A 72,089-nucleotide genomic window follows, 5' to 3' on the forward strand; every position below is an offset into this window, starting at 1 on the left:
AAACTAGAAAACTCAGAAATGAGGCGTTCAGGCTCAACATGTCGTCATGGCTTTTGAACACATCTGTGAATGACATGAATACATGTTTATATACAGTTCATTGATGTTGCACTCTCCCATCGGTCATTTAAGTTATAAGTTATAACCAGTCAGACTTAGTTTTTATACTGCTTATGATTTAGAGGACAGTGGGACCATTCTCACTTTGCCAATATTTAAATTCAATTTGTCAGACTTTGGTATGTGATAATTAGTTGTTACAATAAAAAAATCCCTTTGGGACGTTAAAGAGCGGGCAGGCTGCGCTGTGTGTGAGATTCAGATTTCTTAGTTTTGGCAGATAAATCAGCGCTTTATGGTGCATTTTACTCAGCAGTCTTAACCTGGACTCAAGGTCTTAAAGTAACGAGCGTCTCATTGGCTCCGTTGCTAACAAGGCAATAAGTTCGCATGAAATTAATCTATTCCACATCAAAATGTCGACTTCTAGTTTTCCTCCTTTTTTTTTTTTTTTCCATCTCCTTATTTTTTTCCCCCCTTTGCCAGAATTTGTCTCAATTTCTTTTCCTTTTCTGTCTCCACCTTCATACATACCCACATACCAGCAGACTGAAGCACACACTCATCCACCAGCCTGAACAAATCGACAGAATTCCTTGTTTGTAAATCTCATTTCATTTTTCTTGGAATTTTATACTGGTGTCTTTATTCCCTCTTTGTATGTACACCAAACAACGCTTCACATTTGGTATGTCAGTCTCTGTCCAATGATTTTTAAGAGCCCCCCCCCCCCCTGCCCTTTTTGGCCTGTTGGGGGCGCTGGCAGCTCTTAAGGTCACTGCTGGAATGTGAGGAGGGCAGGTGGAGTATGTTTGTGTGTGTTGTGTAACAACACTGTTCTGCATAGACAGGCCAGTGCCCAGATGGAGGAGGAGCCACTGTGATATCACCCACGGGGGCTATAAGTAGTCATCCCGGCAGCAGTGAGAACACAAAGCACCTGTTGCTGCTCTCCAGCCTCAACACACACACACAGCTGGAGAGACTCGTGTACACCTCTCGGAGTGTGGAAACTGACTGCTGCTGCTGCTGCTGCTGCTGCTACGTCTCAGAACATCAGACACGGGATGACAATGGCTTCCTTCATGTTCAAGACCCTGACTTTGTTCATCATCTGCATGGCTCTGAAAGAGGGTGAGTCACTTTTCTTTGGTTTTCTTTGGATTTGAGGGTGTTTTAAAATACTTGTGACAACTTTTGTAGATAGCAGGTGAAATCCAGTAAAAAGACTTTATAATTTGCTTTACTGATTGCAGTTCATTACCAGTCCATTCTTGACTGCTTTAGATAGTAAGAATAGGAATAATGAACTTCGTACAGCTTTACATGGTTGATCCAGGGTTAAAACATTTCAGGACTGAGGCGAATTAAATCAGGCAATTAAAATCGAGTGTGACTGGCTCTGCAGCCTCAGATCCTCAGGCAGAGATCCACAGCCCTACCTGAGGATCTGAAGCTGCACTCGGGCTCAGGGGGGAGCAGCAATTTAACAATGCAGTTGGGAGCTGAACCATGTCTTAAAACCAATCCTAAAACAGACTGGAGAGAGGCTGGGACAGGGCTCATATCATCTTCTAGTGTTAAAAGGACTCTTCAGATCAGCCCGACAGAGAAAGAGCCTGATCTTTGAGATGATCTTTAATTGATAAAAAAAAAAAAAAAAAAGAGATTGGACATCATTTGTTTTGTCATCTGTCAGATGTGTCTATAAAACAGAGATGGACTTTGGGGGGACTGAAGCGAATTGCTTCCTATTTGTTTTCATTTAGCTTGAGAAGGTTTTGGGACGTCCAGGACTTCGACAGTTTCAGACAGACAAGATAAAAGACGATTTAAACGTGTTATGGTCCAGGGTTTGAGGTTTACCCATAATAAGTAGCATTAGAAAACTAAAAAGAGCGCAAATGAAATCAATAATTCCTACGCAGGTATGATGGGAAGTAATATATGTACCGCTGCCAGTCACCACACAAAGTTCACAGTTCAAAGAGTTGGGTTCAGCCTCTCGGAGAATATTTTCTTCTGATAAGTTAATACCACATCATTATTGATACAACCATCCTGCAAGACTGTTTGATTAGGATTAAGTTCCTTGACTTATGATTAATATTATCCACTATTAATCAAAGTCACATTTGTTTAACTGCACCAGTGGGTGTTAGCCCGCCAAACGGATTTCTATGTGTTCACAGGTGATAATCACCGACTGCACAGTCACACTGCAAAGTATTAGTGGACATTTTTTAATCTCTGGATCCTTTGTGTTTTTTCTAGGCTGCGGACTCCCCTTATCAGGCGGGGCAGAGCGGGCTGCCCAGGCACCGCATTCAAACCACATCAGGACCAAACGCTGCTCCTGCAACAGCTGGGATGATAAAGAATGCATCTACTTCTGCCACCTGGATATTATCTGGATCAACACGCCAAGGTGAGTCTGCAGAGCACTTCACTCTCAGAGAGCTGCATTAGTTGCTTTGTTTAAAACATGTAAAATATATATCCCTGCCCCTGACCCAACAGCAGAAGTCTAAACTAATCAAAGATGCTTTCACTGGCATTGTTCTAAGAAGTTTCCCTTTCCTTTACAGTAAGATCCTTCCTTACGGCCTTGGAAGTCCCCTTTCTCGTCGCCGCCGCCGTTCAGCTGACCGTTGCGAATGCCTCAACCCAGCAGATAAAACCTGCTCCGGCTTCTGCCGTACAAGGTGAGCGCCACCCTTCCTTCTTCCTTCTACCCAGACCTACAGCAGACAGACATGGTCTTCCCATCACGTACCCTCTGATCGTATCAGAGTAGATTCTGTATCTCCCGTCGGTGTCGGCCATGTGTGACGAGACTGAACAGCGTGCTGATAGAAGACGAGTCAGAGAGGAGGCACAGTGATTCAGACTGTGATTGTGACACTACAGCATAGGGGTAGTCGTCATAGTGCAGAGAATGCCCTGCATCTGCTTTTCCTTTTGCTTTGAAAGAAAACACACAGGTTTATTCGCAGGGATGCTATTTTTGGAAAGTTAAGATTTCTACTTTCTCTCAAGGGAATGTTTGCTGTGTCTTTGAGTTATTGCAGTCATGAAACCACCAGTATGGATTAGTCATTGTCTCTAGATGTTATCCTAGGTGGTGTTTGGTAAAGCACGCCCTGCATTCCATTCCCCCATAAGGCATCCAAAAATATATTAGTTTGGAGTTCTGAGGAAATTGCTTAGTTGACCCTGAACTACATTTGCTTCAAATAATGTGATAGTGCAAGACCTGCATTATTGTTCTGTTGTAGGGGTTTAACTCCTTGAGGCGTTGTCCTTGCTCTAATGCTTCTGTTGTTTCTGTCCACAGCTCAGAGAATCCAAGGGCAGTGGTAAAATCTGCAAGCACAAACAGCAACAAATTGCTGGCAGCTTTCAGGTAAATGAAGAAGAGCTTAAGGCTCAAACATTAAATCTGTTTTGCTCCGTGTTTGATGATCATTTCCGAGAAACATGAGCCACGTCTTACCGGTTTTGCTTCTGTTTTTCCTGCAGATCTGTCGTCAGGTCCAACATGGCGACTGCAAAAGAGAGTCTGTCGTCGAAGGAGAACTCTGGTGCACTCAACAGGCTGAGAAGCAGGACGAGGAGGTAGACGACTGAACACCAGCGGGCTGCAGGCTCCCCCAGCTGTTTTCAGTGCCACCACCGTGGTTTTGAAACGGGCCTTGCCGACTCCGGGGATGCAGATGTGGAAAGATGTGAAGGCAAAAGAATCAGTGGATCAAGCATTTGATCAACAAAACAGAGCTTTGGAGAACTTGGCTGCTGTCCGAGACAGAAGCCCGACAGTAGGAGCAATTTTGGGTGGAGTCAATGGTTGAACTCTGTGAACTTTTTTGAACTCAACAACAGTCTACACGTGCCAAGGAAGGATCCAGTTAAGCCAAGGACATGGAAACTGATGCGCCACCTTTTTTAAATGTACACCGCTCACCAGAGTCATATCAACTCTGTTGTGGGTCAGGAATTGTTAGTCAATGTTTACTCAAATTCTGTCATTGCTGACCTTTGGTTCGGTTTACTATTCCTCTGTATCAGAGCTGGAATCTGCTGCCCTACCTAATGTTTATGGCAAATTAGCAAATAGCTTTTTAATAATGAGGCAGTACTTGAAAATGGCAGCTTGCTCGCTCCCGGCACACATTGCCACAGTGGAATGAAGTTCATCTCTTTGGGATCCATCTAAGAAAACAACTAGCTTCATATTATACAAGGTCCATTGTCAGCTCATGTACACACACATATACAGTACGCCTTCTGCTAGAATAGCAGCTACAGTCGGCCCATTGTGTTGGCTCACGTGTTTATTGCATAGCTCCTGTTAATGTTTGTGATTGTAGATAAGTCAGAAGGTTTCAATGATGTGCAGCCTGCCAAAAAAATGCGACAATAGTTTTTTCTCCCTGGACTAATGTTCCCTTAATTCCTCTGTAATTAGTCACTGGGAAATCATGACAACTTGTATTGTGCACTTCAGAAGCTTATCTGCACTTTTCCTCTGCCTTGTTTGATTGAAGTGAACTCACTGACATATAAAGCCTCATTGTAACTCAGTAAATAATCATCCTAAGATATCTCCGTGCTGCATATGATGGATAGTTTACCGGCGTAGAAGTTTACTGTTAAATGCTGATTGATTATTGTAAATAGAACAATTTATTTATTCCCTAACTTATTCAGAGATGTATTTATATTTGTATGAATGATACACTGAATTGTGTCTGAGAAAATAAAAATGCAACAGCCTGTTCTGTATTAGAATGGTGATTTCATTATTTGGCTTATGATATCTAACTGCATGTTCCAGCAAATACTTATTTGAACTTATTCATCACTGACTACATAACATATGCATAACATGATGATGGTATTGTCAGAAGGCCCAGCACTGGTTCATGATCTCTTGTTATTTCTAGAACTCTTTTTGGAAGAGACACCGACACTGTACACAACAAACTATTGCAATTTAGTCTCATAGTTGATAACATGAACCATAATTGGACCTGCAGGAAGGATTTCAGTGTATAAATGATATTCAAGCCTTTTCTTCAAACGTCTTACATCTGGTGAGAAATTGAAAATAAAGGAAGTTAGCTTTCATGCTGTGTTTCCACTCTATGGTTGCGCCTATCTTTACTACTAACCTGTTCTTTTGCTCTGCTTGCAGCTAACATCAGTCTCTGTTGCTCTCTCGCTCGCTCAACCACACACTTGCTAGGTGTATTCCAGGAGTGTTTGGTGTCAGATCAGCTCGCTTGGAACCTGAACAGAGGCGATACCAAAAGGAACCAGGTACCAGATGCTTATCAGCAACTTCTGCTGATGGAAAAAAGTCGAGCCGAGCCCCTTTTTCTCCAATGTGGTGGAGAAGGGACTGAACAGTCCATCGCAAACCCATCAACATGACCAGTTGTTTCCAGAATACCTACCACGATGAAATCACAGCTATTTCAGCAGGATCTTGTGATGGAAAAATAAAAGTTATTTTCTATCTTTTAACAAGCTGCTTGATACATTTATCAAACATTGAAGCTTCATTCACTTTTCTCACGACCATTTTTGCAAGTCTAACTAAATGCATTTATAGGGTGAGGTGGGAATGATTGTGATTCGAAGGTGTCCAAGTGCCCAGTAAAAAGGCCAAACTGTTTAGTTCAGTTCAAACAAACTGAAAGTGTTGCCTTGGTCCATTTTGATGTGGTTCCTTTGTGGTTTGTGGTCTGAAAGCAAACTGACTAAGCACAGGATGTTTTGATGGCAGATATGTGGTTTAGCTTGAATTCTAAAGCTAAACTACTATTAAACCATCTGCTGATTGTAAACTGTTCGGGAATCCTGTGATAAGCGATCTGCGAAGGCAAACCAGCCAATGCATTTTTGGCAAAGCATTTGGTAACCACGGTAACAGTTGTGTTTGTCTTCATGGGAAAGAAGGGATTTTCCCTGATGAATCAGACTGTGCAGTTCAAACTGCAGTGTGCTGTCCTCGTATTGTCAGCGTGATCCAGGTAAGACAGTAATACTCCTCCTCAACGCCGCTTCTTCATCCTGACTCTACCTGTTTGTCATTCTGAAACGATATTCCCTTTAAATATATTGATCATACTCATGATCAATTACTTTATGTCTTCTTGAGTACTTTGTGACACCAGCGAAAATAAATATATACTGCGCTCAGACAGAATGCAAAGTGAACTCAATGGAAGTCAATGGAAAGACGTTATTAGATGCAAATTCATCTGGGACACGCAAATTGGCACGAAGACGTGTCCATGTGAATTAAAAATGTTGAATAACTTGAGTGAAAATATGCGCACATCTCAGGGCTTTATGAATCTGCTTCAGAAACATGGAGGGGACAGAGACTGGAGGAAAGTCACAGAAACAGCTGGAGTTTCTGGGGAGTTCTGATTTCAGTCAGAGGCTGAGCTGAACACAAATACGGCCAACTAACTGTTGGTACAGCGGCTGTCTGGGGAGAATTTTGGGTCCACACAGGGGAAAATTAACTTTGTTTGTTTGTTGCCTTTCCGTCACCAGAATTGGATGTCCTCATGTGGGTCCTGACAGCCTGTCTTCATACAGAAAACACAGGACTTTCAATCAGGAGACTGGATCTGTGTCCCATATGACACCATAGGTCAGTGTTGACTACTTTGAACTGTTTTAATTGTATTTTAAGTTACGCTACGCATGTGACCTGACTTATATCTTACATCAGTTATGTGTGTTCCCTATGTAATTTACGTGATCTAACCTAAACTAGAATCTTTTCCTAAAGCAAGTAGTTTTAATACCTAAACCTAACCAAACTGGTACCCATCCATCCTATGAAGGGCGCTGAAAAAGGCTCACATATGTGGTTTTAGGAGTCATTGGAAATCGGTCTGTTCTGTCGCATCAGTATGAGGAGGTGTTGGTTCTAATGATGAGCTGAATATGCAGGATAACAGGGACAACTGTCCATCACTTACTTTCCTGTCAGTCTGCATGACTTCACGTTTACAGCTCTTGGTTCTGTGTGAAAGAATTCTAAAAATAAACCACTGTGAACATGAACTGGACCAAATGAACCACTCCCCAGGTATGAAAGCCCCCTTAGACAATATAGCTGGTTTGAGGGTGCAGCCATGTTTTTTTTTTTACCTCCTTGCTTTGCAAGAAGAAACTGTATTACATCCAGCTGTCAGATTTGACAAATCATTTACAAATTGATAAGTGCCTCATATTTCCAAAAGATTTGCTTTGTGAATCTCATCCTCGTCGCTCATCTCTCACCTTTCTTTGTCACTGGTCAGAATATTTTGGCTTCATCATTGGTCATCGCTAAATGTGGCTGACACATTGCAATCTAAAATATAAACCCGGTGAAAAGTCAATGGATCGGATTTATGTGAGAACATAAAAAAAAAACATCTTGCTGAAACCTACATGAAAGTGTGATTTCAGCATGGACTGAGGTTCTATGGATGGTTTAGAGATTTAACACTATACATAAAAAAAGGCCATGGCCACCTCACTTTTGGTAAATAAAACACTTTGTAATTTTTAGTAATTGCGCTCAAACAACTCAGGCGTGTCTATTATGAAGTCGTGCTTAACATTTAACCACAAGGTGAATGTGCTGAGGGGCAGCGAGAGCAAAACAAAGACAAGTATGTGCTTACTACACACAAGATTTCTTTGTCCGCAATGTAACGTGCCCTAGTTATCTCTTCGTGGCGCGGAGTCTGTCCCCATAAACTGATGTTTACTTTAGATAGGCTGCTCTGTGAAGGGGACGTGAGCTCAGAAAGTGTTTATTAGAGAGGATGTTGGAGACTTTTGACTTCCAATTATCTACAGGACGTCCTAGGTTACAGGTCAAGTGTTTAAGGAATGACAGATAATAATAATAATAATAATAATAACAAGTAACAAGTGTGGCATTAACAGCATCCTGATCAGTGACAGGATAGTACAATGGGTTTTTCTTGACTGTGTGAGTTTGGAAAGGAAATAAAGGAAAAGGAGTGGAGCTGGGTGAAAAAAACAAACTAGGCCACTCAGTGATAATACGCACCTGTGTCTCCATTAGTTCATGCAGTGACTTCCTGGTTGTTTACCCTGACGTCAGTAAGAACCCTCAGACCCCCCAGCGGGCGCTGCAGAGCGTGAATAGCTGACTAAGAGTGTGGAATGAAAACAGGATGCTTTTTCTGCATTCCTCCCAGATTCCTTTAGCACCAGAGAGAACCGGGAGAGGAAAGGAAACAAAGGAAAAACAGGAGCACGTCTGCTGTTTGCACAGGGAACTGATACGGGCTGGATGAGGGCCTGAGATTGCAGCCTTAATCATGCTGTTGTCATAACACCAGTCGCATTGTTTTGCATTGTTTTAGTCCTTATTTGACGTTGTTACCTTGATTTTTTTGTTTTTCACGCTGACATGCTGGCTGATGGTTTGTCCTGATTGTGTGATTGGAATTGTTTGTGAAAGTCTCCCACCTGCCTGTTGTTTTTGCACACATGCAAGATGGCGCCTATTCCGTCCAATAAGAATTTCTTCCCGCCTCATGCACCAAAAGAAGTTTTTAGCTGCACAGTTAGGCTCCAGGTTACGCGGCCCACTGAATATGAGCAGTGATGATAAACCCATCATGCCTCTGGCCCAGTTTTACAAAGATAAAACTCCCATGACTTTAAAATATACAATATAAAGAGTAATATTTGACCACTTTTATAGCTGGAAGTGTTGGTGATGGTGGTGTGCAGAGGAGATGCCGTTTTGGCCGCGGGTGAATTTTGTTGCAATACCACGAGTGGCCACTGGGAATAAATGGAAGCAACGCTGAGCAGCTGCCCAGTATCCAGTTCTTATAGCGTATCCATGGCTAACACGCTCATAATGGCAATGCTAACATGCTGATGCTTATTATAATGTTTACCATTTTCCCCATCTTAGTGTAGCATGTTAGCATGCTCACATTTATTAATCAGCTGAGATTAGCAATCTCCAAATGTATGGCAGGGTCAATATCACTTTAAAGTACCTTTTGGTGTCCTCATCAGAATCACTAAGTTATCATTAACATGTTCCAAATAATGAAAAGTTTAGGTGTTATTACAAATGTCCATACATTGACAAACAAATCAGTACATTGCCATTTTCTTTGTTTGGGTGTATCTGCTTTTGCTGCTCTGCTAACTTCAAGCAGTGTAATAAGACATTAAATGACACAAAATTAAAATACTTTTTAAATGTTCTTATTATTCTTACCAAGTTCTTGGCTAATACAAGTCATTTTGATTTTTTTTTCTTCTCTTAACATTTTGTACACGTCCCTAAAATTGCCGTCCACCCTGTCATCATGGGGTAATTGCCCCGTTAAGAAACATCACCACCACCAAGCTTAACACGTCCACCCTGTCAGAGTAAAAGATAATTAACAGAAAAACTTTTCAGAAATTCAAAATATATTTGAAGAACATCATGTAGTCCACTTCAACAATCAATCACTTTGCTAGCTGATGGTCTGCCATGTGCTTCTTAGACGCTAACTTTAGCCAAAAATATCCACCCTGTCACTGTCCACCCTGTCACCGAGCCCTACATGACAGGGTGGACATTTGTATAGTATACTTGTTTTGGTTTTTTTTTTACATATTCTGATAAGATGGTGATCATTTTCATCTTTTTAGAGTAATGAGTCCAGGTGGAGCGGGAACGCCGTGATGCCGACCCAGACAGAAGACAACAGTACCTTGAAGAAGAGAGGGAGAGATGGCATAAAGACAGAGACACTGGAAAGAAGAAGGGTATTAATGAGCTCAGTGAGAGAGAGAAGAAGGCAAAACGAAAGAAATGGAGGGGGGCAAAAAGGTGAGCCAGAGCCAGAGCCAGTGCTTTTCTACTGTCAGAGACACCCCCCAACTCTCCTGCACTTCCAGAAACTCCTGAAAATCAGCCAGGGTCCTCCAGGTTAGAATGTGGAGAAAATGAAAGGATAGTCAACTGTTTTACATTAACAATTATTTTGTTTCAGGCAACGCTGTCAAGGGGAAAGAGCTTCGACGGAGCTCGAAGAGGAAACTGAAATAATTTAATAATTGAACATTGAACGTTATGAATAGCGGGCACTCCTGGATGCTTCCTCACCAAGTTCAAAGGTGAGTCTCTTAATAATTGATTTTGATAATGATTTTGTTTTGTAATGTTCACCTTTGTTAAGTCTACTAATGTCAACAGTTAACACATTTTTGTCCACCCTGTGATGTCATTGTCCCTCTTGTGATGTCATTGTCCCTCCTGTGATGTCATTGTTCACCCTGTGATGTCATTGTCCCTCCTGTGATGTCATTGTCCACTCTGTGATGTCATTGCCCACCCTGTGATGTCATTGTCCACCCTGTCATTTTGCTGTTTTATGAAAATCTTCACAAGTTAGTAAAACCTTTTCGCATTTTCCTTATAAACCAATCACTGCCAAATAATACTGTTTGAAAAACAGGACAGATCTTTTATTTAGAAAAGAAAACACAACTATCACAGATCCTTCGAAGACACAAACAATTTGCAGTTATTTCAACATTTTCAAAAGACTTTTTTTATAAACTAAAATGTATTATTGAGCAAGGGACAAAATAGCTTTGTGAAAATGCACATTTTATAATCACTATGTTATAAAAATATATAGATTCTCTTTTGACTTTGTCCTCGACAGGGTGGACATATTTAACGATTCGCTCACACTTTATCTGCTTGCAGTAAATTCATAAAAAGTGTGGGAGCTTGACCAACACGCATTTAGAACAGCCTAAGGTCAACTTGATACAATTGAGTTGTGAAATTGAGTGGAAATCTGTAACTTTTTTGGGGGGAGGAATCATGATGTCTCAAAGGCACTTTTTGGTGATATTGACCCGGCAACAACATAAGAAAAGACTGAACTTCAATTATAATGGGCCAACTCTCAATAACATAATTAAAAAAAAAAAAAAAAAAGAACAATTTGCTGTGATGCAGAAGAAAGTGAGGGATGAGAAAACGTTTGGTAGAGATAACATTTGATATGATTGAAAGTGAAACATGATTGTTGTCCTCTGGATACAGAACACCATGGCAACCTACTGTGCAACCATCATTTGTTGTTCAGTTTTATCATTTATTGACTATTCATATCCCCTTCAATCCAATGTCACAAATAAATGCTGAAATAAAGTCTTTCTGTGCTCTCCCAAACATATTACTCTCTCCCCTTAACTATTTGTGTACAGCCCCTTAGAGATGCATAACGTGATTACAAAAGCAATGAGGGTCTGTCATTTTTACCCGGATTAGGCATTAGAACTTGTACTGCTGCACATAAAGATATGTATATGTTACGATATGTTTAATGACTTTATCTGCACACTATAAAACTTTGTGTTGCATCATATGTTCTTGTGTGTTCTCTTGCTGCTGTACAGTTCCAGTCCAGACTGGCTGCGATTACAGTAAAGGCCGGTGTCGGTACATTCCTCCTCTTCCTGGTTTTGTTTGCTGGGACCAGAACGGCTCGGGGACAGACTGGGAACAGACTGGCCTATCAGCACCGACGGCCCAAACATGCCTGCTGATACCAAAACACGAAGTCTAGCCATGACCAAAGAGCCAGGAGCAGCAGGAAGGAAGCAGGCTCGGCCAGGGACGGAGGGAGAAGTTGTTTCGCTGCATTAATGGGTAACTTTCCAGCCATTTCACAGCAAGAGTCATAACTTGAAAGATATCGCTCACACTCCCGTGAATAAACAGTCACTTGCTGTTTTGAATAGCGGGCATTCCTGGATGCTTCCTCACCGAGTTCAAAGGTGAATCTCATTAAGCAGCAGCGGTCTAATCATTTAAAGACAAAAGTGTTATGGTAACTCGATGTGTGGTCAGTGTTTCTCCTGGGAAATGACCTCTCTGCCATTTTTCTTGCAGAAAAGACCCCAGACAAGCAGACATTCCTTCTCCTGCTTTCTTAACACAACTTGCTGGCATGTCTGTACTGGAAGGCATTCTTCACATTATGGTCTAGATCATCATCACATCTTCTTGTGCATCCGGGCACACGTACACCAGATATTGTGATAGCAGCTCACAGTGCATCTGGGTCTCACATTGCAACAGTGTAAACAATGTGTGCTGCTCTGTAAACAGCCGCTGTCCTCTGTGCGACACTGCAGATCGAAATCTTAATTTGCCATTCAGGCACCTGGCGATGTCCATCTGCTATCAGGCAGGGAAATACGTATGTAGCAGGTGAATACGTGATGAACTGTGGCAGGTCGGTGTGAACGAGGGCAAAGGGACTGTGTTAATGTGTGTGGACAAATGCCGTGCAGATGATTGTTTACATGTACTTAGCATGACTGCAGTATGTGCAGAAGCAGTCGACACAAAGGAGAAGACAAAAAACTTTTTTAAACTTGTTTTTGCAACCATTTAAGGTAGGCGCAACATAAATCCTGTCTTGATTGAGATTGTGATGGTGAATGTAGCTGCTAATTACACCAAAGACTGGCCATGTCTGCATGAAATTGGGATATACATCCGGTTGTGTAATGCTACTCTGATTTATAGTTGTGGGAAATAATGATAATAAACGTAACTATCAAAATGTTACAAGAACACAACCAGCTAGCTGATTGTGAACGATTCAGGTGTTACAATAAACCTACTCACCTGGTTCAGTATTCTACTTTTGTAACATTGTCAGACTCTTGGCGCCTACATTACCCACAATGCAACTAAACTTGGTTCGAGAGATTCAGGTGTAAGCTGATCTAATGTAGCCTGAATCCTCTACCTTCAAGCAGAGATGAGCAGCAGGTCATGGACATCCGGTCAGCTCCTCACCCTCTGATGTGTTTTTCAAACTTGTAGTCACCAACCGCGACCTATGCTGACTCAAGTGACATCACTTGAGGCATTGGTTAGACTCCCTCTGGAGATACAAAAAGCTTTACATCACTTTTTTCACACACGCAGCAGCGCTCCCCAACAGCTGCAAACACATTTTGATGTGTAAAATCAGCAGAATGTCCCTTTAATGCTAACCATTGTAGCTTAATACATTCACAGTGGAGGCATGACGTTGATGAATCCTGTGCCGATGCGCATGCCAATGTGGTGGTGATGGACACTTCAGTCCCGCAGTGTAATTTACTGCATAGCAGAGATAAGCTCAGTCAGAGCTGGAAAACACGTTTTTGAATATTGTCCTGTTCTTGAATAGCTGACAGGAGGAAATAATGAAAAGGAATCCAGATTTCAGTGAAATAACAGCACTGACTGAGTGTAATGACTATCAATGGCCCAGGCTGAACACCCATTACATGCATGATTGAATGTATGTGAGTTCTGGGAAGCTGTCAGTGAGGAAAAAGCTGTGACAGCTGCTGCTTTCTTTGGAAAGAACTCAGAGGACAATGAAATTCACTCCGAGACGGAAGGCCACGAGCGCCTCTTTACACAAGCTGATTTACCCTTACACACTTTTAGATAGACCAAAGGTGAATTGAGTTTGTCATTACACACTGTCTTCCAGTTAAATAACTCCTCTGTGAATGCAGGACAGGAGCTTTTGAGGCTGCAGGCCTAAATTAACGGAAAAGTGGATTAATGTTTAATACTCTAGAGCAGTGACATCATCTTGCTTGGTATTCAAAACAAAAGGACACTGCTGACTCGTGGATTGGTAAGGCCACTGTTACTGTCACAGACCATCTCCAAAAAAGGAAATAACTGTTTTGCATTTTCACCTGCACCTGCAGACAAAGGTGGAAGTCATGAGATAAGAATTTCTACCTCCACTCCTCTCCACATGGGGCATCCACTTAGTCGCTTATTAAGTGCTCCCTCATCTTGCGTGGGCCATTAATCTTCCCTCCCACCACCTCCAGCTACAGGGAGCGAGGGTGAGTGAGGGAGCAGTGGATCAATGCAGTGCAGCGCATCTGTCCATTAATCACTTTGAAATGGGCAACAGGCATGCAGAGCTAGTTTGATTTTCTGGAGAAACTCACACCCCTTTAGACCTAAACCTCCACCACAGATCTCTCCTCATACTTCATCTAACAAAGCACCGGCTGTCAGATTAACCTTCTTACCATTTCCCAGGAATTTGGTCTTCATCACCCCGAAACTACAGTCCACGGCGTCACACGCAACACGAGACTCAAAAATAGAAGTGACAGTCATAGATGGTTTGACAGGAATACTTTTGGCTTCAGTTAAACTGTTTGTGCGTAGTGATTCATAGCACCACAGTCACTGAAGGTGTGAGTGTTCTCCATACCTGTTCGCTTTTTACAGAGTCACCGCCACCATCTGTGAGTAATGCTGTGAGTAACACTGGCTATTTAGGTAAAACAGAGCCAGTGCCGGTTCTGTGGAGTCTTCTCTCAACAGCTCACTAATACATGTTTTCATTTCTTAAAAAGGCGCGGTACTTTCCTGAAACAGCTGGGCACTGTGGGTTTTAGGAAACGTTGCTAAGACGGATGTGAATACAGCATTTGTTAGGAACTATTTTCAACTGTGGATCAATACACATTTGGTGCTCTAGTGAGTATTTACAACAGCAGGACACTGTATGTATGATTGTATCAAATTTTAAGCTGGGTAGCTCAAATCAAGCAGTCTGATAAGACAAGATAAACTTTATTGATCCCGAAGGAAATTATTTTGCCAGAGTACAATACAAAAGTGAAGCAACAATACAAAAGTTGAATACAAAGTACAAAGTGTAAAGTGTCTTAAGTGAATTAAGTGAAAATGCAGAGAAAGATTGGTTCATAGCAGTGATATAATTACCATTAACCTTTTCTATGAAATCTAAAACCTTTAACCTTTTAAAACAATTTAGTATCACTCTGCATCTTTAAAACAAAAAGTGAGATCACCAGCCTGCATTAAAGCTATACGCTAGCTTGCACTGTGTTCTTCAGTTGGCAGTACACACCTGAACCAGTTAAGCCACCAGAGACCAGCCAACTCACTTTTGTCTTTATTCTTTATTCACATTTAGTCTCTAGAAATAGGACAGTCTGCATCTATCCTAATGTCACATTAACTGTGTGCTCATTGTATTGAAGCAGCTTGTCTCCAACTGCAAAATGTATTTTTTAAAAGGAGCAGATCAGATGTATCAGGCTTTGGAAACACATTTAATCACCAGACTTTTTCTTTAAAGTTAGAGTGTGACATGATTCAATGTGAAAAAGAAAGTTGATTTGTGGCTTTTCATGAAATGATGTAATGTAATGTAATGATTACTCTGAACGTACAGTGCTTAACAAATGTATCAGACCACCTGTCATAAAAAGGAGAGAAAAACACAAATATTTTAGAAATCTGTCAAAAACCTGTTCCAAATTAAACATTGTATTATTATTTATTAGGCAAATAACAAACAGGAACAACTAAATAATCCTTATTCACATATTTTAACCAAAAATCTACTTTGTTTGACCTCCTTTGGCCCTGATTGTTTTCATGGACTTTTCGACCGTCTCTTTTGTTATTGAGTTCCAAATAGTTCCCAGCTGTTCCCAGAGACTTGCTTTGGATTAAATTTGTGTGTGATCTATTTTTTTAATCCAATAAATCCCAGATCTGTTCGATAGGATTCAAGTCTGGACTTTGACTTGGCCAGTCCATCAGTTCCTCTACTCCAGATTCCTTTTACATCATTTCAAATACATCATTTTGATTAAAGAGCTGCACATACTGGTGGATTAACCATCACAGAAATTAAAAAAATATTTTGGTAATCAGCAATACTGTTAATTTAGGGCAGCGGTGGCAAACACCTTACACTGGGTGGTGGTCTAATAAATTTGTTAAGCACTGTATATTGTAACTTTAATGAGGAAAAGCTCTGGTGTACTTAATAACCAGTTTCATATATATATATGTATGAAACTTATGGTTTTGACTAAATAGGTTCCTGTGGATCGTGGTCATGGTTCTCTGGATTCATGAATCACTGCTAATATTAATTGTGTTATTATTACGCATATGTTAACTATTGTCATTATTATTACTCATTATTAGTCACATTCCTATTGTCAGTACTATAGTTGCTGTTAGTATTTTGGTTGCTGTTTGTTTGTGCACCCCTGAATTCCTGAATCGTTGGGTCTCTCTCTTAATTAAAGAGTTTGGTCCAGACCTTCACAGCTTATGACAGGTTATATGTATTTGTTTAAGAGCTTGATGGCCTGTGGATAGAAGCTGTTTTTCAGTCTTGTTGTTCTGGCGGTGGCGCTCCTGTAGCGTCTGCCAGATGTGTGAAGAGTGTGTGTTGTGGGTGTGTGCTGTCTCTGATAATGTTCTGTGCCCTCTTTGTGGCATGGCTGTCGTATATGTGATGGAGTGGTGTGAAGGCTGCTCCGCAGATGTACTGTGCAGTTTTAATGACACGCTGGAGAGCCTTCCTCTCCTGTATGGTACAGTTCCCATACCATACTGTGATGGAGTTGGTCAGGATGCTCTCCACTGTACATCTGTAGAAGTTGCTGAGAAGTTTGGTGGGCAGACCGAATTTTCAAGTGCCAAGGAGTTTGAAGGTTTTCACCCTCTCCACCTCGGACCCGCTAATGAAGAGTGGTGCAAGCTGCTCTTTCCTCCGCCTCGGATCAATGATCATCTCTTTAATCTTCTCAGCATTTAAAGAGAGATTATTTTCATGGCACCAGGATACCAGCTGAGCCACCTCTTCCCTGTAGCCTGCCTCTTCTCCACTGGTGATCAGGCCAATGACTGTTGTGTCATCAGCAAACTTGATGATGGTGGTGTCATCCTGGGAGGAGATGCAGTCATGGGTGAAGAGGGTGAACAGGAGAGGGCTGAGCACACAGCCCTGGGGGGTCCCTGTGCTCACTGTTCTTGTGCCTGATGACCTGTTGCCAACCTTGACTTTCTGGGGTCTGTCTGTGAGGAAGTCCAGTACCCAGTTCCCTTTACCCCCTGCAGAAAACTTTGACCACCATGATAGTCACTGTCTAATTCCCACTCTGCTCCAGTGAACCGTTACAGTGAGCCAGCATGCACGATAGCAGTTTCCTGGGACTGGCTCACCTGAATGGAATGCAGCCACCACTAGTGTTCTCACTTATGACCGTGGTTTCCCTGCTATGACATGTCAAAACGAAGACGAGACAAACACGAAGACACAACATCATTTCCACAAGTATTCAGTTTCACTCTCAGTTGCAAACTGGTCAAGGCAAGAGCCAGGGTTAAAAAAGACTGCTGTACTGTAACTCTTTCTTGTAGCTTTTTAAAGTGCCCCATCAACAAAGTGATGTAGGTAAAAGAAAGAAAAAAACTAGTGTTCCTGCAGAAGCCTGATGGTTGAATGTTTGCCAGGTTGCATATGGTTGGAAAAATGAATAATTCGCCATTCTGAAATACACTTACTTGCTTTCTTTCATTCTTAGAGACAAGTTGATCGATATGATTCATATGTCTGTATCAACAACTTGTAACTGTAGAGGGGGTGATGTGTTGGATTATTGCTGTATTTCTGTGTAGCATCATCGGCTGTAGTGTGGGATGCCAGAAAATACAGAAATTATTTGTATAACTATAAAAAAAAAAAAAATGAAAGAAAAGGTTATTAACTTATTAACAACATCTGTCTGAACCTGTCTATGATTCCAGTGCTTTTGCTGCAGCTCTGTAACACAAAGACATGATCTCAAATGTTTCCTCCAGACCTTGTTTCTCCTTCAACTTGTGGCCACCGTGTGACACAGCACCTGCGTTTCACCCTGACTCACATCTTAACTCATCTAACCCAATGCTACGGCCCACTGAGGATCAGAGGATGGATGCCATTTGCGTGGCAATGACACCATTCATTTGTGCCGCCTACATAGACGTTGGCAAACACAATTAAGCAGCTAATCTGCAAACATTAACGCTGCCTTAAGGTGGTATACAACTGTGATCCTCAGCATGAGATGCCTCACACGTTATACTCTGTAATCTTGTTTTACTGCAACGAGGAATCGTCTTTATTTTCTCAGTGTCACTCCCGGATGCATTTTTCCAGTTTTAACATGTCATTGATCCACAAAAGTGGGAGGTAAAACCATCACAATGACCTTAATCACAAAGGAATGTAAATTCCAATGGGTGAATTCCATCTCAGTCTTAGACACTAACATGTCATCATTGTGCATGTGGGGGGAAATCTGATCTAATGCCCTGCTGGGAATGTTTATCCTCTTATAAACATTACAGACTCTGACTCAAACCTTGATCTTATCAATCTGCACTCTCACAAATTCCATAACTTCAGACACCCTTGTTTTATTTTCTAGCCTAAATATATCTGACACTCTGCAGATCTTTGGGTAACTAATTATAGTCTCAGGAATCTTGCCTCAAAACAAAGACCCTTGCCTCAAACAACCTTTTTTTAAATCAAGTTTCCGTGATGCTCCAGCTCCTCTGGGCGTGCTCCCATCCTTTGCTTTATCTAGCGGGGACGCCCAGGGCCCAGTGGCTTTTGTTCATGATGACAGGAGAGGGGTACAGCAGGGCGTAAGGATCCAGCTGCCTGGTCACGCCATACACTGTATATAGGAACATAACGCTGCCCATTGGTTTGTGTGGTTGGTCTGGCCCTAAATCAGGTATTAGCCAGCGTCATCAGGTGTCCAGTCGTGCAAAAGAGGCTTTTCTAGTGTGTGTGGGACTGGCCTGATGAGCCAATGACTGAATATTATACTTCTTTTCAGCTTACATAGACATGTATCATTTTCTGTCCCACTCATTAGCGTCAGCAATGCACCACACATCTGAATTCAGCGCTGATTGTTCGTCACTGCGTGGGTGTCAGGGCTGCTGCCGGGCTGTGATGCTTGTGTCTTTTTTCTGACAGAAACTGTTGGGATGCTAATGGTTAGCTTTCATGCTAAAGAGAGAATGTCAGTATTTTCTAAAGAGAGGGCGTACCACTTCCTGGAAAACTACCTGGCAAAGAAAAATGGTGCTTTTGAAATCCTGATGAAAATACACATGGTGTGCACATAAGCATGTACATGTTTGCGTGCATGGCCGTGCAAAACACTTAATAGTTTTCCAACCAGACCAGAACACATCACTGAAAAGCTGACTGCTGATAATGTCAGGGGAACTTTTGGACCTTAAAATCTTAAGGCTCTTAGCTGACTGGGTGTTACTTGCAGAGGTTGTCTTAAAAGCTTGATTGTCGCAATAAGGTAATCTGTCTCACTTTGCCAGGGCTGCTGGCAAAAGGAAGCCACTGTACAGAGGATGATGTGTCCTGTACAGTCAACTAGGTCCTTAATAATAATGACCTGTGCAGCTTATGACTAATGTTTTTCTTGGACTTAAATGGTCAGCCCAGCACTGACAGCTTCTCATCTCATGACACAGCTGAAAGCTGACATTTTCTCTGCCATCATATGTGTATATATATATATATATATCTTTAAATCACGTTTTTCAAAACCAGTCCGTATGTGACATTTGCAACTGATGCATGAACGCTTAAACCACTAACTTATTCATACTGAAATACTTGTGTGGAAATTGTCTTGCTGAGCTGAGAGCTCTCTGAATGGCTGAATGTCTAAAGCTTGTCAATCAATCAGTTCTATCAACCTGCAGCAAGTTATGTGAACGCTGCTTCTTCTGAAGGGTTGAAAAGCATAACTTAGTTTGCCATTGATGTTTTATATTCATTGGCGCTAGTTTGCTAAAAGATTATTTGAGTACCATATGTACATACTATGATTGTTATACTATTACATATTCTATATTCTATTATTATTCCTCATGCATTCATGTAAAGCAGGATTTTACTGTTGTAGCCGCTTGAGGGGGACTTTATCATTCAACCTGTTTGTATCGGACTGCAGCTAATGTTTGTTTTCATTCTGGATTCATCTGCTGGTTATTTTCCCCATTAATTGATTGATTGTTTGGTTTGTAAAAAAAAAGTAGAGAGAGTAGAAAGAGTTTGTCCTACCAACAGCCCACACCTCCACATCATTACAAATACATTCAATTACTGAAAAAATATATGAAAAATGACAAATGATTGTCGAAATAGTTGCTGATTTTCTGTCAAGCAACTACTGATGAATCGAATGTTTGGTGGTTTGATTTATAACAAAACATCATATTCTATAAACTCTTCATATGTTTAGTGCGTAAAAATCTTAATTTGTAAAGAAAATAAAGGTGTCTGATAAATGTAGTGAAGTTGAAAAGTTCTGAGATGTATCGGAGTAAAAGTAGAAAGTAGAATGAAAAGAAAATACTAAATGTGAAGTGCAAATACCTCAGAATTGTGCTGAAGTGCAGTGCTTTGAAATGTACTTAGTTACATCACATTAAAGGCCTTCAGTCCTCACCAACTGGCAATAAAAGATGTGACCACCTCCGCTCCCCTTCCATTAGGCACCCAGCAAACGCTGAGGCCTGACTGTTACAGTCTGCTGCTGTAATGCTCCCTGTGACTGAGTGCCTACGTCTCGCCAACATCAAACTGTGTTTGTTCTGCACAGTCACATCGCTGCCTCTTGTGTCTGTGAGTCCATGGACAGACGATGTGTCATCAAAGACAGACGGACAGAAAACCTGAGACCTTTCTGAGGAGGCTTCTGTACTTTTCCTAAACCTTTTTACAAGTTATGGGTTTTTTTTTTCTTTCCCTCAGACGCTCTGTTCACTTTGTAACTTTCCTATTATTCTTCTCTTTGAGCTGTTAGGTAAAAAAAAAACAACCTGCCGTTTTTCTTTTCAACTGATTGCAAGTGTCTTTTCCAGAGCTGAAGCTGTGATGCTGATCATGCCGCTCCATCAGACATTTCTTTTATTTCCAAATGATCCTTTCAGACATCACATCATCAGTCGCCGCAAAGCGACAATAGAAACGCAGCTAACTAAAGCTAAAATCAAGACAGTAGATCAGACTGAGAGGAAGACGGTGTGTGAGGAGTCAGACTGCATCTTGTGTGATTTGAATCATTCCTTTGATTCCTCAGAGCTTCCTTCAAGCTCGTACATTATCACAGCTTTTCAATCTCCCTGTCATTTCATATTTCATTTCCTCCCAGCTGTCTGAGACACTTCTTAACTGAGGTCATTCCTCACTTCTTTAGGGTGGTTCAGTGCTGTCAGCCGAGCACCAAATAGCCACTAGAGTGTCTGGGACCTATTTTGTGTTCAGTAATTTAGATAAGAAGCGAAAAAAAGGCCTCAGCAGCCTCGCTGGTCCGACGGTAACACCTACATGACTGAAGGCGTGTTTTATCCGCCAGACACCAGGTGCTCAGACTCAGACACCCACACCTCTGACCTTCATTCTGTGATAATGTCAAATGTGTGATGTGCTTATTCCTCTAACAAGGGTGAACTGGAAATGCAAATGACCTGTTGAAACCAGACATAATGCCTTGTTTGTGTTCTGATGCTGAAAGACCAGGTGAATACTATCTGCAGCCCTCTCGTGTCACACGCCCCTCTCCTATCCGTTACTTAGAGTTTAGGTCTGACACTATATTCCATACTGTATTTATTTTGTTATTCTTTCATGTCATACATATTTTAATTCGTAGCCTTTTCCCCTCAGCAATGTGTTGCTTTGCAATGTTTTTATGTCAACAATGGATCAAATGATTACGGCTATAAAAAATGTGTCTTGTAGTAACAAACCCACGGAAAATATTGCAGTTCTGCTCAGATCCATGGTGCATTTTAACGCCTTAATCCCAGTGCTCTGACATCCTGTGTATGGCTACTAAACACTCCAGCTGCCAGATAGCAGCCAGATATTTTTCTCTGCAGTAGATGGAGACCAAAATTAGAGCTAAAATTAGGGGGAATATTGGACTTCAGTCATGAGGTGGCCAGAAACATTCACTCTGTATCTGCTGGATGTGTAAACAGCCAAATATTTGCTAACATAAAAGTTCAATTAGCAATATGCAGTTTGTAATGAGCCTATAATGTGAATGATGAGTGGTGTTCAGTAACTGTAAGCTGTCATACACCGATGTTGTCATGCAAGTTCTAAAGGTCATTAATGAGGGTTATAGTCATGAGTCACCCATAATCTGTTTTTCAGGATTGTTTGACATTGTCTTATCTAATGTTTGAGTGAAACTGTGATACAGCAGAGTATAATCACCTTCTGTGTCCACAGTCATGAGCCTATTGTTTTCCTGTCTATTTCCTGCAGGGTGACACAAGGAAAGTGTAGGCGGCTCTTTTATCAGGACAGTGGTTTCACCCCTGCTACCAAAAATAACACACTTATGTGCACTTTTTTTCCCATTTCTATTCAGGTTATCGGTGGTAAGCTGTCATCCTCGCAGAGAAATGTTGTGTGCTGAGGAATCCCACTGAATAGGATGTCCAAGAATGAAAATCACACCGTTCAATGAATGATAGATAGCGCTCAAAGTGCCAGCAACAGGAACATTTTGGCTGTATAGTATGTACTGTACTAATGGATTTTCTAGTATTTATCTGTTGCATGATGACAGATTTGTTGTAAGTATGTGTATGCATCTGTAACCTGTGTATGCATCTGTAACCATTCTGCAGGACGGATGGAAAGAAAGTCTCGAGTCATCTGCAGACAGTTCTGGGCTTTTCCAGGAGGGGGCGCAGACTCTTGATAGAAAGGTATTCCTACTACACCTGCACCACAGAGAAAAATATTGTAGGAGGTTATGAAAATGGCCTGAAGAGTTGAGCATCACTAAACAAAACCACAAACAAAATATCAATGAAATCAATGCTTTAGTACAATTTAGAGGTTCTTGCTTGAGTATTTTGCTTTTAAGCTACTTTACATTTCTGCTACTTCATTAAAGGGGAAGTTTTTAGCACACTACAACTATAGTAACTTTACAGATTGACATTGTACAATGAAATATATTTTATAAAATATGATGCATTGTTATAGATTAAACTAAAAAAAAACCTTTAAAAAAAAACCTACTCAAAATACAGTTTTCACCTTTTCACCTGTTAGCTTAGCTGCTAACTTAGCTATTAGCTGTCACTGTAGCTAGCCTGCTCACTTTCCAACATCAGTCATAGCAATTGTGAGGGAAGTCTAGTCGTTACAGTCTAGTTAATATCTAAATATCATGTTTGAACAATATTCTTTCCTCCACAACATGCTACAGTCCAGTGAGCCTGAAAGTTGTAAATGTGTAATGACCCTTCAAATCAAAGAGCCAGTTTCCTTCATGCGCTGGAAACACAATGATTAAGAAACGCCGATTCATGCTTGTTGTGAAGAGCAGCATACAGCTCCTATCAGATATTATTAATGTCTAATGCTGACTTCAGTGAGTGAGCTGAGCAGATGTGAAACAACGCCCTTTCCCTCTTGTTCATCCATGGAAGTTATGGTCAGATTGTCCAATTTTGTCGCAGGAAATGAGAGTCTAGAAAAGCTGCATTATAATCCTGCTGACTAATAATAGACTTGAAGACGTGGGTGTAGCTGATCAAACAGCACATGCATTGTGCAGATTCTATTCACCGTGAAGCGGTCGGACTATCCAGGGTATTTATAGTTAGCCTTTATAAGGGTTCAGCGACACAGCTTTCCTCTGTTTGTTCACGGTTTCTAAGGTTGATATGAGGGTGTTCCATGCATGATCACAATGCTGATTGTCAAATGATTCTTTTAAGAGGAAATGCACGCATGGCGGGATGTAAAATGTGATGGACCACAATCCACAAATGCCTTGTGGAAAAACACTGGAAAGAGGTGCGTGTGTGCAACATGTTCGAGAACATCATGTTTCTGTGACTGCAGGGAATTAGACTGTCCTCAGTCTGGAGGAAGTATTGGGGCTGTGATCATAAGTCTAGAATGATTCATCTGTGTAGTGAAGCCTGGCTCCACTGATGATGAGAAATGAAGTGAAATAACAGTTCAGTTCAGTCTGATTATCGGGTTTTCAGCCAAACTGGCTCATATTACTTAGTTATCTTGCCCCTTCATCTGTTGCTGCTGTAATATGTGAATTTCCCCCTATGGAGATCAATAAAGTCTATCTTACCTTACCTTATCTTAACTTAGAATATTAAGAAGAAATCCCAAGAGCAATACAGGGGACTGGAGCACATATTAAAACACGTATATAGTCAAACTAGAATGGGTGTACAGTTTCCATAGTTGGCTGTACAGGATTTTATATCAATTGGATAATGGATCTAAGTGCCATAGCCCCATGCACTATAATCACAAAGTACAAGTGTAGCACCCATGAAGTGTAATTGATACCATCCAATACGTGCAGTGAGCTCCCAATGTTACCCCCATAAGGAGAGGGTGAGATCAGGGCCTTGGTTATCCCATATGTATAATGTCAATCAGTAGCATAAGCTGTGTTTTATGTGCAGTTTTCTGTTCATATATACCACAGGGGCATTTCAGCTTGTAGACAACACGTGCGCTGCTGAAGCACTGTATGCAGGAGGAGGTGTCAAGTTGATAAGAAGTGTGCATTACATTATAGTGGAAGACTGTGGAAGATACATGAAATGAATACATTGACATCCAGCAAATATCCAGAGATGGAGTTTTCCATGCATGGTTGTTTTTTCAGTTGATTATACGAACATTTAAATGAGAAAAGTTAACAATACAGGCCTATAAATGTAGTTTATTATGTGTCTGTCGGCAGCTTTTTCTCTTCCTCTTGGATCTTGACATCCCAGCACTTAAACAATAAGTCCCAATGTCACAAACCTCCAGGGGTCTCAACCCAGCCATAATACTTTATCATAAAAGGGTGCTATAATTAAATACAGTGAGAGGGTGGGAAACCCTGTCTGGGGCATTAAGACTAGACTGGGTCCACCTAAAGGTCACTGGCAGGCTTGCTTTTGTATCGTGTGACTTTTCCTTCATGCCCAACAGTTCCTCTGGTGGAGAGAGCTGCTCAGCAGAGTATTCAGCAGCAAAAAAACAAGTCCAGACTGGGAATGCCCGTGGCAGCTATTCTCACAGCAGGCAGAGCGGTGTGCTGTGTTTACTTCCTAATACCAGGCAAACAATGGGCACATAAATTTTATCAGAATTACATTAAGCTAACACCTTCAGTATCAGCTCTGGCATCGCTGCCTTGTTCATGGATTCCTGCAAACACGTCTGGAAAGGATCTGAAGGATCTTTTTTCCTCTTCTCTGTTTGAGTTTGATTGGGACATTTCAGTTTATCAGCACAGATGCATCTGTGTCAGACATCAAATGTCCATTGCTGCAGCTGTAACCATCCTGGGATTTGATGAGTGACTTCTAGGGCAAAGTTTTTGTTTCCACACTTGTCCAGCCTACACAGTGACAGAGTCTTTAGCAGCCCAGTAGATGGCAGACAAATCTGCGCCACTGATCTGTGATGCACGGGCTCCAAAAAACATGCACTGTGCTCAAGCCATGTAGTTCAACAAATGACCAGAAGAGATCACAGTATTCAAACTTTTGATCACCGTATCGTCTGCAGACAAATAAGCTGAAAGACTACAAATGTTTTCAAAGAGAGTGGAGTTGAGTTAAACACATTTCAGTTGAATGAATGTCAAAATCTTCATAACAGTGCATCTGAACACTGAACAAGCTCTTTGTCCGCGTCAGTGTTTGCAAAAAAGAAAGATACCTTCGTCTAGTTGTATTGCTGGTCTTCTACAATGACACACATCAACGGAAAATATTTTGTATATAAAAGTGAAAGAAAACATGGAAAATATTTTTATTTTCTAATGCACAGGGAATCTGACCTCATGTCTGGTATTCAGTGTTCAATGCAAAGAGGAAGCTCACTTAATTACTATTGTATTTCTGACTACTGACAATTAATTTTACTCTTCAATATTCCTTACCACACAGTCACTGAGAGAGAGAAGTTACTTATGTCAACATCCCCAGAGGATGTCAGGCAGGTCGCCATTGAAAAAGAGACAAACTGTTCAATTTTCTATTGATAATAGAAAATAATACAAAAAAACAATACATTTTTTTTTGTATTGAATATTTGTGTAACCCAATAGGATTCATACTTAAGCACTGTGTTGGTGAGGTGCAATGTGGCTCATCGAGAGGTGAAAAATAAGAATTAGAAGAAAGATATCTAAAAGCTGATATTGTTAATTGAATTTTTTATGATTGCAGTATCTTTATACGATTGAATACCCCAAATTTACAGTAAAAAGATTTAATTGAATTAATTAATTTCATAATTCTACTCAGTCTGTTTATCTGTAACCATGACAACAGTCTCTCCCAGCCTCTGACCATAGTGTTTTAGTTGCCAAACCTTGACCACATATCATGACCATGTATTATATTATGCAATGGCCACAAACTTTGCCAAAACTTGACCAAGAAATGTCACGTGACCTGCCATTCAGAGAGCTCAGCGGGGTCACGTGGTCCCTGCGGCTCGTCTCTCCAGGTGGGGGAGAGCGGCCGCCCTGCCGAGATCTGCGCATGCGCATCAGTATTTAATCTTCCTACCGGGTCAACACACAACACCTTCTAACAGCAAAGTGTTAACGAAGAAGTTTGAAAAACAACGTTTAACCACTCTCTTGGCATTTGGAGTAAACGTTAGGCGGTGTTTGTATGTTTCATTAGTTTCACCCGCTGCAGAAAGTTACTTTTGTGACTTTATTTGGGTCAGAAGGTATTTGGGCAGGCTAGTTCCGCCTTTCTTTCTCCCTGTAATGGACAGCAGCGACAAGTGTCAGAAGTAATCGGGGCTCAAAGAGATCCAGGAAAAAAACAGCGTCTCCTGCCTTCTGGATACATTTCCTCACAGGATAACCGCTCACAGGAAAAGGTGAGTAGCCTTTGTGCGCGACGAAGTCCTTCTGAGCTAGAACAAGTGTGAGCTAATTGACGTTAGCTCACAGAGCTAATGCTACAGTACAGGGACAGTAGCCACCTGTTGCTGCCTGGCTCTGACTTACTTTAGCCAGCAGCACCCACGGATTAGCATTATGGCAGCACTCTTTGTAATACGCTTCTATCTTTAGCTCACAAACCTAGTTTTGCTTGGCCGAACTAGACAGGCAGAAATGTCCAGGTAGACCGAGTTTAGCTCTGTGTGAAGGACTCAGACTACGGTTACAGTACGTGTAGTTAGCCGTGTGTTTGCCTCGGTCACCTGTGCCCTGTATGTTACCTGCCTGCCGCTCATGTACATGTAACAATGGCTGGTGCGATGCTGAATGACTCTAAATAGCTTACTGGCTACTTATTACGTCTGTCTGCTGTGTTCAGGTCACTTAAACACTGCGAGGACATTAAAACCTACATTACTTTTTATTCTTATATTGTGACGTTTGCATACGAAGCGTCACTGAGCCCTTGTACCTCAGCATGGCGGCTGCAGCATCACATCACCACACGTACTGTGTACACTTTGCTGGCTGCAGGAGGCCTCAGGTGTCTCTGTGAAGCATTCCACTGCATTCCACCCACAGGCCCGTCTACTTGTTCCAACTAGCAGCCGGTGCCTTCAGTAGTGGCTGAAAGCAGTGATACGCCCTATAGGACGACACAGACTCTCAGGAAGAGGGAAGACAAAAGGAGCTGCAGCTTATTGTATTTGTTCTAGATATGCGGCATTGTAATCAGGTCAGTCATGTCATTGTGCTTTGTATACAGATAGCCATGGGTTGTTGCATCTGACAGGGATTACACCTCGCTGGGCGAAGAAAGAGGTGCTGGTTAAGTTCATCCTAATCTGCCTACATAAAGGTGGGAGGCATTTTGGAATGAGGTTGAGAGATTGACTGGCGTTGATTTTTAGAGGTTGTAAATGGTGGGAAAAGGACGCCTGCTGTGTCGTGTAACTGTAATCTTGTTTACAGTAACACCTTCTTTGGCAGATAACCAACTGCTGTCTGGTGGTAATGCTTACAGTCCAGTTTTCCTAATGATTAGGAGTTTGTCTTCCCAAGGAACATGGCTTTTTTGTGTGTGCATATCCAGGAATGATTTCTTAATGCTGCAGATTGAGATTCTTTGGTCAGTTGTACTATTTCCTCCTGTACTATTGCACATCAAGGGAAAATATGGCACATATGATCTATGATAAATTAATTTAACCCCCCTTGTGAGATAGAAAGCAGACTGTAAAAGTGGCTGAATAAGCTAGCTACTATGGCTGGCAGAAATAAATAGGAAACAGAGATGTGCTCAGGGAAGTTGTTCAAGTATTTGAGCATTGTGGGCTTGTGTGGGACTTACATAATCAGATATGTGTTCCATTATCAGCTAGCTGTTGACAGTGGCTCATTGAGATCCATGCAGCCCGCTCCAGCTTGGTTCTTCATTTAGTGATTGCCAAGTCTGCAGAAAGAACTTGGCCCAACGGCTGATGGTGCTCCCCTCAGCTCTGCAGAGCTCTGTCCCATTATCCACTGAACAGGAAGTTCTTAATGAGCTAACTGGGAACAAACAGGATTGTGCAAAATGTATGAACTACCAGAGCAGTGCAAACAGAGCACAGCTGATTTTAAGCATCGACTTTGCAAAGGAATCATATCATATAAGCATATGTCAGTTATTGTGTCTTTACTAAGGAAACACCATCTGTTATCACGAAACAGCAATTTGGTGCCGTTACAACTGAGTAAAATCCACATTAACTATTCACAGTTTGGATTGCTAATATTATTAGTAAGGAAGGTGTCTTAGATGTGTCAATGGCGGAGGCTGTGGTAACATGCTGCAAGCTTAGAGGAGGTGCGTTTTATGTGATTTTTAATTTTGAAGATGAAGAGCAGCAAGTCAGCCAATAAGCTTATCCATTTAGTATGATACCAGTTGACACTGGTTGTTTGCTAACCTTTCTGTTGCTCACCAGAGTACGCTTTGAGTTATGAGAGCGAATTACACCCTGGTTATCATTGGTTTAGTTACCAACAAAGAATGTCATTTAAATATCATAGTTTATTGCCTGCATCAATATTATGATGCAAACATACACACGTGTTCTGTCATACATGTGTATTTGACATTGACATTTGTGCAGAGTATATTCCTACTGAACATACAGTCCAAAACTGTCCTGAATAGATGATACACACACTACTCTGCTTACTATGACCTAATTGTGTGAGGTGGTGTGAGGGCTCACCTCCATGAAAAATCCAGTGAGTTGCACACTTGCACTCCTGTGAAACTACTGAAATACCACTGATCCTGTTACCAAACCTGAAAATCTGGCTGCCATTTTGCTGTCTGCTCTTTAGATTGTGCCTAGTGCTTGCTAAGGCTGACATAGTCCATGTGGGCTTGACTCACGAAGGCAACATGGAAGCATTGACTTGAAACCGGACATAAGGTCAGGGCCAGGATGTCTCAGGCTTCGAATGCTCTGTAAAGTAATGACAGCCCTGGGTGTCAGCCTGTGCGTCCGTACGTGTTTGCTCATGTTCACGGGTTTTCCTGAGGGCTTCAGCATTACATCTCTGGGGGGGGGGGGGGGGGGGTCTACTGGCTCTCTAGTTTACTGGCTTCTTTGCTCAAAAAGCGGTGCACATTGACCCACCTCTGTGTTTGCTTTGCTGCCAGCCTGCAGCAGCTAGTTGTTGCATTTCAAAGCAACAAACAGAAGCAAGATCTTACCGGGGCCTGGTGCGCCGGGAGGACATTTGATATCAGGATTGGGTCACAGTGGTGCTGAACTTTATCTATTGAATTATTTGTGAGTTCAAGTGCGTATCAACTTCTCTCTGTCTGTGGGCAGGTTGAAAACAATCGATAGAACAATAAATGGATTAAAGCTCGTTTTTTAAATGGTAAGAAAGTCAACTAATTACTGTTATTGTCATTTGGTTCAGATGTCATAGATATTTTGTGTATTACAGCTACTGTGTATGAGATCGCTGCACAAATGTGACTTCATCTTAACAAAATGTCCTACAGTAAGTAGTTACATTAATTAAAACACACATTCGATCTTTGCGATTAGTAATCTGAAGTCTTGTAGGCGTTTCTTTGAATCATCTCCACTGTACATGACCGTTCTTGTAGACATTTCAAGGACAAGCTGAGGATGTTCTGTAGCAGTAAGTTACACACTGGTAAAGTAGACATTGACCGTTTGAAGTGGTGCACAGTACAGACATGTAGTCCTCAGAGCAGCTGTTGAGCATGTGCTGTGTTTTCATTGCAGCTCAGGACTTGTCTAACCAGTTGGACTGAACCAAAGCTGACCCGGCAGAGGGTGTTTGGCTTTAGAAAACTGTGCGATTTAAAAGTCCAAGGCAGAGTTGCTTCTTCATTTTGCATGTAATGTAGGTAATGAACCAACAGCTCGGTGGTGTGTATGTCAATGGCAACAACTGTCTCTTGACAAAAGGATCGGTGCCATAATTCAGGCCAATGGCACCTGCTAAAACTTTAATTGAGCTAACTCAGCATGTTTTCAGGCTTAAGTTATGAAAAAAAAAAAAACCCAGCACCAAGAGGGAAGTTGACTTCTTGTCCTGCTGTTTTAAACACTCGTCTGGTTGTTATTTTACAGGAGTGCTGGAATCACTTTCGCTGCTAAGTTGTCCCACTGGAACCAGAAGTTACAGCCAAACTGCTAGGACAGCATTTCTGGGGGAGGATTTTATTGACGATCAATGATCTTCAGCAGAAGTAAGTCGAAACAAGGCGACATTTTGTAGCTGAATAAAGGAACTTATTGTACGTTTCTTTCATTTTAAAAGCTGCGTTCGCATAGAACCTGTGATTTATCAAAACACCATAAGAACTTGGCCTGGTCCACCTGATAAGTAGGTCAATCAATTAGACTCTTTCTTTTATGCTGTGGTTTACTCACAGCGCAACCTATCCAGTCTTTTTTTACCAGCTTGTTGTCGAGGGACTTTTGACATTCCAAAGTACAGCCTGATCCTGTCGTCAGAACCCTCCCCTGACAGCGTCACCACATAGACACATCCACTGGTTTTGATTGGGCAGGGCCATCATTTAAAAAACAACTGGGAGAGACAACACAAATCCGTGCGATCCTGGTTTTGACACTACGATCGGCTGCTGTGTCTTGCAGCAACAGAACGCTCAAACTTGTGACTTTGTAACCGCTACTTCCCTGCTGTTAGTCATCTCCATTTTCTGTTTGAAAGCACTTGGACCTGTTGTGAAACATTAAATCACAGACATCAGAGATTGCACAGTACGGCTCTTGAATGGGTGTCAGCTTTAATATGTGACTGACGGCTCATTAATCAGCTGTTATTATCGTTGTTGTTATTATTGAGCAAACTGAAGCGGTCAGAGTAAGTTAAGTCTGGTTTATAAAGTGCTTCTTCATGACTTTGAAACACAGACATGATACTTGCATACATTTCCACGGTATTTTTAACCAGATCTATTTAAACCTCCTTTCTGAAAGAGACCCACCAGAAAATAAGCCCTAAGGGCTGTGCTACAAAGTGAGATTAATGGGTTCACAAGGTATGTTGGACCTCAAGTCAGAGTTTTCAGTGTCTCAAAGGTGGGCAGCCATCAAGCCATGTTCCTTTAACCTGGCTGGATCGCCATGGTCGCTCCTACTGCGCACCTAACCTGCTCCAGAGGAGGTTATGTTCAGGGTCAGGGGGCATTCGTTGAAACCACCTCACCAGTAAAATGGAAGAGACCGGAAAAACATAGCAGCCACCAACAGACTCACAGTGGGAAAAGGGGGAAACGGAGACTCTCCTCTAAATTGCTTCCTCTCTGGTGGGGGGGGGCGATATAAACTGGAGACAGAGTGCTACGCTTCGGTGATGGCTCTCTACCGCTCCCATGAACTGAGACAGTCATCGACGTATATCCGGCTGCTTCCCACCCCCAAAGCTCTCTGTGAGTGCAGCGAGGGAGCACAGTGTGTGTTTATTTGTGTGTGTGGCAGCATTCGAATACTTGTTTTGGACACTGATTACCATGGCAACGCTTGGAAGCATTTGGGTCAGCCGTAACACACACACACACACACACACACACACACACACACACACGCACGCACGCACGCACGCACGCACGCACACGCACGCACACAACACACACAACACACACACACAACACACACACCACAACACAACACACACCACACACACCACAACGCAACACAACACAACACAACACACATAACACACACCACACACACACAAAACAAATTTCCACAGCATATCATCCATACACTAATAGAATAGACTGATGACTGCACAGCAGCTACAGACCTCTGTAGATGATGCTGTTATGCTTGGTCCTGATTAGCTGCTAAGTCCGATTTACACTGCTGAACACAAATTAAATAAATGAATTAGTCTATCAGTATTTATAACATATAATATTCAAACAATTAGATTAATTTCTCTTAGATTTTTTTCCCTGTCTCATTTCATCTTGGGACGCTGTCAGACCTAAGCACACTTTTTTAAAATTTAATGTTTAAGTCTGCTGCCTCATGTTTAAAGTGTACGAGTTCTGAATGTCCTGTCATGTTAGAAATATACGGGAGGCATTAAGAGTGTACTGAGTTGTTAAAGGAACATATCAAATGATTCACCTCTTGCTGTATTTGCAACAACGGCTTTTTTCTTCTTCGTAGCTCTCCATTACGACGACTCGTTCCTCTTGACTAAAGTAGGCGACACGCGATCACTCGGCGCTGATACTTGTTACCGACACACCTTTTGCTGTAGCTTTGGACAGCTTGTTGGTGTCACTACATTTTCAGCCTTCTCTACCTTTCTCTGCTTCAAACACACACACACACACACACACAACACAGAGCTTGTTCAGCTATTCATTGGATCGTTACGGTGAATTGATTTTTGGTGCAGGTTAGCAGAGCCGGGGTCATTTCCCAGGTGTGTTGACTGTCCCTCAGTGTTCAGCACAAACATAAGCTGATTATGAGGCCGAAGGAGGCTGCTCCGCTCCATCTGCAGTTAATTTCCCCTCTGGTATCAATAAAGTATTTCTATCTATCTATCTATCTAACACTGTATAACTGCTGGTTGCTCTTGGTGTAACATCTTGAGATCATTTGAATTATTTACATGGTATACGTAGAGTAGTTAATTTGCATTTAATACAAACACCCTAAGGATCCTGGTGTCTAGACTTCAATATGGAAGGCCAGATTTTTGGAACTTATTTTGTATTTTAGAGCATACTTGATGTTTTCTAGATGCCCTGGATCACAGATATATCCATAATGAAAAAAACATGATTGAAGATCAAGCTTGCTGGAGCTTTAATATGGGCAATTAGCTGCACAAAGACCTGCTGGATTGTTGCCTTTGACAACAGGATCATGTCTAAGACTGTAGGAGCACTGTTTGACTATGAGTCCAGTGGTCCTGAGCATTAAACAGCTTTTAATGGTCAGAATTGCCTGTGTGTGTGTGTGTGTGTGTGTGTGTGTGTGTGTGTGTGTGTGTGTGTTTATCAACATGTTATCAAATGTTCTGTTTATTTCCTCCATCACTGAATGGACTAACTTTGTTAGTAAAAGTGTAATCTTATTTTCCTTATGTACACATCACTTCGTATAAGAACACTGTCGAACACAACTCCTCGCACAGCGTGCTCATATGTACCACACTATCTTGTCCGTGATTTGTTCGAAACAAAGGAACTCATCAGCAGTACAGGAGAAAAGCCCGTCTTGTCTTGTTCGTTTCATATCTTTTAGTGTGGCTAGAAATGAATTTGACAGATAATTTCTCAGTTGGGACAGTCGTTTTCATGCCTCTTCAAAAGGAATTCAGAATTAGGCTCGTTGATTTGCCTTTCAGTCTGGCAGTGTTCAGAATGGATTTCCAGTCGGCCTGTGTGTGTGTGTGTGGGGGGGCTAATTAATGCACACTTTGTCTTAGCTACCACAACAGAGCTTTTGTTCAGCTGCAAACTAGGTCCCATTAGCAGCAGAGAACATCCAATCTGCTGCAGTGCCCCGAGAGTCATTCATTGATTTACTGAGTAATAATGGAAGCCTGAAGAGTCTGCAATGACTGGAATAACTTCTTCAAGTTCCCTCAGAGTTAAACTTCCAACACCAGCTGCTCTGGGATGCTGTAGTCCCCCCCCCGCCCAAACTTTTAGTTTTTATGAAATTTTATGTCCTTTCAGTGACTTTTTAAATTGATGACAAGTAAAATGTTTGTTTAGACTGTGTCGAAAAAGGCTTGTAATTAGATGCGAATCTGATAATGAAGTCATCTGTTGTATTGTGTTTGCTGCATTTTTCTTACATATGTCATAATGATGCCATTTACTCATTTGTTTCAGGAGCTGTTTACTGCTGAGTTTTGGACACTGTGATGGAAAATCCTGGTAAGGAGAAACCCCCTTTGTTTTTTAATACTGCTAGAATGTATGTAGTTTAAGTGTTTTAATGTTGTCTTGCTTTTTCGATGTCGTTGTGCTGAATAAATGTGTCCGCAAATGTAAAAAAAAAAAAAAAAAAAAGATTATAACATAAAAAAAAGCCAAAACACAAACTTTTATCTGTTTTAATTATTTATACCTTTGTATGTAAGGTGTAAAACAAACCCTTTATACCTCGAGGTTGAAACAGCATGTGATCTGCCTGTAGTGAGACTCGTGTTATCTCGACCATGGTATCGTGATGACAGAAAGTGGTGAGTCAACAAGCAGAGTGTTGCGTTATTGAGCTGCCCATTAAGGGGGTTGGCCCTGTGACGCATTGTGCTGTTGACACTGCAGCTATCTGATTGGCCCTCGCCCAGAGGACACACCTGTAGGTTAGCAGGGCCGGTTTGTCTCACTCTCATGGCCTTGTGTCTGTTTCACCGCTGACGACCTCAGCACACATCACACACGCTCAGAGGATCTTTGCTCCCAGGTTTAACTGCTGTAGTGTGTTTGCAGCATCTGTAGGAAAATACCAGGGATGGCTGTTCAGTCGGAATACATTCGTGAGTAAACATTGTTTCTATTTTTGGATGTTTTGGATGTTAAAGATTTACATCTCACTTACTTACACTTACTTACTTACTGTAGTGTTCTCTCTGTACTCTGTTGTCATAAATGGTCTGTAGTGCCTTTCTAGTTATTTCAACCACTCAAAGTGCTTTACATGACATCCTCATTCACACATCATTCATACAGGTAGAATGTAATTTGGAGGAGACTGTTCTTTCATACATAGGAGCTGGGGATCGAACCCCCAACCTTCTGATTGAGGGACGACCCACCCTATCACTGAGCCACAGCTGCCCACAGTAACAGTTGGAGAATGATTGATACAGTATTGAAATCAAATCATCAGTTACTGCTCTGGCCAATTAAAAAGCCATGGCAGGTCATGGCAACGCTCCATGATCGCTTTATAGGCAACTGGGCCATGGCAGGAACAGATTAGGGAAGCTTGATCTACTCATCTTTGCCTAGCCCTGTAGCCAAGCAGTAAAAATAACCTGGACTTCCTCTTCAGCTCTGCTCTCAAACCGATGTTTTTCTGACATGAAGGCACGGCCCTGAGCCACCGGAGCGCTTCACGTGTCGGCGTATTTTGATCTGAAAGGACGAAGTCATCGTCATCGTCAGCATATTCGCTCGGGTTACATTATATCAGCATTTGTGTTTTCACGATGACGTGGTGTGATAGCATTGCTGTGAGTCATCAAGTTGACTTGTTTGGTTTTGGTTCTCATGTCAACAGCAGTTTGTTGAAAAGCTGGAGGGAAATGTGTTTGTCTCCATCTGCTGCTGCTCTTTGGAAAGAGTGAAAAAGGATTTCGGTGTCACGATGAGTCACAAGGTAGAGGATGTTGTGGGCTGTGATCCCTGACTGTTTACCAACGACTCCCGGGACTGTTGTCCTATTTTACCGTCCTTGTACTAAGGGCCGATTGTGGGCTTACATTCCTCGCATTCCTGTGTCAGACCTGTGCTCCCGTGCGGTAGCTTTAATTGAACTGCAGAGGGAGCAACAGTGATGCAGCATCTTATGAAGTAGCTTATGTTGTATCGAGTGTCCTGATAACACAGGATAGTTCTCTCCCTCACTACACACCAAACCTCCCAGTTTAATTATGTTGCATGTTAATGCAGCAGCGTACTGCTCTTTATGGAAAGCTATTAATTATTGATATTATCTCTCTGGTCTGTAGAGACAAGGTGTCATTAACAGTGCTAATCTTGTGCTTTGGATCGCCATGTATAGACCAGATTCTGCCAGCGTAACCGTAGAAAACATGGTTTACGTTTTCCACTTTTATCTCATGCATGGAGGAGCTCCTCAGAACTCCCACACACTGATTACACATGACCTAATCACACGGTGCTCTGGTACGAGTGCTGAGACGCAGACTGCCTGGCTGCCCTGTTTCTGTCCTACATGGGCATGTATGTGAGATTAAGGCCTTGTGTCTGCTCAGGTCTTATGTGTTCGACGCTCGACTATGAGGCATTGACTTATGTCCAAAATGTATGTAAAAGTAAACAGCAGGTGTTTCCTGTGAAGCCTTTCTACGTTTGTATAATAAAAAAAAATGTAATTCCAGGTTATTTATTTATTTCTGTATCCAAACCTGAGGGATGTGTAGTCAAGGAATAGTTTGAGGCGTAGCTGGAAAGCACAGTGGCTAATATATCTGATAGAAGTGGTATCAGTTTGCACTTGCATTTCATAGTTTAAAAGGACAGTCCCTGAAGAGTCATTGGACACCTCCGCTGTGTCACTTCCTCTTCTCTAGCTTTGAGCTCCACCTTCGCGCAGCTCACCTTCCACTTCTCGAGTTACTTCACCAGCAGAGCCCGCCCCTCGCCCTTCAGGGAGTAGTGTTTTGTCAGCCTGAGAAATGGTGCTCGCGGGGGGGCCCACTCCATGGCAAATCCCTCAAGGCTCGATGGCTGGACCGGCCAAACCTCAAAGCTCGCCTGCTGTGAACTTTGCCCCTGAAAACTCCACGCTGAGGAATGAAAGGCATCTAAGACTGCTGGATTACCATACTGGCGTACCTTATTTATGAAGTCAGAGCACCAAGAAGGGAGGGACCTAAGAACGAGTGAGTGTGTTTGTGTTTTAATGCGAAAGAAGGAGGGAGGAAGGAGGCAGAGACCAAATCACACAGGCTGAAGGGAGGGGGAGGGCAAGTCTACAGAGGCTAGAGAGACTAAACGACACAAGTGAGCAGTCAAGGCGGTCTTGAGTTACAGGAGCTCCATGTCTGGTTGGAGAAGAGCAAGGTGGGTTTAGGTTTTCCTTTCCTGCCGCGGGCCTCAGGAGAGCCAGGGCTTGGCAGGCCAGTGGCGACAGGAGCCGTAGCATGGGACACAGTGCTAGCAGTGAGACAGTGGCCCAGCAACCGGCCCAACACAATACGGGTGAGTCCAAGACCAGAGGCTCAGCACCGAATCGTTGCATGTTGTCAACATGTTGACTGAATTTTAGGTGAGGAAACAACCTGTCCAGCATGTGTCCATTCGTATAGGAAGCCAGCAAGAGGGTACAGTGTTTGTAATGTGAGCAGATGTTTTGAAGGCAGAGAGGAACTGGAAGGCGGCAGGCACAGACAGGTGTAGAAGAATGCATGCAGATGGAATGTGGTGATTGTGAAATGCACAAACCACACAAACCACTCTCTGTGTGCATGCCCGCTCCATGTCCCTGTGGAAGCTTTTCTGAAAAACAAGATTTTGGGGTACAAGGCGCCAACTGACACCAGCCTTCCCCTTGTGAATCTGCCTCTTTTTTAAAAGAAAAACAAACAACAACTTTGTTCTCAAGTCATACTGTACTCCACAGTTGTGTCATGAACCCTGAAGTCCCAGTCTCTGGTTAAGCTAATAGCAGTTTAACCTTTAGAACCTGTTTTTGCTGTCTCAAGGAGGGTCTCGTCTCAAGTTGTATCTGCACACCTACAGTTCCTCTTGATGATACGGCTTGCAGCTATGTAGTACAGGATGCTCCCCGTCTGTCATCTGTTTTCTAACCTTAATTTGCTGCTGTCATTAAAAAGACACTACGGTCATATACTTTACTGCAGGATCTCTGTTCAAACACTTTCCAACACTCTTGTCTAAATAAAACAAGTAACACGAGAACATCCTGTTAGTTACGTATTTGCTCTTCATGCAAAATGTATTTTTGCCTGTGGTGTGCTATTCTGTGTAATGAGTCATATGGACAGCTTGACCAGAGGGCTGCAGGCCGTTGCATTATTGCTGAATGGTTAGTGCAGGTTTCATGCTTTTATCAGCCCTTTTGAGTGTGGCTGAACATTCACAGAAGCCTCTGTTGTTATTGCCGTCTTAGGTTTTGTTGAAACAAGCTCTCCTGCTTAGAGTTGGTTTATGAATGCTGAGGCGTGAGTGTTGGTGTGGTCCATCTTTCACCTCATCTGTTGGCGGTCACTGCCTTTTTTTTTTTTAAATCTGTTTGTTCTGTGAGAAGCAGCCGTCTCACCTTGCTATAGTAACACAAGGTCACCACATCACACACTTTGCTCCTGTCGCAGCGAAGCCACATCAGTGTTCTCCCAGTTCAGCGCCACCCCACCCCTCCCAGTTTACCACCCCACTGGTGTCTGTGTTATGTGTCAGGAATAGCTGTGAGGGCCAGTGCACTGCGCAGAGTTCACAGACCTCTGTATGCCTGAATAGTAGCATGGGATTTCACACAGACATGCAACAGCCTGCTTCACTTCATTCAGTGGGTAGAGGGAATACTTTTAATAGTTTATGAAGAAGGGTGTTTTTTTTTAAATCAACAATAGTGGATCATCTGAGACAGTCAGCCAGCACTTAGATGTGTGTGTTTTGGGAAATTGCCTGTGACTTAACAATCAATCTATAAAACTGCAAAATGATTTAATACGTCTGGCTGAACAGCGTCAGCTTATTCGCATACATGTCTGCCAAACAGACAAAGTGCAGCAACACACACAGTGATCCCACATTAAAGCTAATGAACGGGGACACGCAGAGCAAGGAATGACACAAAACATTGCTTATTTCCATACAATCTAATCTGACGTGCCTTTGTGGCGTTTTATCTACTCCCAGTAGGGGTAAATGAAACCAAGCGTGGGGAAAAAAGGGCCAATTAAAAAGGAGGTCAAGGCTGAAGAAGAGTCCACATCTTTCTGTCCTGTGAGATACATGACACAGTGTAGCACGACAGTGGTTCATGCCATGTTTGCAACTTACCCACCAGTTGATTCAGGCGCTGTGCTCTCTGCAGTGGCAGAGTCGATTTGAGCACATTAACACTGATAGGAAAAGTACTGGTGTTTGGGATTATCATGGCCAGCTGTTTCCCTCTCCGACAGACCAAGGTATCCCGTGTGAATGTGGAAGTTATTTAGTCTCAGAACATTAGTTTGAAATTGGTTATGTCATATACAGCAAGACCGATACATCAGCCCATATTAGCTTTGGTCATGTTGGCCAATGGTAACCCAGAAAAAAAAATACTGCAGCACAGAAATGCCACACTAGGTTTGCAGTCACTTAGAAGCCGCTACATTGTTATCTAATGACCAGACAGCACTGATAAGTTTATTTTAAATTGTCACGCTCAGTATGTCCAGTATCTCTGTATATCAGTATCGTACCGATGTCAGCATCAGCCTCAGCCTCAAAAATCCAGCCATTACGGCTTACTGCCAACTATAAATCAACCAACTTGGAATCCGTGATGCTCCCTTGCTTTGTAATCAGATGACATAAATCGCATAACAACCTTGGACGTGAAAATGTAAAAGTGGACTTTCTGCCAGGAAAGGAAGAGTACCAAGTTCCCTGCCCAGCTAGCAGCAGATCTGCTGGATCTCTTTGGCCAAGGATATAAATGAGATGGGACTAAACACTGAAACAGAGCCAATCCCAGTCATTTCTCAGTGAAAAGGGTTGTGGCGCACAAATGACCAAGTTTTTATTTAAGAAGATAAGCATATGTTGGTTGTTAGAAGTGAGTTGTGACTCACTGGTTAAAACATGGCTGATCAGTGAGTCAGAGAGATTGCAGGATGGGAATGTAAGAGCAGCAGTGGCCTCTGTGAACTGGCTTACTGCAGACTGGGTGAACTCACTCTATCCTGTGTGACATATAGAAAACCACTCTGCTGTCTATGTTGTCTGATCGTGGTTTTCCACTGTACAAACGTTGGTTTCAAAATGGATGCAAGCTAAAAAAAATAAAAAAACCCATACAGACAGAACAAATACCTGCAGACCTGCACGGTCGGCTCTTATATTTCTGACTGATCAAATTCTAGTAGGTGATGAAATGATCATGCATTAATCATTAGCCATCCGAATAACAAAATATTTATGTCAGGAGTTTTCCTGCCTGGCTCCATTTATCTCTGACCTTGAAAAAAAAGTCATCCTCAGCACATAGGTTTTATGGTGATTGTAAAATGTAACAATCCACTTTTAATCTCTCAGTGCAATGTGTTTGTGACAGATGTGATACAATATCAGTCAGGGCTTGGTAAGACAGGCTACCGTGTCCTCTGTCACATGCTGCTCAGCTGAAATCAGTCCGTTATGGGGCTGCTGGAAGGAAACGGGGATTCCATCTTTTTTACCTTGTTCTGCAGTGTTTCTCTTCTTCACAGTCAAAGTGAAATTAAAGATGTGGGACAACCAACATAAACAGCGATCAGAGTAGTAATCTAAGAATAATCATTGACCGATGACTGGTTTGATACTGTAATTATGTGGTGTCAAGTGCTGATGTCTATCGATCTGGTTGTATTGCTTGTATTTTAAAAACTAAAATCTAGTTAGACCTCAGTAATAACATCTCACCTTTCCACCGCAACAGCATCACTAATACAGTCAGTGATGCTAGTGCAGTGTTAGCGCTTCAGTGCTAACCCAGCTATGTATTTCTCCATAGCATATTTTAATGTGAGTCTCTCCATCACACTTGCCACGATCACGTATGTAATGCTCCGTGTGGAACTGCTGCAGTGTGAACATGAGCCCACCTGTCCTCTTGTATGTTCAGTTGTCGGAAAAAAGTGGTTAATTGCCTTTCCCGCCCTGCCTGCACTTAAACCGCAGGCCTCCTGCGTGGCTCTGTGCTCTCTGTTGTGTAACTGCTGCCATACGACTCATCACCTAAGAATTGTAATGGTGGTTTCACACCCACTTATTGCTGTCTTAGGATTTTCAATTGGAATTTTGAATCACGGTTTCTGACTCACAGCTGTTCGAGTTGTATCTGTTTCCTTCTCCTTGTGGTTTACTTGCATCGCTCTGGTTTTAAAACAAGGCTCTCTAAGCTTTTGATGTGTTTTGTAAGTGTTGCTAAGGGTGAACCAGACGAATGCAGAGGATATTGTATGATCCCACAGCCATCACTGCTGTGGCAAAAATCACTTTCATTCACACCGCCCTGTTGATACTACCTGTGCCAATATTTCACTGTCCTGCTTTCATGTGACAACTCTGACAGCTAAGTGGGCAGCGAGAAAGGAATGTGGACCAGCCTTGTTTTGAGATTTGGTCCTGGCATTATTACAGATAATTGAAGCGGCAGCTTAGAGCTGTAGCCCTGCCCTGTGTACTGTATGGACATGCATACCTGGTCAGTAATCTAACCTTGTGACTGTCACAGCCAGAAGAGAAGGGCTGTTTGTCTTCATGTGCTCTCTGTTTATATCCTAGAATTCATACATGCTCAATTGGTAATCTAAAGAAAGCCTTTGAATGAATGCTTTTGTCATTTTTAACATGGCCTTCTTCAGCTGTTTTTGCCATCATGACCGTTAGTTTTCAAGACCTTGTCACTAACCCTGAAACAGAAGCTTCCAGAGCTGTAGTGTTTGCAGCAGTCACGGGCCACTAGCAGATGTCATCCGGATATGGGCATTTAGTAAGACTGAAGATTAAATTCCGTTGTGCCCAATTTGTATGTGAGACTAGCCAAGAATCTGTGATAAGCCTAAAGAATGTGTGGGCTTGTCTATACAACAAAACAGGGTCTTATCAGTTACCTTCACTTGTGAGGGGAAAAAAAGGTATTTGAATATCAAGTGTGTGAACAGTGCAATAAATGCTGAAGTGCACTGAATTAAAATGTTGTTCAGCCACTGACGTGCGACTATTGGAAGAGTTTGTATTGATCTGTCTGTGTTCCAGTGTTGGAGATTACTTTTGCCTTCTGGGAGCACAGAGATCAACACCACCTGGCAAAACAAGGCCTAAAATAATTGAAATTCCGCAGAATTTACACAACCCAACATGGCTGCTTATTATTACTGCTATACAGTGGTGAAGTTTTGTGTCTCAGACACCCAGTGCTGTAAAACTTTACATAAGTGGTTTTCCACCAGTCAATAGATGTGCGTCTGTCCAAGGCTCCAGCCTGTCCGTCCTTGGGAGCTGGATCTCTCCTTCACTGTGGTGCTCCCGGAGGTTTCTCTTTTCCCACTGGGTTTTTTGAGTTTTTCCTTCCCGAAGAAGGAGGGTCATAAAGGGCAGGTGATGCCTCGGACTGATCCACCGGACTGATCCATTGGCCTCATCGACTGCTGGACTCTTTATTAGATTGTTTGTTCGCTTACACTTGTTTATTTCAGTGAACTTTGTAAAGCACTGTGAGACACTCTGTTGTGATATTGGGCTATACAAATAAATTGAATTGAATTGAAGTACAACTCTGAACACAGCTACTATTTAGGTTTTCAACTCTCAAAAACTAGTTCGCATGTGTTAAACTAACTAAACGTTGTCACTCTCGTGCAGACGATGAGGTCGACCTGCAACACAGCACAACACAGAGTGAAGAAGGAAACTCTAGTGGGGGAACACCACCAACAAAGCGCAAAGGCAAGTTCTCCAAAATGGGAAGAATCTTCAAGCCCTGGAAGTGGAGAAAGAAGAAGCCGAGTGAAAAGTTCACTGAAACATCGATAGGTAAGTTTGGTACAAGGGCTTCTTACTTTCACCTGCTGTGTACATAACTTTATGCTTGGTTTATTTATTTGTTTTTCCTTTTTTTTTCAGCCTTGGAAAGAAAGATTTCTGTCAGAAAAAGTCGCCAAGAGCTGATAGCAAGAGGAGTTCTAAAAGAAATCCCAGAGAATGGTAGGCTGAGCTTTAGTTGTTTCTGTCAGTTAACTTTGGAAAGGTGAATTGTCTCCATCTTTGACACTTAATATTTTTCACTGCTTGTGTCTTCACTGGACAGAGAACAATGATGTAAACCACTCCAAAGCTCCACCAGTGAAAAATGGGCACCCTCTGCCAATGGATGTGGACAGGGTGTCAGAGGCGGGGGTGCGAGTGTCTCGAGGGGAATCTGACATCAAGGTAAATGCCGTCAGGATGCCCCAGGCAGATGATCGTCGAAGCAGAGTGCCATCTGATGCCTCCAGAAGTAACCGGGCGCCTCTGGATGTGGACTCTCACGCACGGCTTGCCGTCGACGTAGACAGACGGAGCCGTCTGCCATCAGATGTTGACAAGAGAGGTGGATCTTTACCCCGAGGACCTCCGCATGATGATAGATACCGCAGAGAAGAGAGGAGAGAGGGCAAAGATGACCGGGAGGACAGAGGACGGAAGAGCAGGGAAGATGCGGAAAGAAGGGACTGGCGAGAGGAAAGGGAAAGGGATGGGGGAGTTGACCGGAGGGAAGACAGAGACTATAGAGAAAGGCGAGAATGGAGAGACGACAGGGAGAGGAGGGATGAAAGACCAGAGAGAGACAATAGGGAATTGAGAGATCGAGATGATAGGGAGAGGAGAGACAGGGACGAGCGAGAAAGGAGGGACAGGGACAAGGACGAGCGAGAAAGGAGGGACAGGGACAAGGACGAGCGAGAAAGGAGGGACAGGGACGAGAGGGAGAGGGAGAGGGAGAGGAGGGACAGGGATGAGCGGGACCGGAGGGACAAGGACGAGAGGGAGAGGAGGGACAGGGACGAGAGGGAGAGGAGGGACCGGGACGAGAGGGAGAGGAGGGACAGGGACGAGAGGGAGAGGAGGGACAGGGACGAGAGGGAGAGGAGGGACAGGGACGAGAGGGAGAGGAGGGACAGAGACGAGAGGGAGAGGAGGGACAGGGGAGAAGACCGGGATCGGCGGCTTGATAGGGACAGGAGAGAGAACAGAGACGACAGAAAAGATGAAAGAGAAGACAGGGAGAGGAAAGACGCATGGGTAGAAAGAGATGACGGGGAAAGGAGAGATGACCGAGACAGAGAGAGGAGAGAGGACAGGGACAGACCGGACGACTGGGCCAAGAGAAACGAAAGAGAGCGACGAGATGAGCGGGAAAAGAGGGAGGACAAGGAGAGGAGAGAAAAGCCGGAGCCTCAGCGCTCGGCGGACGACTCTCGGCCTGTCGTCAGGCCCGTCTCTGATATGGACCTGCGGCCTCCTCTACAGAAGAGCTCCTCAGAGGACAACAAGAGGGTTCGCCCAGCCTCAGAGGCTGACTGGAGGAGCACCCTGCCCAGATACATCCCAGCTGCAGAGTTCAGAGAACGCTCAGGTAAGATGTCAAATCACACCAATCAACCAACCAGTGGTTCTTCTACTTCTCAGCCTGCCAGTTTGTGACATTCAGCACTTCACTGCTGGAGAGATCTCTTCATAAAACTGGGCTGTCTGTATACGGTAGAGAGACAGAAATATTTTTGGAATTGTATTGTATAACTACAGCAACCAGAATGCACTGCAGCGCTATCCTCACCAGCTGGCAGAGCTTGACTCTTGGCTGTGGCGGCCTCCTCCTCTTCCGTACGCTGTAATTCCTCCACTCTGTATTCTAGCTCATAAAACTAAACCCTGAATGTCAGATTACAGCATTGAACTTTTAAAATAATTGTCTGGCGACGGGCGGACAGAAAATGTGGAACTACAATCTGTAGTTAGAGCAACAGCCCCCAAGCCGGCAGACTTTTTTGCTTACAAATGAGTGTGGAGCTCTGGGGGCAGGCAGCACAGAGGAAAGTTAAACATTGCTGCATGTGCTGCCAACAGTGTAACGTTATAAAGCTGGTAGAAAAAAAAACTTGCACACAGTGAACGTTTCCCTTTTAAGAAATGATTAAGAAGAAAATGGATCATTCTGCTGTCAAAGTCAAGGAGTCCCTTTACTTTGGCACACCTTTTGACACTGTTGACTGTGACAATGCTATGAAAACTGGTGGAGGCACAAACATTTGGCCTTATTGTGCAAAGACAACTATACATCAGACCAGCATGACCTCATCCCGGCTGGGCTCTCATCACCGCACACCTGTTTCAGGGAAAACGATCCCTTCTCCCCCATACACGGCAACAGTGTTAACACTATATTTAAACTGCTTTTAAATTAATAACACTGTGCTGAAGAGCTGCTGTGGCATTGATTGCACCATCTCCAATTTGTTCTCCTGCCACGTCCTAAAAATGATCCTGATGGGAGGGCTTTATGGCTTCAAGCTACACACGATGTGCTTGTGTGTTGGCTGCTCATCTGCCAGTGTGTGAAGTGAGTAAGCTGTAGGCTTGGCTAAGCTTATCCTAAGGGCACAAAGCCAAGCCAGTTTTACCTCCATGAATTTAATATTAAATTTAAAACAGCTGCAGCATCGTGTTAGAAATGCTGGCATCAAGGTAGCTAATAACTGAAGAAAGAAACAGTGCAAGCTAAACATTTCACTGGTAATTTGTTCGTCTGGAGCCTGAAGGAATGTGACTGAAAATGGATCAAAGAGTCTTTCCAGTGTATGTTGGGCCTTCCGCGGCAGGCACAGTGGACCTGACATTTACCTGACACAGTGTCAGAGTCTCATTTCTGTCTAAACTGTCATTTCTTGTCCTTCCAAAAGTGGTGGGGACATGTTGCAAGCCCCAGGGTGTGCCCTGATTTTAGCTGCCTCAAAATATCTGTTTCTATTGGTCCTGGTAAAGCCTGAAAGTGTTTTTGGTCTAAAATGACTTTTTACAGAATGAAAAGTGTCCATGTAGGACTGTCCGTGCACTCGTTCTGTAAGATTGAGCAGTGATGCAGGGTGAAAAGCTTTAAACTCCACTACAGCAGGAATGATTACACCAAGCATGTGCATGTGAGTGTTGTCCTAAGACAGACTGGATAATACGTGAACCTACTTCACCCTCCTTCAGCTGTATAATAGATGTACACCATGGCATAAGAATGTACCAGTCAAACGTTTATTGTAGCGATGGTGCTAAGACAATCTCACAATCTCAAAAAGAATCGAATGTTTTGTTCCTAGCCAGGAAACCCAGCCGAACTACATGCTCCAGCCTGCCTCACTGTGGCAGGGATGTTTGAAGTGATAACAAAGATCAGTAAAATCAAAATTAATAAAGCAGCCGTTGAATAGTTGAAGATGAGTTATGTGTGTTGTCAAAAGCTCCTTCTTTGCCAAGTTTTCCATTCAATACACCACACTTGTTTTGTCTATAAGTTTGTCAGAGCCCAAGGGGACGTCTCCAGATGTCTTGTTTTGTTCAATCAAAAGTCCAAAACTCAAACACATTCCATTTACTGTGATGTTAACCAGAGAAAAACAGCAAATCGTCTCATTATTCAGTTTCCAAATCGGTTGCCAAACTATTTTCTGTCCACTAATCAGCCAAAGACTGATTGTAGTCCGCAGCCTCAGGGTTGAGATGCGACTTTGCCTTTTGTCGCCCCGTATCTCAGCTACTGCAGAGGTCACTCTTCACCTCCAGTGTGGAGTCGAGTTTCCTCGTCAGTTAGTGTTAATGTTTTGATGAAATACCAACATGTATCTAAATCAAGGTGTCCTGATGGTGCTGCAGATGCATTCTGGGTAAATGACTGACGTGTAATTCTGAAAGAGGCCCTAAAGCTAACAAGCTCAACCTGAATGCCTCAACAAACAGGAATAAGTAAATATCGAGCTTTGATAAGTGCATTTAAAAGGAGCGCTAACAAAGCATCCGGACTCTTCTGTGCTTCTTTGATCCGTCTCCATGTCTGCTGTGTGTGAACTCCACATCGTCCTGACTCACGTTACCTCTCACCCGTGATCAGAGCTGCCCTCTGGGTACACGCTGAAACATCTGCTCCTTTCTGCTCCATCTTGTCTCCTCAGCTCTTCCTTGAGTGTTTCTCTGTATGTGATGACCCAGTTGTGTTTTCCTGTGCACCAAGACCCTGACTAACAGTAGAAACTGCGTTGTTGTGACCTCTCCTTTTAATGTCTCCGTGTGTTCTCCACCCTACTCCACCCCACCTCAGAGTCTGTCGGTGTCCGCTTCGCCCCTGACCCTCATCCAGCACAAGACTCTCAGCAGGAGCCTCCACCACCCAAACAGGCTCTGCTTCCCCCTAGATTTCTCACGGAGTCCGCCAGGAGTCCAACCCCCTCCCCCTCCTCCTCCTCCTCCTCCTCTTCCTCCTCCTCCTCTTCCTCCTCCTACGCTGCTGTTCCTGTGGCCAAGCCACCGAGGACGGTCTCCCTAATAGCTGACGACCCAGCTCGACCCCCCCTCGTCGCTGACCCCGATGCGCCGCCACCTGTCCCCCCCCATGCCAAGCAACCTCCCGTCCCTCCACCCAAACCCACCAACCGCAACAGCAACCCCGCACTGCTCGGTGAGTGTGTCAGCGTCTGCTTCTGCACTTCAATGTTTTATCTCTAAGCAGCTGCTTTTTTGTCTTCGCATACCCGCCTTTAGTCTTTTAGTCAAACAGCCTCTGAAATGAGCTTTGTAGAGCTGCAGTAAGGTTCAGGGAAACTGTATTCAATCTGTGAGGAGCTCTGCTATTAAATGGCACGTCAGATGCTGAATTTCATGTGCTAATGGCCTCCACCACTTTGCAGCCCAAAGTACTGCTGCAGTTTTTCCCGGGGTGATGGACAAAGAAGCTAATGCACACTTGATAGCACGTTTCTTTTTATATTTCTTAAGATGTATTTACATGAAGGTAAACTTAGCTACACTAGTTAATTCAGTTAGATGTGTTCCCTTCATCTATATCATACATTTATTCCATATTACTACACACTTCAATACTTCAATATTCCATATTACTTTACTTCAATAAAAAGGTCTGCTGTAGGTGCCTTCATTTCTGAAGGCGGCACTGGATGAAACGTCTTGTGACATTTATTATCATTATTACGGTCAACTTGGATAAGTTGTAGTTCAAGTAAAGGTGGTGCAAGCTGAACACTGTTTAATTCAGTGTGACTAGTGACAATGTGAGTGTGCTGCCCTCACACTCAACCATCTGTTCACCCAGTACATCAAGCTGCAGCTACATCCCAGCAGTACAGTTCTGACCGCACCTCTGATCGTTTTTGTCTGTCTGTGGGGTAAAAAAAAGTGAGAGAGACCCAGGACCCAAATATAGTCAGTAATGGAGACAAAATGTAAAAATATTTTCTGCAAAATGTTTTGAAGACCGTTAAAGCACTGACTGTCACCTGGAATCCTCTCCTAAATCTAACTGTGAGCTGAGTGTTACAGCGAGGCGGTGGCCCGTCGCTGTGTAGGTGTTTTCCACTTTGTTGCTAGTGTGCAGTTTCACAGTGCACAGCCACCAGTCTCTGAGGGGAGGACACGCACCGGCTTGTCTTTGCACCATTTATGCAACGCCGGCACTTTCTCTGGAGGTTAGATAGAAAGCCATTGGCTTTTAGTATTTCATATCCTTTGTCCCAGCATGCCACAGCTGCTCCTGTTGACAGCCCATCCCACTACTGTCTCTTTGAAACGGTGTCAATGGCGGGGACACATTCCACTACCATTTGTTAGGCGAAAGCTCTATACATGTGTTAGTAGATCTCATTACACATTGAAACAGTCGGTCTCCAGGTGTTAGTCTGCACAGAGCAGCTCGTCTTATTGGCTGTCTGAGATTACAGCGCCAATGGACTTTGACATTGCAGAGTGTCCCTATTTCAGTGCGCTGGACTTTTGGACTGAAACTTTCTGTTGACTGTTTTTTCCCTTTCGGATGCGTTGGACACTGAGATTATATTACACATTGTCGATGATGTTTTCTCACAGGAAAGGTTTTCTGGTTCAACACATCACAGGGAGCCCAGCCCAGGCCGCACTGGAATTTTGAGGCTGATATTGATGATTGATATCAGCCGTTGAGTGGGACAGTTTACAGTGTAACAATCAACTTGTCAGTGCTCCCTAGTGGAGAAACCCTGCAGATGTTTTTATATTACTTCAGACCCAGTTTGGCATTTCTGTCCTGCAGTTTCCTGTTACTGATACCAGCCGATATATTGGTCTAAATCTAATGGGGATAAAGAAACTAAAACCAGGAAAAATGGCTGTTTCCCTGTGATGAATTCCCTGTTTTATAATGACTGAGCAGGGATTTCAGAAAACCGTCAAAATGAAACTCTTTGTCAGTGAGATATTTGACACGGCAGTGGTTCTTTGTGTAACCAGAATAAGCTAACACTGTCTTATCTCGTACTCTGAAACTGAACTACAGAACTTGTTTAACATCTAAGGATGCTTCTGGACAGTGTAAAACCACAACAAACATTGTCCACTAGCCTCTTGTATTTCTCTCCCAACTTGGAATGTAAACCCACCCCTATCCCTGACATCTCCACTCATTTTTGCCAGCCTCCTCGTTGAACAGGGGCTCTAAGGTCAGGCAGCCTTGTTACTGGACCAGTTGGAGACGCCAGCGTGAGCTTGGCCTCTACCTTTCTCTGCCCGTGTACCTGCGGCACAGTGCTGGCCAGAACTGCTCAGGTATCCGGCGGGGCGCCACATCTCAATCCATCTTCATTGAGCCTGCAGACTGGCTGTGTAGATTCAACACCCTCATCACATACATACGGAATACCTCACCCCCATGTTAACACCAACTCCGCGTTGCATGTGTAGTGCAGACATTGGAGCTGCTTTCAGCTGAACTAACTCTGAATGCTGCCGAGGAAACACTGCATGGACCATCGGATGGATCTAGTGTGCAGGAGAGCGTTGAATGTGTTTGATGCTAATGGATGTTGATACAGTTGTATGTTAATATTTGTGTGTTGCCCTCCACTGACTCAGCAGCCAGCTCTGCAGTAACAGGAACAGCAACATCTTTTCTCTTGACTAAAGCTGTGTTTTTTTGCTCGTTTTTGTTAATGAAACTAACGCCACCCTGCAACAGACTGAATGTGCATCTCCATGTTGTGACCGCAGGTTATGTTGGTGAGCGTCACTCTAGATGACACACACTGACTGTTGTTGTTGTTGACTGTTTTCTAACAGCGGAGCTTTCACAGCCCGGCAGTGGTGTCATCATAGTGCCAGCGCCTGCTAAACGCTCTCCACCGACACCACCGAAGAGGATGACCCCCGTCACCAAGCGCCACTCTGTGGACCCCTCTGCTCCCAGTCAGGTCCCAGAGCCTCCCACCGCTGATCCGGCCTCTGCCCCCGCACCGACGCCCCCTGCTGTCCTCAGAGGAGACGACAGCGACGACAAGACGAGCGCGGCAGCTCCCCAGACCTCCACCGAGCCTCTGCCTTCACCGCCGTCCCACATACCTCCATCTCCTCCAAGAGTTCAGTCGCTCCAGCCACCCAGCACCTCCTCCGCTGGTCCCGTGCCAGCCGTGCAAGCAGATCCCCCGAGCCCGACCACCGAGCCTCCCACCCAGCCCCCAGCCATCCCCCTACACATCCTCATCCAGAGAGCCCTGGCCAGCCCCGGCCCGGCTCAGCCCAACCCGGACGGCTCCCAGAGGGCACACTCGCTACTGTTTGAGTCTCCTCCAGATTTCCTCACTGAGGTGGGGGTAAACTTGCGGCATTCTCTCCCCATCACCATCGAACCTCTCAGGCTGTAAGTGTCCCACATTGCTAACATAACAAAGCATCACTGCTGTTAACAGACACAGTATTGTTCGCTTGATGTACTCTTAGGTTGGAGTGTGTTTTTTGTAGGATGTTAGAGCTGAAACAAATCTATACTCCTGTCCTTGACACTTAAGTAGACCCTTAAATAATCAATTGCACTGTTCATCTGACAGAAGGAGACATTCTGAAGACGTCCTCTGTTTGATTCATCAGTTACTTCGGCCTAGAAAATTTCATGTCTATTCTACAGAACACAATTCATTTACAGAAGAATCCATAATGAAAATAGTAGTTGTTACAGCCAAAAATGCTGGGTTTTTTGGTATTGTTAAGAACACATGAAGATATCTCATGAAGTGTCACTTCACCCATAATCCTTTGCATATTCTATGTTGCGTATCCTTTTTCTTCTCCATTTATTTAGTGCACTTTTAAGTGAACTGCGTTGTGTGACATGGTAGCGTAAGTAACAAGTACTAAGACCCAGACTTTCATGAGCGTCACTCTCCACTGTTCATGCAAACAAGCTGAGTGTATGTATGTACACAGCTTAATTTATACAATTATATAAGCCTGCTGAGATTTCTCATTCTATAATCAGTCACAGGACAAAACGCAATGAGACGTTACTCAACAAAATGGAGGGGAACGTTAAGAGACATAACAAGCCTTCTATAACCTGCCCCCATAAAACTACAAGAAAGACCAACAAAGGCTTAAAAGAAAACTAATGGTGCAAACCTGGGGTCCAGGTCACAGAGGGAACCCCCACCTGTATGAACAGACTGCTCCAGACATCTGTCATGTAAAGACTCCACATCACTGGGTTATTTGATGGAGATTGGCTGGACTCGGTGCCAGCTGCACTTGGCTTTGGATTTATCGCTCTTTCTAATTCTATTATTAGATGTTCAATAAATAATTTGAATTTTAATTTGCAAGACGCAGCGTGGAACACAAGGCTATTGTTTGACACTGAATGCTGTTTTATGAACCATTATTACCTTTACTCTCAGATTCGCTCTGCCCAGTTTCAAATATATATTCATAATAAACAAGACTTTGTTTCCTGGGCTGTTGACCTGAAGGTAGTCTGTTGCTCTAAGGCTAACAGCACTCTGCACTCAGCCAGACAGGCATCATGTAGACCTCGTTCATCTCTTCAGCAAGCAATTGAGCTTTATTCCCTCACCTGGCAAAAGTGCTGCAAATTGCCTGCGGCTGAGTGTTACAGTGCTCAGATAAACACATCAGGGCAGGCTGTGGTTACAAGAAGCCTGGAAGTATTACAGTTTATTCTCACACAAAGACGTGACAGGAAAATGACTGAATCTGAGCTCCTTCAGCTGTCTCACAGCCATACCTGTTTACAGGCCAGAGGACGACGACTTTGACATCGAGGAGGAGATGCGGAAGCTTCAGCCTCCGAGGCCGTCGCGCCAGCCCGTGCTGGAGCCCCGCAGCAGGAGGGTTTTGGTCGAAGACCCCAGAGTGAGCGTCATCCATGAGGGTGGAGGCCCCGGGGACAGCGAGGAGTCTGACTCGGACGGCCCCATCCTGTACAGAGACGACGACGACGACGACGACGATGAAGATGAGGAAGGCCCTCCGAGTAAGTTGGTCTCTCTTATCCCGTTAAAGCTTAAATGAAATCGGTAAGCACACACAATATGAAGTCATTTTAGGAATTTCTTGTTATGCTTCCCCTCTCATTTGAAGAAGTGCATCGGCGTGTTCAGCACACAATACAAAGTCTGTATTTGTGAATGGCCATGTGTGTAACAGGTGGGCTGGCGAGCCGCGTGAAGAGGAAGGACACGTTAGCCCTGAAGCTGGAGAGACAGGAGAGACAGGAGAGAGAGGAGAGGGACGCTCAGGAGAACCACGACAACATGACCTGGCACAACAGGGAGCAGTGGGTGGCGCTGAGGAACAAGATCGGCACCACGCTGACACGGTAAAGGGCTCCCATCATCAAACTGTCGCCCTCACGCTGACATGACTGATGACATATGTGATTTATGGTTTGATTCATATCGTTTGAGAGGCTCTCCATCCACCCCAAGGATAAAACCCCACTCGGGGAACCGATCACTCCTTGAGACAAAATATGCTCCCGTCGCAATGATCCATATCAACATTGAAAAATGAGTAGTCAGCAGTGTTTCTGTGTCCTCAGGCGGCTGAGTCAGAGACCGACAGCAGACGAGCTGGAGCAGAGGAACATCCTTCAAGGTAAGACTCTGCCTCCATCCCTCACCTCTTCATTCAGGTGTGTTTATCTACGTTTGACTCCTCCACACCACAAGGTCAAAAAAAAAAAACCAACACACTTTTCATTTTCCTCATCTCTGCTCAAATCAATAGTCTGCATTAGTCGTTGGGTCACCTTTTTTTTCCCCTCCTGCCTCAGGCCGGCATAATGATGATAGCCTCTAAACACACTACACTTTGTGTCGGCAGTAACATGATTAGACTGATATAAGTGATAGTGCCGACAGAATGTGGGGACCTCATTAAGACTTCAGACCAGACTGGTGCATGTTTTTCCGGAGGGAGCTCATGTGCTAATGGAGAGATGGCTTTAAAGAAGCTGAGAGTCTGAATTAAATAGGTCTCAAACAGGCTGTTAGTCGGTGTCTCTGAGGAGTTCCATTGTTCTGCCAGTTTTGGTTTTGCTCAGCGAGATAAAGTGGAGCTATGCACAGGTGAGGTGGTTTTAGGAAGAGCTGCAGAGACCGTTATCATCTGTATCTGTGCACAACAGCAGTAGTCCTCCAGTGGAGCTGTGTGTGTGTTACCTGGCTGCTTAGTCTGTTGTTGTCGGGTTGATATACTAATGTGCAATTTCATCAACCTCAGACTGTCCTTTTAAATTGGCATAAGCCTACAAACTCATAGTTAATCTTGATCAGATTTTAGATTTCAAAAGTGGAGCACAACAGTACTTAGTATGTGCTGATACTCTTTCATATTATTCACATGCATACGGTTTGTATAAAAACCTGAGCTCACATGCAGAAATATGCAAACACCCTCTTCCTTTTAGACTGAATCCACGCGGAGTGAGACCAGAACACAAAGATGTTAGTGTGCCTCGGTATGTTTTTGGTTCTTACTACTTGATCACAAAGCAAAGTCTGACCTTTCTGGGTTTTTTTATCCCATGATATGTCCCGGGTTCTAAAGTGCACCTGTTTTCTGATACCTGCATTAGTGAAGTAGCTCTCCTCCGCCAGTCTGCCGGCATTCGCTCTCTCTGCACATGAATCTGCACAGTGTTTTTAAGCAGCTGCACACCTGAAAACTCATCACCTTTCAGCGACAATCAGCGCTTTCAGTGTCTACCAGGTCATCTGTGTGGCTCACGTAGATCTGAGGAGTTTTTTTTTAATGGCAGCGGTGGTGGTATGGGGGGGGGGGGTCTTTGCAATGAGATTGTCCTTCCTGCCGTTCAATCAATAGTCCAGTCAATAGTGTGGTGTTCCATCTCTGTGAGCCAATTGAAATGTAGACCTTCTGCTACACGAGGTCCTTTTGAAGACACCCACAACCCTCAAATGTGTCGATCTAAAGTTACAGTAGTTATGCTTTTATTTTCGTAGCAACCATTGATTTGCATTCATGTCATGTACTCGTGTCATGTTCTGATGCCACGGTGCGGCACTTTTTTTGCTCAGCGCAGTACGTGTCATGATTGTCCACGCCTGGAGTCAGTTTTGAAGTTTGAAATATGAGTACAAAGAAGTTTAGTTATACTCGTATTCTGCTGCACCCCAGGGACAAATATTTTCCTTTTTACTACACTACATTTATCTGACAGCTGTAGTTACTTTGCAGATTAATAATACAAAATAAATCAATGATGTAGTTGTCATTCTGAACAATAAGGCTCTACCCAGCAGTATGTAGTGAAATGAAAAACACATATAAATAGATTGAATTTAGTTTCACAGAAATGCAATAAAATATTTGTTTATCAGAACAAGATGTAGCTCTCTGCTTGTGCTCTGATCTCAAAATGCTCCTAAAAGCTTCATTTGCTAATTAAAATCACTCAGATTTTCCTTGAGAGGAGAAAGGAACTAGGCACGAGGGCCTAGTTTTAGTTTTACATCCTGTCACCTGTGTTACTACCCTGCAGATTGCAGGTCTCCATCCGGCTGCAGGTGTACAAAATAACCCCCCCCCCTCCCAGTGGTGTGTTAAAACACACATGATGAGCAGAAACAAGCAGCAGACTAAGTGTAGTGTAATCAGCCCACTGTGGTGAAACATCAGTGCAGCATCTCCGGGATGCCAAGTTGGATCCCACAAGCAAGTATCAACATAATACTTCTCCGAATCTGTCAGCACGTTCTGATCCAGCACTCATACCACCGCTCTGCTTCCCGCTCTTGTCCTCGCATGACTCGGCCAAGACGACGCTTCGCACCCGTACCGAAAACAATGCAGCGCCTTGTGCGGAGCGAGGCGGTGATTAAAGATTCCCGTTACCGCAGCACGCTAACAGCAGCTCGGGTGAAACTCACCTGACTGGCTGCAGTGTTTCCCTCTCTCATGGAATGTCTTTTCCTCCCGCAGCCAAGAACGAAGCGGATCGCCGACTGGAGAGATGTGAGATCAAACGGAGGCTCACCAGAAAGGTCAGGATGCAAACAGTCACTGTGTCAGATTATTACCATGAAGTAGAAAGTCAGCCCTATGATGCCTAACGGGCTCCTGTTAACTCTGCCATCAGCTGTCGCAGAGACCCACAGTGGCTGAACTGCAGGCGAGGAAGATCCTTCGCTTCCACGAGTACGTCGAGAGCACCCACGCCCACGACTACGACCGGAGAGCAGATAAACCCTGGACCAAGCTCACTCCTGCTGACAAGGTGGGAGTCAGCACCCCCTCGTCTACACACCGAGGCACACTCCACACCTCTTTATACTAACAAGGCTCTCGAGGCTTAGAGCTTCTTAGTAAAGGGAAGCCTAAGCCCTGCACGTTTTTTTAACAGCACTGTCTCTTACTTTGGTTAACTCGGAGAGGATTTGCATTCCAAGCAGATTCAGTATCGAGGAGGAATCCCGGTAACGCAATACAGCTGCTGCTTCACGGCAGGGTTTTACCGAGTGAATTACCTGGTCCAGTGAAGCTCAGAAAATATGTAGGAGCCAAAGTTATTATGCATGTTGGAAGATCATTTCAAATATATGGACATAGTTTTAAGAACGTGTTGAATTTGCACCGATGGTACGAGTTTGTTTGGAGTACGGCGCGTCGCTTTGATCACCTTTCTTCTCCTGAGCCTCGCTCTAAGTGGCTAAATCCATCCCATGCTCAAGTGCCATTTCTTTCATGTCCCCTCTCAGGCTGCCATCCGCAAGGAGCTCAATGAATTCAAGAGTTCAGAGATGGAGGTTCACGAGGAAAGCAGGATCTACACCCGGTTAGGCTTGTACACAGCAACATACATCAATAATTCACCTCCGAGTTCATTCAGCAGCATCAATACTTAATCAGTTCTATTTCTCTTTTGAAGATTTTCTTTTCATTGCCCCAAAGGCAGTTACAGCAATGAATAACCTCTCGACCTTTTCCCTCTTTGCACCAGGTTCCATCGGCCTTAGCTGTCCATGCTGACCAGTAAAGCACTTAGACTGGGAGCAGGGAGGATGTACGAGCTCTCTCCTCCCCACTACCAACTGAACGCGTGGCCCACTTGGTCCGTTTTTTTTCCCCGGCTGCCTGCTAACCTGCTCCAGAGAAGCCACAGATGGGTCCAACCACTGATGGCTGTCAGATTTACTCCAGTTCTCAGACTGGAGTTCAGGACAGGACGAGTCTGTGGGTGCGTCCATGTTGGAGGCGCCCGGTGCCAACACTAACAGAGTGAGAAATCTCCCCCTGTTCTCTGCAGGGGGGGGGCTCAGACAGAGTTTGACTGAACAGAAAGTGTAACTGTTGGAGGGTTATCACGCTGTGTCCGTCGGGGGGGAAACCACTCTCACCACGCCTTTACCTGCCTTCACAGTAGATCTGCTCTCTTCCTCGCTGCACAGGAGGACCGCGCACGCAGAGGTCATCGTAGTTCCTGTCACCACCAAACCCATCCGCACTGCATCGAAACACTTGTTTCATATGTTGGGTACTACAAATATCTGTCCAGAGGGTGCCACACAGCACCGGCCTTACTCCTCATGTGATCTCACACGCCCACGTCGTTTAAAGTTCAGACAAAATGTGAAAGGCCTGCGTGTTTCTAATCAAAAACTTAATTCTAGCTCTGTTAGAATCAAAAGTTTGACCAGTCGAACCTAATACCTGAACGTGTGCATTTTACTGTATTTTGTCGATAATTTAAATGACTCATGGAGCACATATCACTGGATTATTTTCTAATAAGGCACCTTACGTTCCTTAATTGGGTGTGTAGAAAACTCAACAGTTTTGAGCCTATAATTCTTTGTTCATAATTGAATTATTCAAGCAGGAAAATGTACATATTTTTATTTTCCTGGCTGTTTTATGGTACTTTATATATGTAGCCCATAGTTGGCTGCAGTTGTATAGATCAATTATGTAGATTTGATTAACGTTATATTGTGCATCCACAATGTAATACTGACATGTTTTAATTGTAAAATATTTCTCAGAAGTTATTTCAAAGTAGTAATAGAACAAAATATTTCTTTTTTTGATACAGAGATCTTAAAAATGTTTGTTTTTTTTGTTTTTGTTTTTGCAAACCACACTGTGTAAATGAACAATCAGCTCAGAAATTAAAATAACCTGTGATTTTCATTTCAATATGACGTCATTATTCGGCAAGTCTGTCTAATCCTCATCACAGTAATCCGTCTGTCTCTCAACATAACATTAACCGTATTAGTTTAAGATCAACTTTAATTTTGGAATATTTTAGTGACAAATATATTTACTACAATGCTTTACATGATGAGCTGAGTATGGCGAGTGAGCTCCATGCTTAATTTGACATCCAAACACAGCACATGTCAATGAATGGCAAGTTTCTGGCATCTGAGAACGACCAGCGGAGGGCAGTGTCACATAAAACGTTTAGATTAATTCACAAAGTAGCCACTGGTGCCAAAATCCAATAATGTGGCTTAAACCTCTTTTTATCAGAACCGTGTCTTCCCTCAGAGCTGTGTGGTTTAATATCTCTAACAGAAGACTCAGCCCGGCCGACGTCTCTGTGAAGGAACCCGGTGTTTGTCCCTTTAACCTCCCCCGTGATGCTAATTAGCAGTAAACAGACACGGAGTGGGTGAGCGGGGACGCAGCTCTCCTCCACTTAGTGTTCGGACACTAACTGAATGTCAGATGATTAGGGGGACACGCCTTCGGCCTGATGTGGTGTGTTAGTGCAGAGTTCGTCAGTTTATAATGAAAAAATAATGTTTCAGTATTAAGACATCAAGACAAAGGACCTCTTTAAAGACTTTTCTGGCTAAACGCTCAGTTTCAGTCCATTTGTTGTCCTTGTCAACAGCAGTTACTTTACCTTAAGATCTTCTGGAGCTGTTGATCAGATGATATTCATCAGCAATCCATGCTGATGTCGAAAATGAACCTTGAAGCTCATCCTTTCACATTTGGTCTCATGAATTTACTTGAATGAGTTTCTTTTTGCACTGATAATAGAATGCAAATCCACAAGGCCTCATTTGATTCCTCGCGGGCCGCTGTCATTTCCATCTATTCCACGTCCTCCACTTGATCCACTTCGCTGCGTTTTGAAGGCTGCAGCGCAAGCGGTTGATCTCCGACGAGATGGAATCATTAGCGCTTTAAAATCAGTGACTAGATGTGTGCGAGTGCCTGACTTGAAGAGCACCGCGCCTGGTCAGCCCGTGGGTTTGACACGGTGCTGCCGGGCCTTCACAGGCTGCTTTGATTGAACTATAATTAGACAAACTGAACTTGTGTCCTCATCAACAGGTTGTCAGAAGATCTCATTCTAAATTGGCTGGCTAGTTATCACACTGGCAAACCGTTTGCACTGAGACGTGTGTGTGTGTGTGTGTGTGTGTGTGTGTGTGTGTGTGTGGGACTCATTAGAGCTGCTGACACCATGACCAGTCACCTGAATACAGCCAGAGAGGAACAGCTGCATACACTGTAATCATGGTTTCAGCAGCATGGGATGGAAATGCTGGTGAGTTAGTTAGTCAGTCATTCCTATAGACTGTGTGTAAGAAGTTGATGTAGCTGACGGGTCCATTCTAAAGTAGAAATGTGAAATAGAAAATAAGAAAGTAAGAGGTGTGTGAAAATGTGCCTTATACTACAGTATATAACAAGTATAATGTATAGATGTATGCATTATACTAGACTACATAACAGTATGATGATGCTGACAAATGGATCTATAGGTGTGTTAAAATGGAAGAATAGTATAAATAAGAATATTAGATGTACAGTATTAAGGCCGGAGTGTGGTTCAGGTGAATTTCTGGACAAACTTAATGTAATGTTAGGTCAGTAGTGCACAGCTGGAAATATAAAGTCTCAAAGCATCATGACTTTTGGCAGGAATGTGATTTATATCCTTAATTTTACACCAGGAAGGCCTCAAACTCTGTCACGGTAAAGTGACACATAATTTTTATCAGTAAAACTCCTCAGGAAAACAAAATCAGAGGTAGTCGTGTTCTCAGAAAGCAGCGCTGCATGAATGTATAATTAGCCATGAATTCCAAATGTTGATGGCGACTGTTATTATGTGCATGTAGGGAAAAAAAAAACTGCGAGCTGAACTCAATTTCATCTCAGATATGAGGATTGAATATTTATGACTGCGCTGGGTTGATGAAAATTTTATATCCAATTTGTCTTCCTGGGGACTAATCGATTGTATTGAGCTTCGGCGGCTGCATTTAGATAACAAACCTCCGATTGAGGCAACTCACAACCTGACCGCAGCATCGCATCACGTTAACGCTTCACTACCATCTAGTCGCGATGAGCGATGCAAAAATTTGGGATTCTAAACATGATTAATTGGCTTTCATGTGATAGTCATGTCCCAGTTTAAGGGCTTTAATAATCAGATCCAGGGTTATCACAGAAAAACCCAAAGGCTTCACAACCTCGACCACCTGCTGCCGCTGCTGACGGAGCGCAAATGAAGACATTGCTGTAAAGACAGTGGCCCTGAGGAGAGGAGGGAGGGGGGGGGGAGCATCACTGAACCATGAGAGAACCCTGGGAGTCTCCAGACAGCCTTCTCAGGCAGGGGTTGTAGTGTGGGGGTGGGGGGAGGCAGGTCGCTGAGGCAAGACTGTAATTACAATTTGTGAATCTAACAAAGCCCGCTGCCACTCTCTGTCGCCGTGGTGATGAGCTTGGGATGCCTCACTTCTGGCGAGTGGCGCTCATGCATTCAGATGCTACGTGAGAGCGACTGCTGCTGAATGATGAGGTGCTTTGTGGCGAAGGGAGATGGAGGAAGACAGGCAAGGGAACACTGAGAGTGAACATCAAAACACGGAGATTTAAAGCCTGTCGTCCTCAGCGGGGGGGGGGGGTTCAGCGTGTAGCCTGTTTCTCTTAACATCTCCCTCAGCTGCCGGAGATGTCATTTCCAGGAAGCAGGGGATGGAAGAAGTACATTGGATCCATCATGACACCATTGCAACACTGATTTACTGCAGTCAACACTGTGTCGTGGACACACACTGATCTGTGATGTGGGACATGGTTTGTCTATTTTCACCAGCGACATTTGACCGAACAACTGAACTTCTAAGTTCCGCTCCTCAAACGCAGAGTAGCCAATCAGAGAGTAGCACTGGCCTGCTCTGACCAGGGTCCAACAACCTGCTGTGCTCCAGAAGTCGTGTCAGATTTTACTTCATTTTCAGGTTGATTCCGTGCACTTTTAGCCAGTCTTGGTTAAATGCTGTGCCTTAGCTACTGAAGGTATACTGTGTATGTGCTGCCTTTGCTTTCTAATAATTGTAACAATGAATAAAGACCTGCCCTGCTTCACAGGAACGGTGTTGCTCTTTAAAGGGACACTTTGCAGAACTTTAAGCATCTTTGTGTCGTTATGATGTGGGTAGTATTTGCAAATGAACAGTGCAAACTTTTCCGCGTCGCGTGCAGTCGGAGGTCCCTGCTTGTAGCACACATTCGCCTGCTCCAAGGTTGTTGTTTGATTGAGTAACAGACTGAATGACTGGTATTCAATTGAACAGCAGCCAGTAAATGTCTGCCAGATGGCGAGCGGGAAGCTACCATATACTATAGTACTATAACCCACATTGTGTGATACAAAGCTGTTTGAATATTAGCGAAGTATCCCTTTAATTTCCTTGTCTTTTGATGATGTGTAACGTCAGGCTTTAGCTTCCAGATTTATTTCTTCAGCCTGTTTTCACTGCTTAGTCAGTTTGACATCCTGGATTTATCCTTCAAACACATTGTTGACTCCACTAACTGCTTCTTCCTGAAACCATTTTTCCCCACAAATGTGATGGTATTTGTTCAGGGCGTGCAGTCAGTAGTCTGCTCTGGCAGCTCGACGGTACAGAGCACAGGCAGGTCTCAGGTCTCACTGGGAGATGCTTGTCTTTAAAAGCCAATCAAGGTGACAAGAGCAGAAAGTGGACAGACTGGAGGGTAAAATGATCGCTGATGTTCTTCTGGTTATCTGTTCATGAAAGGTCAAAAGACTTCATTCCCAAACACAACGCAGGTAAAGAGTCTGCGCTAACTGCCCTCCTCAGAGCCGTGGGTGGGGGGGATGGCAGCTGAAAGATAAAGTGCACCCATCGCTTATATATGCAGCTTCCTCTGGATGATCAGTATATATATATATATTTCTGTGCATATGTGTTCACGTAGTCCTCCATGCAGCACCCACTCACCACAACTGTTGGCGTAAAGAGATTAGAGAAGTACTGTGACTGAGTGGGGGCTGCACTTTACTTCACTTAACTGTACTGTACTGTACTGTACTGTACTGTACTGTACTGTACTGTTCTGTACGTGTATATATCACACACACATTTGCCTTTCGGTCTTTCTTTCAGTTTTCCAGAGTCAACTGTTTTGTTGTCAGTATGAACTAAATTAATTTTTCTAAATGTCTGAATCAGTTATTGACGAATAGGCTACAGTATGTCGTGTCGGCACGTATGGTGCTTTGTGTGCATGCTGTATATTTTCCTGAATGATCATTTAAAGTCATTTCTGCATAGAAACAGAGGAGTGCACAGCCATGCTAGCATTCTGTGAGGCTTTACTACAGAGGTAGGAGATTGTTTAACTTAAATATTTATCAATGTGACTGTGTAGTCAATTAGAAAAGAAAGTCAAAATTCATTTCTTAGTGGCTATAACTGATATTTTTCTATCGATGTGTGACAGGCATTGCTCGTAGTGAACCCACATTAGTGAACTCATTCTCATTGTTGGCCCACTTTGTTATTTTGGTTCTTCAGCAGCAGCAGGCAGCCGTTTAGTTTTTTTTAGTCCAGAAAACCCACTGGAGGCGACCTGCTCAGCACCACGCAGCAGACAGACACAGTCATCGACTAGTGGAGGACTTAGTGGAGGATTTAGCAGCTGAAAAGCCAGATATGTCCCTCTGCGTTGGTAGAGACCCAAAATAGAGCTAAAAGGGAACGATATTGAACATTACAGGTAGCCAGAAAACCGACTCAAACTGAATGCTTGAGTTTCTCAGCATAGCATGTGTTAGATGTGCAACTTGCAAAAGTAACCTGCCAAATGTTGTCATGTTATTCAGATGATGCAAACTACTTTATAAACCATTGTGACACATTTTTAGAATTTTTGTGTAAAATCATAATCTGAAAAGCAAATTAATCTGAAAACCGTTCACCCCTCAGAATACGCACACAATTTGGTCTTCATTTCTCTTTATGTCTTCTCATTAAGTAGACACTCAAGAACTCCCACATATATTTTCAGATAATTATGGTCCAATATTATTATTATTATTATTATTAAACCATTAAAAATGTCCCACCGTCATGGACATATACATTACTGGCTGACTTGTCTGCTTTCAAATTATAAAGAAATAAAACATTTAATGTAAACTGTTATTAAAAAAACATTTTTTTTATTTTGAGAAAACTATGATATTTGAATGCAGTTTTTTATTTTTATTTTTTATTCTCACTCTTAGCTCATATTTCACAGTATGACTGAATTATTATTTAACAATATCAAGATGACAGGCTGCAGCAGCACATGACGGGGTGGGTGCATGAAGCAGAAATGCTCTCCTACATACCTCCATGAAGCCTTTCCTACCTGTACACGTGGTTTACTGAGGACTTGCGGCTCTAGAATAAGACAGAGAATCTGTCAGTCTAGCAGGTAACGTCCTCCCTGGGACTCTGTCCTGCGTGCATACGTAAACATTACCTATATTCAACCTGCTGCGTATCATTGCAATGTTGGTAGTATATGCAAACGAGGAATGTTCAGCTTTCCTCTGTGTTGCCTGCAGCCAGATGACTCACTGACTCGGTTGCTCTTTGATTGAATAGCTGACTTCGCAATCAAATGAATGCTGTTATTCTACTGTCAATTCAGTTATTCAATTAAACAACAGCCATAGAGCTGGAAGACGTCCACCAGATGATGTGTAAGTACTGTACAGAGGTACATATTACCCTCTCCGTGTCCCGCCTCAAAGCAATTCCACTTGACATATTAAAACCCCAGTTTAATAAAGCTCAATGCAGTGTAGGTCGAAGTTTCCTCTCTACCACTGCTGGGTGGTCCATCTGTGAGCTTCTTTCCTTCACCTTTGTGCTGTAGGGTCACAGAAGGTGAGAGGTGGCCGGTGTGGAGAGTTCTCTGTTGGTGTGATCCTCCAAAGTGAATTTCTTGGCTGCATCTACAGAAGTAATTTGCACAGAAGTCAATGTGCTGCTCTCTGGAAGGTCTCCCCAATCTGCCTGTTGGCTGCTTATTTCCATACGATGCTCAGGATGTGTTGCTTCAATCTGCCGAGGATTTCTTCAGACTGTCTAACCAGGTCAGACTCTGTTGTTCTGAGATCTCTCTTGACTGTAATCATGGAGGCTTTGTCTTCTTTATGGATCCTTCCGCAATGCTTTAGCTAGAAAACATGTCACCACTGTGGAGGACGTTGGCCAGGAGCTTGTGGTCAACATCTGTACCAACTCAAAAATGGCCGGGTCCGGGAAATGACGGCTGACCGTTCTGCTCTGTGTAGATATTCCAATGTGTCTTTGTGTAATCTCTTCTTTATGTGTGGTGTGGCTGTGCGGCAGCCTGATGTCACACCGTCACAGAGGAGAAAGGACCTGACTGTCTTCTGGGTCTCCATGGCTGCACAGCTTTCTTTTCTGTTCACGGTTGTGCGGAGATCCAAATTGAAAGTTGCACCTCTCTTTTTTTTTTTTTTTTTTTTTAGTAGCCTGTTTGTGTGTGTACCTCTGGAGTTTGCACTTTTTTGAAATTCTTCCAGAACTCACCCTTGTCAATCACTTTTCTTTCTCTGCATATTGCGTTTCTATATTTCCCTCAGATGCTCTAAAGACGTAGCAGGACTCTCTTCATGGCTGATTCGACATTTTGGCTTCTTACCAATTCCCTGAGTTCTGAGTGAGGGAACACTGATGGTGCTTCTCTCTTCATCCTCCAGCACCTCTTCCTCTGTTTTTCTGCTTTTCCCCTTTCCTATGCCAGTTTTTCTATCAACTTCTTTAATTCTTTCATTTTTTCCCCACTTTATTTCTTGACTCCTTTCTCCTTGAAGACGTTGCCTAGAGTACATGAACTGTCAGATTTCCTCCCTAATCAGTTCTATCATACATTCACTTCCTGAACACAGCATCAGCTAAAGCACACTCTGAATGTTAGAGTTACACGGTGTGTTGGTGAGCCATATGTTTGATGAATATTGAGGTCTGTGTTACATGCCACATTACACATTCAACTCAAAATGATCGTGGGAATTAAGCCAATCACTAAAAATATCAATTGATCAAGGCTCAACATCAGACCTGTCAAGGTTGGAAGCTTTTTACTCTCTAGGGAGCCAGTCTGAATCCATTTCTTCTATCACGCAGGCCGTCACCATTGTGAGGCCTCCATTTGCCCTCAGCTGTCATCTGGTTGCTGGAAACTTGCGTCCATCGTGCATCAGGCTAAATCAGAGCCGACTGAGAGCCCTCGTGAAAAATGACTATGTTAAAAGGGAATGGAACTGCGTAGAGAAGCGATGGGGGTCAGAAAGAGGGAATATAGCAGAAGGCTGGAGCACTGAAAGCTTTAGTGTTTATATAGAGGATCTCTCTATAAGGGCTGTGCTGCCTGCAAACACAATGGATCTTCAATGACAACCTCTCAGCTCCGTTATTACGTGGGGAACATTTTGTTGCCCCGCAGCACAAATGCAAAAAAACAATCCATTTCATTTGCTTCATTCCAGCCGAGCTTTTCGCAGCACAGCCTCCAATCTCGCGTTCAGATGTTTTTTGAATACTCTTCTTCTCAAAAATCTTCACCCATGAGCCCTCGTGTGAGTTAACTGCCTGCGTTTTGGCGTTGTTGATGGGCCTTTCTGTCTCTGCTTTAAAGCGCCAGGGGAGCTGCAGGAAGGAGCCGAGCTCTGCTCCAACAGGCGTGATGCTAACTGTGGTGTAATTAGAGGAACTCCACTGCATGCCTGGCAATCTAGACTAATTAGCAAAGCTTTGCTGAGTTTTCGGTCCACAAGGAACCCAAATGAAGCAAACAGAAATGATGCTAAACTCACTGAGGGGTAAGCAGATGTATAAATATTGGAGATTTACTATCTGTCTTATGACTGAGGCTTGAGGTTCCCTGTGGGGAGTGGAAGCTGAATTGACGCTGCATTGTACGCCAAAGCATCAACATTCTGCAGCGCTGCGACGCGTAACACAACGCAAATGCTTGGTCCTGTAACGTAGCATTCAGGTGAGAGTCCCCGGAGTTAAACAGTACCTTGTTGTCAATGCAGAGTATTTGTGACACACAACAGAGTCTGACTTCATGCAGCTGTCTTGATCTTTCAGATGATGTTCACAAGTCTTGGAATCTTTCCCATCTCTACCGCCTATCCCTTAATCTGTGGCATGAACGCAGATTAAGTCCCGCGCTCTGCATCCGTGACCCATTTACACTTTTGTGTGTCTTGTAGCAGGATAAAATCCAGATGAGATTCATCACACTGTCATCTGATTCTGTATACTGTATATATGATTGTGTGGAGGGGTGGCTGGTTTTGAGCTCAATTCAATTCAATTCAATTTTATTTGTATAGCCCAATATCACAACAGAGTGTCTCATAGTGCTTTACAAAGTTCACTGAAATAAACAAGTGTAAGCGAACAAACAATCTAATAAAGAGTCCAGCAGTCGATGAGGCCAGTGGATCAGTCCGATGGATCAGTCCGAGGCATCACCTGCCCTTTATGACCCTCCTTCTTCGGGAAGGAAAAACTCAAAAAACCCAGTGGGAAAAGAGAAACCTCCGGGAGCACCACAGTGAAGGAGAGATCCAGCTCCCAAGGACGGACAGGCTGGAGCCTTGGACAGACGCACATCCATTGGCTGGTGGAGAACCACATCAGCGGGACCAGGATCCATAGGAACCAGGGAACCACATCAGCAGGGCCAGGACCAGGATCCATAGGAACCAGGGAACCACATCAGCAGAACCAGGACCAGGATCCACAGGAACCAGAGAACCACATCAGCGGGACCGGGACCAGGACCCACAGGAACCAGAGAACCACATCAGCAGGGCCAGGACCAGGATCCACAGGATCCACAGGAACCTGAGAAATGAGAAAGCACAGAAAGGCTCCGGGGAAGATAGCAAGTCAGCTGCAACGGAGAGAGGTGCAGGGCTGGCCCAGGAGATGGCGTGGGAGAGAGGTAAGTAGCACCAACGCACCTGGGAACAGGTGCAGTAAATGACCTCTCTCTCTATTTAAATAGTGGCACGCCGGGACCCGGGGGAAGAGAAGCTGAGAAGCACAGAGTGACCAGACCGCACCGAAAACGGACACCTTTTGTTGTAGTTGCAAATAAAAACCATTTTGAGTTAAACTGACGGGCGAGTCTTCAGTGCTGGGGAACCCACGGGGTAGAGGCTCATGTTACAGATTGCAATTTGTGTTTCTTGGATGAAAGTAGCATTCGGCTTTTTTCATATCCAGCCTCTATCAAATCCTTCCAAAATGCATTAAGGTCCCATATTATACAAAATCCACTTTCCGATGTCTTTTCAACTTAAATATGTGTCCCCGATGTGCCTGGAGACAACCGAACACGAAGAAAGACTGTCCCCGCCCAGTCCCCTGAGTCACTTTGCTGTCCGCCATTGTTTTTTCCTCACTGACCAAAGGTCCTGGTAGCACAAAGATATCGAAGGTCGAGGTAACAAATTGTTCTGTTCTTCTAAAACGGAGCGTTTAGACAGCGGCTGAAAACAGATGCAGCAGTCGTGTCAGGTATGAGAAAACGAATGCTTTTTGAACAGTAAACCATGTAAACCTGTTCTAGTAGGACCTTCAGACACAAGCATGACCTTCAAAGTGAGCAGAATATGAGACCTTTAAGTGTAAGTTTAAACGGGTCTCTTTCATGGTCATTGCCGTTCAGGGATGGCCGACCATGTGCGTGAAGAGTTCCAACTGACCACCTGACCCTGTGTTTTCACTGATGCCTCCCCCCCATATACGTGTACGACGAGAACATGTATCAGTACACGCTGCTGGCCTCGTAGTCTCTCCAAGCAATACTAAGCAGAAGATTACGTTTTACTCCAATGAGTGCTTCCACTCAACACAGATTTCCCAACTGTAGCTTTTTCAGAATAGGGGTGTAATTAGTACACTGAAGCTGCTTAAATGATGGCCCTCAAATTAAGCTCTTTATAATTAGGAAGCTCATTTCCATCAGTCTGTATGGAAGTCTTCAAAATGGTTTTTGATGATTGTTTTTCAGACAGATGTTTTATACTCGTGGTGCAAAACGAAACATTGTGCTGATAAATGTAACTTTAAAGCCGTGTTTCCACCAGGCGTAGCATTTTATGTTCTTTATTTACTCTTTATTCACTTTTTGTGAAGGCCTGCCGTGGCCCCTATCTACAGGAACATGTGACAGGTTAGGGCGGCCTGTTAAACCCCCCCCCCCCATTCCGATTCATCTGTAAAGCCTCAGGATAACTGCGTCAATCCATTTAGGAAAGAGAAGCGTTATCAGGATGTGTCCTCACTTGTTTAATGTTTAATGTTTTCACCTACTAAGAATGAATGTGGAACACAGCAGTGGAGCAACAAACGTGTTGGGTGTGAACACTTATCGCCCTTTATTCCTCCTTCTGTCTCTGTGGTACATTGCTGGCATTCTCACCAGCCCTCAGTGGTTTGTGGACGATGAGGCGGACATGAAGACAGGCTGTAATCATGCTGACCGCTGGAGGAGACCTGGACCTCTCTTACTTGAAGTGAGTGACTGATTTTCATCTGATGTGACATCCGTGTAGATAATGTCTTCCTAATAGTCTGAAGACTGCTGTATATGTATATAAAAAAAAAAACTCTCTCATAATCATATCCCTCGCTAGTTATTAAGTATTAGTCCAGTTCGATAAGCACTTGTATATTGATGTGCTTGCTAACCAGCCTTTAGGATGAGCTGAATCCTCATGTGAACCCGATCAGCTGGTCACAACTCATTTTGTGTGCTGTAACATTTTGCCTTTTTTTATCAGTGAGCTGCAGACTCCAAACTGGGATATCAGAGGAAAATACAGGGTCCACATAAACACCGATAAAGCACGAGAACTCAAGTAGTCATTATGTACCTCTGAAGATAAAACAGGACAATTTCCTGAGATACAAAGACACTGACACCATTTCTCATTTCTTTCACAGCGGCCACTTATGAATCTGCCAGCTTCTCTTTCCACATCTTCATCCATAACAGTCACAGTCTGATGGGGTGCGTTAGGAATCCAGCAGCCTGTGACAGTCATGTCCTCTGGAAGAGTTTTAAGACTTCATGTCCACAAAAACTAAGTGGCAGCAGTGATAAGAACTGATGAAACTCTTTGAGTCAGGAAAGTTAAGGAAAGGACCTCCGTGCTTAACTCCTTATGTTCTTTAGCTGAGGCCACATATAATATAATCGCTTTAGGAAAAGAGAGATGATGTAGCAATTTCTCACAGCATTCAAATGAAATTTGGTACAGAGGTGCATGGTCCCCAGGGGATGCATCCTACTGACTTTGGTGATTCCCTGACTTTTCAGTCTGTTCTCATCCCCAGAGTGTTAAATCCTGCCACTCTGTTACCCCCTTTGGTGTCTGATACTATGTCTGTATGAGACGCTAAAGGGCAATGGTGTTTTTAAAAGAGTGAGAAAGGAAGGAGGTGTAGGGGTGGTTGGCAGGCGCAAATACAGGAGCTTGACCCAAGCTCCACCCAGGTTTGTGTCTCATGTGAAACTGACACTGTAACTTAACTAACGTACTGATTTTAATTCAAACCATCACATTTTCCTAAACCAAACCAGCCTTTGGAGTTCTCCTTCGGTATCAGATGACAAGGGGGTGTCAAAGAAGCCTTGGGATGAGAGCGCGTTGGACTTTTCAGCTAATGCCAGCAGGAGTTTTGGGGAAATTTGGCACATATTCTATTCATGTTCCCCAGAGATATGAATCCTAACAACGTTGCTGGTCCCCTGACTTCCCTTGCTGCCACCAGCAGCTGAAATGTTTTCTTTATTCGCTGAAATATTGCAACGTCCTCTAAATGGATTGTTTCAAGATTTTGTACAAACTTTCCTGTTCCCCAGAGGACGTATCCTAATTACTTTGGCGACCCCCTGGCGTTTCTTCTAGTGCCACGACAAGGTGGACATTTGTTGTTTTGACTGCTGTGTCTAAACATGATGGATAGTCGTGACATTTGGCACAACCATGAATGGAACCCTCAGGATTATTAGGTGATCTTGTTCCATTTCCTCTGCTCTCATGCAGCCGTCAGGTTTTCACTTTGTTCATTACTTTGTTTAATGACCACATGGTGGCGAAGCAAAGGACGTTCCCATCAGCCTCCTCTGTACTCTTTGTTCAGTGCTAGTTAGCAAATGTTGTACATTTACACATGTAACAAAGTACACTAAGAAGGAGAATTTGGTGAACATTGTACCCAATAAACATCATGTTAACGTTGTCATTGCGAAGGGAGATAGATCAATAGATCACACATGTTCAGCAGAAAGCACTTTCTATCACTGCGTTGGTCTCTCCATAAAACCCTCACATAGTTGCCTCCTTGTACAAACATGCAGATACATTTCCTGAAGCACCTTTTTCACTAAGTATCTCATCTTTTAAACCATTAGCTAGTTTTATTACATTTGCCCCACACATCACCCACAGCTTCACCTAGCATCGTCACAAGCAAAGTGAAAGTGGAATTCCACTGTGATCCCCACAGTGGAGGCCTGCTGGTTTATCTGATATGGGAATATATTTTTCTTAATTTCCTGGAAAAAAGGAAAATATTATCTTTTATAATTCACTTTCATGCTGTGTTTCATGGCACACTTGTAATTGAAGCAAAGAGGTAAGAAAAGCAAGATTATTGCATTTTTCTTTCGCATTGCTAAATGTCACTTAACTTCTTTACAGACTTCATCTTAAATCAGAATCATTAACAAGCGCATCAGAATTTACTTCGACTCAGTTGTTTTTTGTTAAATATAAGCAGAATTAACCTGTTTGTGTTCCTCAAACTTAACATTCAAAGTGAGGAGCCTCTAATATCTCACAGAAGATTCACCAACTGGCCAGTAAAGCATAATGATTTTAACCCTCTACTGCCCACATTCTGGTTTTAAATAAAAAAAATATATATATATTTTTTACAACATTTGTATAGCATTGGTGCAGCAAGCATTATTGTAGCCATTGTATTGTAACGGTTGTTGTTTTTCACAGCTGTAGCTGCAGAACATCCTCTGGTGTGTTTTCAACCAGTTTGGTCTTCATATGATACAGCTGCTCCCATAAAAACAGAACATTTCAGTATTTCAATGCACAAAATATAATAATTTGGAGGACTTCCCCCCTTTAGCCTCCACAAACAGGAGTCTTCCCAGGCCAACTGTGAAACCTAAAGTTGGAGAAGCCCTGTCTCTGTCCTTGGTTACCAAGGTCGCAGGTGATAGCTGTGCTGCAGACTTTGTAAGATAGAACGTCGCCTGTTTGAAGGTGGCGTGACGGGGGAGACTGATCACAGGAAGCATCCTTCAGAGCTGAGGTGGCACCAGGCAGTTTTATTGCTGTCTCAGTTCTCCTCGTCCGAGCATCACTAAACATCGCCGTGTAAGATATCAGGGTTCTCCTCAGAGTCTGAGCTCCCCACATCCGAAAACTCCCTTCACTGTTACTTCCACCCAGCACTTTTCTTGCAATTATTGCATCATTTGGATGAACAGTAAATAGGACAGAGTTAACTGACTACAGGGGAGTCACTTGCAGTAACCAGATAAAGGAGGTAAAAAGTAATAAAATGTTACCATCATCACTCCCTAAAAAACTACAAAATGCAAAATGAGTACATTTAAAGTGTTTCTAATAGGACATAACATAACATAACTTGAACTTAATCAAGTATCATATAAAAGTTAGATAATATTTGCTACATTACTTTTAAATAAAGCACCTGCTCTATTCTTCTCATTGTGTCCCGGCTGTGTGCTTTCGCTTTCTCATTAGTTCCCAGCTAAAATGTGAGCACTGAGTGTTTTATGGAAAATGTGGCAAGTGAGAAAAAAAAAAATCACCATTTAGGAGCATTCAGGCATTAAGAGAAAGAGGCTTGCAGATTTACCAATTACCTTTCTGAAAATTGGCTTCCAAGAAAAATGCCCACGCTTTACTTCACAGCCATTATGTGTGTCATTTTACCCGACTCCTAAATATGAAAGCCCTCATATTTATGGCGTTCTGTGCAGAAGCTCAGGCGCTGCTTCTTGAACGAGTTTAGTTCTCGTCTATTTTCCTCAGCGGAGAAGAGAGATTTACGGTCACAGTCTTTTAGTGTGAGTTCTCGAATAAGTGAGTGTTTGGAGGAGTCGGACTTACATTGGA

The 72,089-nt window shown here is 43.4% G+C and overlaps 2 protein-coding genes across 6 annotated transcripts; both read left to right on the plus strand.

Annotated features, from left to right (window-relative positions):
• The first annotated feature begins 1,076 nt into the window (after positions 1-1,076).
• edn2 (endothelin 2) lies at positions 1,077-4,851 on the plus strand. The gene is made up of 5 exons (XM_070846865.1): positions 1,077-1,194; positions 2,335-2,488; positions 2,649-2,765; positions 3,398-3,466; positions 3,583-4,851. The coding sequence occupies exons 1-5, from the start codon at positions 1,128-1,130 to the stop codon at positions 3,680-3,682; spliced, it is 507 nt and encodes a 168-aa protein (XP_070702966.1). The 5' UTR covers positions 1,077-1,127; the 3' UTR covers positions 3,683-4,851.
• A 21,776-nt stretch (positions 4,852-26,627) lies between these two features.
• On the plus strand, positions 26,628-57,699 carry phactr4a (phosphatase and actin regulator 4a). 5 transcript variants are annotated; one of them, XM_070846307.1, is made up of 16 exons: positions 26,628-26,948; positions 30,648-30,766; positions 34,412-34,456; positions 42,851-43,021; positions 43,112-43,192; positions 43,296-44,598; positions 47,326-47,687; positions 49,691-49,822; positions 50,333-50,909; positions 52,297-52,535; positions 52,709-52,880; positions 53,103-53,158; positions 55,508-55,569; positions 55,665-55,802; positions 56,284-56,360; positions 56,526-57,699. In XM_070846307.1, exons 3-16 carry the CDS (start codon positions 34,444-34,446, stop codon positions 56,539-56,541), a joined length of 3,399 nt encoding a protein of 1,132 aa, XP_070702408.1. In that variant the 5' UTR covers positions 26,628-26,948; positions 30,648-30,766; positions 34,412-34,443; the 3' UTR covers positions 56,542-57,699. The 5 variants fall into 5 exon arrangements, with proteins under 5 accessions (XP_070702408.1, XP_070702409.1, XP_070702407.1 ...); XM_070846308.1 differs by lacking the exon at positions 30,648-30,766; XM_070846306.1 differs by lacking the exons at positions 26,628-26,948; positions 30,648-30,766; positions 34,412-34,456 and adding an exon at positions 37,208-37,474.
• Positions 57,700-72,089: the final 14,390 nt, after the last annotated feature.

Source organism: Pempheris klunzingeri, chromosome 16, assembly GCF_042242105.1.
Source record: "Pempheris klunzingeri isolate RE-2024b chromosome 16, fPemKlu1.hap1, whole genome shotgun sequence".
In the NCBI taxonomy this organism is placed as follows: domain Eukaryota; kingdom Metazoa; phylum Chordata; class Actinopteri; order Acropomatiformes; family Pempheridae; genus Pempheris; species Pempheris klunzingeri.

Bases quoted from the DNA above. Each gene is read 5' to 3' on its own strand.
- edn2 (XM_070846865.1), top strand. From the start codon at position 1,128: ATGACAATGGCTTCCTTCATGTTCAAGACCCTGACTTTGTTCATCATC. The intron at 1,195-2,334 runs GTGAGTCACTTT...TGTTTTTTCTAG, and splicing joins CTGCATGGCTCTGAAAGAGG to GCTGCGGACTCCCCTTATCA. The intron at 2,489-2,648 runs GTGAGTCTGCAG...TTTCCTTTACAG, and splicing joins ATCTGGATCAACACGCCAAG to TAAGATCCTTCCTTACGGCC.
- phactr4a (XM_070846306.1), top strand. From the start codon at position 37,417: ATGGGACACAGTGCTAGCAGTGAGACAGTGGCCCAGCAACCGGCCCAA. The intron at 43,193-43,295 runs GTAGGCTGAGCT...TTCACTGGACAG, and splicing joins AAAAGAAATCCCAGAGAATG to AGAACAATGATGTAAACCAC. The intron at 47,688-49,690 runs GTGAGTGTGTCA...CATTTTTGCCAG, and splicing joins CAGCAACCCCGCACTGCTCG to CCTCCTCGTTGAACAGGGGC.